This window comes from Battus philenor, unplaced genomic scaffold (assembly GCF_028537555.1).
Source record: "Battus philenor isolate CCGP_79_NKW_IND1 unplaced genomic scaffold, ilBatPhil1.0.hap1 SCAF_24, whole genome shotgun sequence".
Classification (NCBI taxonomy): domain Eukaryota; kingdom Metazoa; phylum Arthropoda; class Insecta; order Lepidoptera; family Papilionidae; genus Battus; species Battus philenor.
The window spans coordinates 4,256,526-4,328,614 of record NW_027181687.1 but is presented as its reverse complement, the minus strand read 5'-3'; the positions used below and the strand labels follow the sequence as shown (position 1 = coordinate 4,328,614).

Here is a 72,089-nt window from a genome sequence, read left to right as displayed (position 1 = left end):
GTTACAAGAATTCGATATAGCGCGAGAGTTGTAACAACTTCGATTATTTTTTAGTATTTCTTGCGCATAACTCTTTTTTTACATTTATTTTTATATTGCCTATATTCTTCCATTGCCTCTTAACATTTCTTTAGATGTAAATGTAGGCTTAGTTTTTTTAATAGTTACAATGGTTGTTTTGGTATAGGGTGGGACAGAAAGGCGTGTGAATCATAAATTGTAATGTTACGTAACTTTTTCTTCCTATAACTGGATAATCTTGAAGTCTCTGATTGCAGAATCTAGCCTCAACGAGATGGCGTGACATCCCATACATTCATAGTCTATGAATAGCAAACGAAATAGATAGAGTATATTCTGTGGCGTCCCCGGAGCCAAGGTCTGACACTCGATTTTGTTTTCCGGGGGAACCACCACGCTGCCTGTACGTCAAAAACCGACGACGATTTCCTGGATCAAAAATAATATCCTCTGACATTATTCTATAGACGCCTAGCCGCGACTAGCGAGAGTTTAAAAATTACCTTGATTCTTTTTATATATGTATATATTTTTGCTTTGTGTCCTTTTACTATGATTCTTTTAAGTCGGATTTATTTGTATAATTCATGTTTATTTAAAAAAATCGTCTTAAACAATGCGATCTTCAAGAACTTTTCACCGTTCTTGATTTCTGGCTTGAAAGGAATTTAACTAATTTAACAATCTTTAAAAACTTCACTTTTTTGAAAATTAATATTTAAATATAAAAGTGTTTTACATTGGTAACAATATTTGTTGCTTTATTGCTTAGGTTTTACTTAACTGAATTTGGGAGGCAAGAAAAGATTTGCCTTGCTTCTCAGATATGGAATGTTTTTTTTATTGAATAATTATTATGAATTCGAGCCTGTTACAGGTATATTCTATTTAGTAACAAGCTGACCCGGCGATCTTTGTTCTATCTAACGGTAAATGAAATCAAATCATATTTAAAATCAACACAAAGTTTTTATGGAGATATAATAGTAAATATAAATTTCAATAATTAAGTATATAAATGATGTTTGTTATATAGAGCTATGATCACACTTGTCACCAAACGCATTCTCTTGTAATGTTTTGGTTGGTGGTTTCAAAGAAAGATTACTACCGAGCGGTGGCAATCTGGAAGAATTAAATTTAATAGTTGGTAGCTTCATGTGCCTAAGCTATTCAAATAAGTCGAAATATAAAAGAATAAGCTTTTATTTATGATATCGATTTTCGTCGATGAGGAAAAATTCTAAATCCAAGAACTCGCTGACTTAAACTTCTAATACCCCAAGTACACTTGAATAAATTTTCTCATCTAATCGTAGGCGGAAGGAGATACTGTTTCATATATTTAGTAAATCAATTACATGGAGTGATTAATAGGTGTAAATATTCTCATTTGTCAGGGAAAACATTAAAGCAACACATATTTCCAATCATCGTGTATAAAGTGATCATTCTGTAATATATTAAATACAACAATAACTTGTGGTAGTACAAAGTCTGCAATGGTAGATAATAATCAATAATTAATTTAAATATATAATATATATATATATATATATATATAATATTATATATATATAATAAAATATATAATATTGATTTTTGGGTAGCGAAACCATATATTAATTGACAGAAAATTAATTGTACATTAATTATTTTAAAGCTTTTGCAACTCTAATCAATTACTTTGTATAATACGTCAGTACATATAGTACGTAGCTTTTGGTTTAGCGCGTCAGAAATGTCTTTTGTAGGAAGCAGAAATCTACGAACGCTTTAGTAAAACTATTTCATATAAATATATTTTCATAGACACGATAAAAATAACTCCATGTGCCAAATTCATGTGCCTAATCAAACGCTGGGTACTATAGGAATTTATCAAAATTGTAACGAGTTTGAGATACACTGAGGCTTCATATTTTTTTAATGTGTTAAGCATTTACCATATATAATACGGCAGACGCAAAACAAGTAATGTTAAATATTTCTTTGATACGTATTAATAGTTTGAAAGTCATATACACGTGCAAGCCAACAAGGAAATCCAATTCTCGTATATCCGTCGTGAGCGCTACATCAGGAACTAATTTACTTTCAATGTACATTTCATCTCCTAGCATCTGCATCCTTTGTTGTACATCTTTTGAAATCGTATTCTTCAATGGCAAACCGTAAAATGCTGACTAATATTATGTTTTAACAAATACTTAACATATCATCATTTCATGTAGGACTTTGCCCCCCCCCCCCCTCCATTATTTACAAAAGGATTGTTAAAAGCGACCATCATCCAGCGTCTTCTAACGACCTCAACAAGATCGTCTATACTGCGCTTACCGATCTGTGGAGAGTCCAGCCAGAGTCCAGAGGACTTGCTCGTAGTTAGCCGACGTTAACGGACGTGCGCTCCCAGCAGCGCGTAACTCGGCAGCCCATGCTGCCCGCCAGTGTCAGTGTACGCGAGTAGTGCAAGTTCTCAGTGCTCGACGCGACAGCCCACCAGACGGTCGAATCTAAGTGCGCGCAACCAACGGTGTATTTAGTGCGTCCCGAGCGTGTGTGAGTGCACGAGTTCGCCGAGAAGTGAAAACGCCGCTGGGTTTCAGTGGGGAGAGTAACTTTACGCGATTTTCAGATTATAGACCAGGCAGTTGGGATGCGTTGCTTTAGAACCTCGAACCATCGAAAGACGCTTTATGGCGTCTGGCTCGGAGTCTGTAAGCAGAGGACTACGTAACCGTCCCTCTTTTAATTAGAGCGAACAATGTTGATCCCACCTTCGACGATCACGAGAAGGCCGAATGTCTCATCGACAGTCTACAAAATCAGTGTACACCATCTACACACTACATAGATTCTATGCACTTACGTCTAGTTAACACAGAAGTAAGTAGGAGAACCGCACTCCCCCCAGAGGGCAAAGCGCTAACGAAAGTAACGGAGGTAGAAATCGCTGAGATCATCGACAATCTCAAAACAAATAAAGCACCCGGGCCGGACGGCACCTCTAATAAGGTGCTTAAAGCCCTGCCCAGGCAGTTAATAACTCTGTTTGCAGGCATATTCAACATCCTACTAGCCAGCTGCACTTTCCCGGAGTAGTGGAAAGAAGCAAAAGTCATCGGCATCCCGAAACCGGCAAACCCAGGGAGCTACCAAGCAGCTACCGCCTCATCAGTCTCCTCTGCATACTGAAAGAAGTGTATGCGAGAGTGATACTCTCCCGACTGAAGAACTTCGTATTCGACCACAAAATCATCCCGGACGAATAGTTCGGATTCAGGCCAAATCACTCATGTATACATCAAGTGCACAGACTGACAGAGCACATCTTGTCAGGTCTCTCAATGAAGAAGAATTCCGTCAGCACCGGTGCACTCTTCTTTGACGTCGAGAGGGCGTTCGACAAAGTTTGGCACGAGGGCTTAATATACAAGCTCTACCAACTCAAAGTGCCTCACAGGCTCGTCCTCACAAGCCTGCTTGGAGAACCCCACCTTTCCATATCGTGTGGAGGGCGCCGATCCACCAGACGGCCACTTCTAGTACCGTAAGGCTCCTGCCTATCCCTATTATTATTCTCGCTGTACACTAGCGACAACTCAAAAGAACCACGAGTCGGACTAACCATGTTCGCGGACGACACGGCCCTGTTCTACTCGGACAAGCATCAGGGCTGACTCACGATCCGACTCCAAACCGCAGCCTAGGCGAATGGTTCCGAAAATGGAGAAAAAATATAAACCCGGATAATAGCGCAGCCATACTGTTCCATCGAGGCTTCGTAAGAAAAAAGAAGCCCCGACTGAAGCCAATACCCGAGAGAAGAAAACTCGGGAACATCACCCTCTTCGACTAACCGATCCCATGGAAGAAATCGGTCAAATACCTAGGAGTCACCCTGGACTCCTAGCTAACTTTCACATCCCACATTAAGAACGTGAGGAACAAGGCCGTGTTCGTTTTGGGTAAACTACACCTATTGATCGGTGCCTCGAGAAAATGAGCGCTGAGACACAAAACCCACCTATACAAGGCTTGTGTAAGACCAATAATGCCTTAAGCGAGCGTCACCTTCGCCCACGTCAGTAAGGGGAAACTGAATCGCTTGCAAGTGATCCAGAACCGCTTTGCTTGGAAAGCAACCTGAGCAGAGCCCTACCAGAGGAACGACGACATTCACAACGACCTAAACCTCTCGACTATAAAAGAACTTTTCATAAAGGCGTCAAGGACTTCCAAGACGCCGTACACCACCCGAACCATCTGGTGGCCTAAACGGCCAGCTACATACCAGAACAAAACCCGACACCAGAAAAGCATAGGCCACGCCACGCAGTACCGGACGAAGACGCACCGATCCCGAAAGGGATCAAAAGACACCCAACAAAGACACTCAAGGTGACTAGACATGCCCAAGCTAGAGGGCTCACCGTAAAGAAGCTACTAAGAGGAAGAAGAGCGACAACAGAAGCAACGGAGAGCAGCAGCTGGGACAACGGCAACGCACCGAGTTCTACACAGCGCACCGACGCGCCAGGAGGCGCAAATAGTTTTAAGTAGTAGTAGTAGGGAAAATTTTGTTAGCTGAAGTTGTAACAGCCTTGTACGGCAACAACAAAATCAACATTCTTCAGTCTTCACTCCAGAACATTAAGACTAGCAGCCATCTGTTCTACATGTTGTATAGCCCGCCCATTGCCACTTCTACTTGCCAAACCACTACGCTGTGTGAAATACTTTCGTTCATGTAGAGATCTAATTACTGTTTAGAATTCACAGAAAATTTCAAAGAATTGCAAAATGAATTATTAATGTATCTTTCGGCTTATTATATATTCCAGCTCATTTCAACTATCAGACTGACCCGGAACACGTCTATGTGACAAGTTCAAACAGTAATCAGTTACAGTACGCTTTGTTTCCCTATTCCATTTGTGTTTTAACACCGTCCAGAAACAGTAAGGGCTAATTGAACTGTCTTTATTTACGCTCCGGATTCAGTCCCGAACCAATTAAACAACGTCAAATGTGCACGGTGAAAAGAAAAAGGTTGTTTGATATAAACAAAACACTTGCCGGTAAAAGTATAGATATACATATATATACAGATATTATAGAAAATACTTTTATGTCAATAAACACTTATAGATATTTAGATATATAGCACACGTTTTTAATTGTACACTGTCGTGATTCACAAGAGTAATTGGACATTTCAAGTAATAATACGTCAGCTACATGAATTGGTTGTACATATATGAAGTCAATTTAAATTCCTTATTTGAAATTATAGCTATAATCGCATTATGCGCAATTCTGATAAAAATATATTAAATAAGCGATCGTAATTTACACTTCGTGCAATTTGATTTTTTTTGAGAATCGTGATTTCTACTGCTCATAAATATGTTTCTAGAGGTTGGGCACACGTCCTCTGCGTTATGTTATGGTTTATCACACTGCTATTGCCAAGCGTGGTGATTATGGTATATCCCCCATAGATATCTTTGGGTGAGGCCTACGCCCTGCAGTGGGCTTCTACGGGCAGAATTTTCCGCTCATAAAAAGACGTCGCTTTAATCGTCGTGGATTTAATTAAGCTACAATGGTTCTGAAAGTTAATCTAAGTGCCTGTAACAAATTTAGTCCGTGTTAACTTTTCATGTATTATTGAATATTTTAGAACGTTTAAATTTAATGTAGTAAAGTAATTTATTAAAATATTCTTCTTCTAACTTCTTAATACGTAATATAATTTACAAAGGTGATGCCAAAGGCAATAATTCGAGATAGAAAGAGATACGAGAGAAAAAAATTAAATAGAAGAAATTGAAAGTGAAATATCATTTTAATAAATCTGACTTTAATATACTTACGAATTGTACAATTTTTATCGCTAATTTAATTGTATACATATATATGAATATGCACACATCTATATATATATCTATACTAGCTGATCCCGCAAACGTTGTTTTGCAAAAAAAATTAAAGTTTTTAATTAACAAATGTAAGGTAAGGGTTGATCGTAGAGGGGTGAAAATTTAGGTTTGTATGTATTTTTGTATGCTGTATCATAATAAAATAAAAACCAAAAAAATTGTCTAAAAAATTAAAAATAAAATTTAGGGGTGGACCACCCTTATCACTTAGGGGTATGGAAAATAGATAGTAGCCGATTCTCAGACATACTGAATACACATGTAAAATTTGGTAAAAATCGGTTAAGCCGTTTCGGAGGAGTTTAAGTTCGAACACCGTGACACGAGAATTTTATATATTAGACTAGCTGATCCCGCAAACGTTGTTTTGCAAAAAAAAAATGATATTTTAATTTACAAATAAAAATAAGGGTTGATCGTAGAGGGGTGAAAATTTATGGTTGTATATATTTTTGTATGCTGTATCATAAAAAAAATAAAAACAAAAAATTTCGTTAAAAAAATATTTTTTTTTTAAGTGTGAACAACATTTATCACTTAGGGGTATAGAAAATAAATAGTAGCCGATTCTCAGACCTACTGAATACGCATATTAAATTTGGTAAAAATCAGTCAAGCCGTTTCAGAGGAGTTCAAGTTCGAACACCGTGACACGAGAATTTTATATATTAGATATATATACTTACATATGTGGCCTTCTATTTCTCGTGTTGTTGAGGTGGAGTCATCAAAATCTGTTAATATACTCGACAAGAACTTGAAACAACATTTAATATAATAGCTTGGCCCATTAACAACGTCGTTGAAGCAGATAGTACATGAGGAACAGCGAATGTAAATTTAATGGGTGACATTAAGCCGTAGCTTGTATCAAGTATTAACAAACATAAGCTAACGGAAATTACTGGATAATGGCACTGGTTAGTGTGCTAAAAGCAATGTTTGTCATGTTTCTTCCATACTGGGATTTTTACGACTTATTAAAAGGTCATCTATACTTTAAAGGAATATCAATATTAATTGCCATGTCCGGAATTACTATTGGTTGCTAGAAGCCATAGTATCTTTCGGTAAAGATCGGTATGGTTCGGTGTTTCATGACGTCTTTGTCGCACATATCTATTGTACTTGTAAAATTTTAATATTTCCGACGAAAGCTATATCTGAAATGTCAAATCAAATGCCGAATACTGTATTGTTGCAGCAGTTTTGGCCATCCTTTTAAAACCTCTTGAATTCGACAGGAGTGTCACTACAAGTTGGGGTGTTCCTTCGGCAAGCTTTACGGAAAGCTATTACATGATTCTAGTTTTAATAAATTTGGGTTTTTTTAGCATTCTTTCATGATATACAAGAGTAATAACAGTACATGATTGAAAGTAGATAATAATATGAATGGAATAATAAGTTTTGCGCCATAATAAACTTCTTTGAATAATCGAAGTGAAAAAACAATTTATTCATTGGTTTTTAAACGATCTTGCAATAGAAGGAATTGTGTGTTTTTAGGATACTAAAGATTAAACTGAGTATCAAGTTCTAATTATTTTTATTTTAATTGTTGCTTTGATATCTTCTTTACTCGTTTTGGAAATATATTGAAATTCTGTAACAAGTATGACCCCATAAGTACACACCTGCCAAAGTCAAATATTCGGTTGTCCGTTCGACTGAGTGCGCTGACATGTTGTCCTGATGACGGCGGATTCTAATACCACAACATTGTTCTTTATCATTTTAAAAACAATAGCCAAAAATTTCAGAAAAACAACACCGTGGAAATGCGGATCCCTTCCAACTAATCTTATTGGAAACCTGTGAGAGAGAGATATCCCCAGGAACGGATATGATATGACCGAAATAGTGATGATGAATCAACGCGACGGCGTTTATAAGCTCCTGTCAAAATATGAGGTATCCATCTAGCATAAAGCTTCTTAACATCTTAAAGACAGAGAAAAAAGTTATGAGTCTATCTCAAACCGATCTCTTGCTCTTGTTAGACTATGATATATGGTTCCCAATTTAAAATTAGTTGCAATAGTGGCTGTTTAAAGACTTTCTTCACGCAGATCATCACTGATATTAGTACAATTACCATTGAAGTACTTAAACTAGTTGTAAACAGTAACAGGAAATGTTGCTTCATGTTAAAATTTAACCGAAGTCTATATGGACATTTTTGCTGGCAGAAACTACAACGAATGTTATAAAAATCACTCAACACAAATGTACACGTATTAAATTCATAGTGACACTAAGTAAGAAAAGGATCAATGTTTAGCTACTTCGGCACATGCAGTGGTAGTCGTGCAATAAAGTGCACCACCCGCCAGCCCGCTGATAAATGCGTATGCGACAAACAATGCAAATCACACAACCGCCACCGCCAAATTACCCAACACGTGTTTCACCCCTCCACGGGGCATCTTCAGGAGTTATGCTACACCGATTAGTGCCAACCACCGAGTGGTGCACTTTATTGCACGACTAACAATTCATGTGCGGAAGTGGCTAAATATTGGTCCTTTTCTTACTTAGGATGGACTTCCGCGAGGTAACGCCTGATTCCATTAAATATTCATAGTCAAATAATTTTTAAGTTATCACAAACTTGTGAAAATAAATGTTAAGTGTAATGTTATTTACGTGATAAGAATTATAAAGGGTTATAATTACAAATTTTAATATATTTTTTAATTTAATATTTAACTGGATAGTAAAATTTGATTTTACTTGTGAATTATATGGTTATTAATAAATTAACGAAAATGTTATGATGATGCAGATAAGCGAGGAATCTAAACAAGTGATAGCAAGCTGTTCCCGGGGGTTTATCTCTAACGTTGAAGACGTGTTTTATTCATGCGTAGTTCACACCGTACTTCGTGTCACTGAATAATCAACATTATGTGTTATACGTTGACATCATAACTAGAGCAAAAGTTTGCTTGTAATATTATAACGCGTTGTTAAAACAAAAAAAAATCAGTCAATGAATTGATATAGTATGTTTAAACAATTTTAATGCATGCAATTTTGCATCTTTTTAGTGGACCTGTAAGTCCAGACCAGTGATTCCCAAAATGGTCTATATCGACCCCTAGGGGTCTATGACAACCTGCAAGGGGTCTACCTATTTACTTACATCATACTATCTTATAATATCAAAACATTTATATTATTTATAAAAGTACCTATGAAGTAAAAAAATATTATATATGTTTACAAAATTGTGTAAATTGTAGGATGTTGGTATTCGCTTTGTGGTCGCAATACATTTTGAACATACACTAAACTTCGCTACAGTTAGAAATTTACAGGAAATCAATATCAGGTAAGTACTACAGTCTACCCAACTACCAACCCAACCCAAGTCTACTCAACACGGAAAAACATGGCAAGGGGTGTACGACACAAAAAAGTTTAGGGAACTCTGGTCCAGACACTTCATGAAGTGTTAAATGATCTTTAAGCCTGCCCTCGAAATCCTTAAAAGTATTAAAACAATTAAGCGGTTTTGCTAAGCGACTTGACGGCTGTCACCTGATATCAGGTGAAGCTATGAATGCTAATGTAATTACTTATTACAGCGTTAAAATTATTCTCAGTCGTGTACTCTTCTCGGAGTGGTCATAGTCATGGCCCGGTTGCTCTCACTATGCGTCGTCATTTGGCTCGGTGTTTGGTGGAGTAAGTATACCCATTTATTGAGGTTTTACTGGCAGTTTAATGACGTCTGTCCAAATTGTTGAGAGGGTCCACGAGACCGCTTGTTGTTCACTTTGCTTGCATCACTAAACGTTCCATTGAGTTCTCATTACGGGCAATATGTTCAAAGAACAAGAGGATTCGTATTTACACAATCGAAGATAACCTTATTTTATTTTGAGTTATTTGAGGATCCAAGTATTAGTACGGTGCAACGTGTTTACAGCGTTAATACGTAACAATAAAACAAAATATTTATAATATATAAGTTATTAATAAACATTGTTTTTTTTTTATTTAAACAGGCCTGATAATTTAAATTACATTTATTTAAAAATGTTAACAGTTATTAATATATAAATTAAACTATTTAATGTACGCTTGTAATTTAATTATTTTAAATTTTAAAATGAAATGAATGCATATTTTTAATGCAAATTTTTTAATCATTTAAAAAAAGTATCTTATCCCTCTTGTCTTGACGATTATAGATTTAAAAACGTTATTTTTCTAATTATACAGTTATCAAATCTGCCACAAACATACCTCAGCAAGTTATTGTAAAATATCACAATGCTTTGTACACTTAAAGGTTCCATTTATTGTTTTGAAATAAGAACACCTATTATAGTTACAATTATAAACATATAATGTTGATTATGATTCAGAACTGAATATTATTGTACCGCTCGTAAAAGACAGTGATAGCCTCTACTATTTTTAATGATTATTAGAACTTTGGCTTAATAATATAATAATAAAAACTAGAAAAAAATAGTACTCTCAAGTATAAGGGAACATACAGATGATAAAAAATAATCAAACATTCAAACATTTTAAAATAAATTGCGTACCTATAAAATCACTACATGAAAAAAGACAAAATAATTATGAAATTCTAATAAACAATTTCGATTTGATAAGTATTAGCAAACATTAAAATTTATTCATTAATAAGCTTAATATATATTGTACAACGGAATTAATCTTAGGATTATTTGATTTAGATAAAAAAACAATAACCACAATTGTAATGAGATTATTCCAAAATCTAAAATAATAAAATATCATTTTTATTTACCTGCTTTAATTAATTAAAGTCAACTAAGTTGGCTTTGCTTTAACGCTAGCTGTAATGTAATAATTAAGAAAAGTTTATCTTTTGTATATTCGTAAAATTAATTTACAATACAGAGTATAAAAGCCCATGGTTAGTTTATGATGTCATGCTTTGTCTATCTATAACATTATCGATTTAACTTTTAATGTACTACATCGTTGTATTATGGATGTTCATTACGTCATTTTGGCAGGTTTATTAAACCGTTTAATTTATTCTCGTGATTAATTATATTCATCTATTCATTTTATTATCCGCATAGGATATTCGATTGATTTAAAGTATATGGTAAAATGTATGTAATATTTTTTATGATGTATTATCGTAAAAATATCAGAAGAACTCAATTTGATCGAAGCTAGGATTAGGTTGAGCTTTCCTATCTTTCAACGTAAAGTTTCCTAAGAAAAGGAAAGACAAAATTTATTTATTTAATATTGGAACTTTTAAAACTCGTATTAATCGTCAACTTTTTGTCTATTTTATTTTTGTATCTTCTCTGATTTACAAGGTGTTACAGTCGTGAAGAAGAAGCAATAAGAAATTCTGCTTCAAGTTTAATAATAACTTAAGAAATCCTTCACAATGTAATAGGACTTTTTACAAGTTTTAGTACGATAAACTTTATTTAAACCATTATAATTAAGAGGCATTGTAAGGTTGTAAAGAATAACTATTTTTAAACCTAGAGAAAGATATTAGAAGCCTATAATTATATGTAACAATATAGATAAGGAATACCCGAAAAAAGACCATGTTGTGATTATATTGAGGATTAGTTAATAAAAATAAAACGATGAATTTTGTCTTCACGTGATCATCAATTGTATTATTATTTAAAAACTTATGCAAATTTACAAACAGTTCTGCTAGTTTAAATTTTAAAGTAACTTTACTCGATCAATTCTGAGATAATATATTCAGTTAGAAATAAAATGTAATACATGCTGTGATGATTAATTATCTAATTGCCGAGAACATAAAGGCAAGTAAAACAACCAACTTTTCCGACTGATGTTGATGGTTTGCATGTGTAAACTTTTGCATATATTACGGCAACATTTACGTAAGGTAAACAAAACAATGCTAGTTATGTAACAAAATGTTATGATAATTACTTATCTTACGTAAATTTGTAAGTAAACATTTAAATTCTAATCTACGAGTATTATTTATTTTAATTTTAATTTTCCGTTACCAATTTTGTTTTTATGTTTTTGTTTGTTCTGAAATAATATCATCATTAAATAATAATATGTAACACGTATCATGATGATAAATAGTGCGATAGCGATGATTAAAGATGCGAGTAGGACAATCACCAGCTCCACTTGGTAGTACTGGATCCACGTGAGGTTCGCTGCTGGCGTTCGAAGGTGGGCGGCCCCGGAATGACGCAGTACGTATTCCGTCCACCACACCGCACGTTGCAACGGTGTCTCCTGTTGATCGTGTACTATTGACCGGAATCTGGCCATGTTTTGACGGTAACTGTAAATTGTCATCATTTTATGTAATATGACCTATCAAATCTAATTTCAAATTATTATTACTAGCTTTTCAGACAAGCGATATATAGAACTTCCACTCAAAAAACGCTGATACAGATTGATTCCTATCGATCTTATTAAAAATCAATAGATGCCTATGTCTAGCAGTGAACGTCCTGCAGCAGAAATGATGACGATGATGAAACAATAAATAATTCAAAAGCCTTAACAAGATCATCTATCTATCTTGTTCGTGGACATATTAAGCTATGATTACTGTGGTTTCTACTACTCCAGTGCCCCAAGGCCCCATAGGCTATTCATTCAGCGTATATGGCCTACTCTCTGCAATTTCAACTTGCAGATCTATTTGGCTATGTGAATTACTTCGAAAGATTTTATCAGAACTGATATGATTTTTGATTGCTGTTTGATTTCATCTAGAATTATTTATTTTATTGTACTACTTTTGAACGTTTATAAATATTACAATCATAATACAGAAGTGCGTTTGGTGAACTTAACCCATTTTGTAACCTTTTACAGACATACTTTTGATAGATTGGATAATATTTTTATTACAATAGAGAGCCGTCAACTGATACGAAAAAAGCTTAACATATTTAATAAAGCATAAAAATCAAGCTCCCAGTCTATGTACTCGTATAATTGACAATGTACATATATAATACAATTAATAATAGAGTACATCTTCGACATCATCACCATTGCTCCTCCCCTCTCTCATATATTTTCAATAAGAGCGGTTGGAAGCGCTCTTCGTCCAGCGTTCAGAAAGGCTTTCGCTTGCTAGATCTTGGTGTCTACTCCATCTTAAATACCCAGGAGCTATCAGTTTTGTATCATGAAATACGTATGTAATATACAAATATTTATAACAAAGAAAATATTAAATAACATATATAGGTACTTAGAAAAATATGTGGGCAACACTTCTTGATATTCACCAAGATGGCGACCAATGATGATTATATTTTAGGCGACTCGAAGTGTTAGTAGAGGATTGCTCTTAAGCGTTACAAAGATAACATTTAAGATAAAATCAAGAATAATAAATCAAGTTAACGTGATTTGATGGTACAATAAAGTACCGTATATATGTGCGACAGTTATAATAAGTTGAATGTTGAACGATTCTTGGTTAACGCAAGCATTATTTGTATGAAATGGACAGGGCTAAGTAAAGTAAATTGGACAGAAAGGCTATTCATACATACACTAAATATTATAATACATTACTATTCTCCTATAATATAATATCACTGTTTATACCCGATTTGTTTTAAAAAAAATGTTGCAGGTTTAAACAAAATATTTGATACGTGTAAAAAATTATAGCAAATATTTTCTGCCGATGCATAAGTATAGTAAATTGACAGGGCAGTTAAGAATAACCCTACAATACGCTCTGAAAAGGTATCTGGCCTCAAAGAGATACAGCCAGCTATCAAATTAAATAAACTTTGCGATTCCACTGTTTTTCGAAATGGGAAGTATAATAAGACTGTGTTTAGACGTTAGTAGAAATCGATAAATCTGAATTTAATTTTGTAACTATTTTACGACAATTTTAAATCAATGAGGTATTGATAGTTTTAGACTCTTTGTTACAACTTCAAGTCATTTGGCATCATTAGTTAACTTTTTTAAGTCAATTTTTTTTTAATAAAAGTTGATATGGTAACCTAAATATTATAATTTACATCTTGGTAGAATAATTTGAACACGTACCGCATCCTTTATTCCTATGTATAGAACTGTATAAAGTCACAACGGAAATGTGTTTTTTGTAAGTTTGTACTTGTAAAGATAATTATAATCATATACTTGCTTGATACTTTAGATTCTAAGATATTAATGATTGCGTAGTGGTTAAGGAGCAATGACTTTAGATCATCAGTAGGGATTAGTGAGATTTTTTATATTAAAATCATCAAAATGCAACTTATAAAATTGTTTAACCGGCGATTATTCACTAAATTATGTTTTTCTGTACATCTTAACTCATTATCGATTATCTCTTATTCTTTTCGAATAAAGTATTTGTTATCTCACAGGATTAAGCTTGAAATTGTCAATATTGTTAAAATCCTAAAACTTCGCAATGAGCTCCTTGGGTTGACTCTAACCCAGACGCTCAACTACGGAAACTAAGTTTGAGTCTATAACTTAATTAGCCGGTAAAAAGCTGGGGCTAGTGAATAAAGTTAAGCGGTTTTTACAACGGGACTGTTGCTTACTCTTTAACAAACACAGGTCCGATCAAGTGCAGGAATTTACAGTGTCACGCCACACAGGTTAAATCGCACATATATACGTTTATTTTGAAAAACCTGAAGTCGGGAATAGAATTACTAATAATTTTAGTAATGAATATTGCAAAAGTGCCTTCATTATAAGAAGGTAACAAATAGTAGAAAAACCTAGGTACAATGTGTGAAATCTCACCTTTCATTTTCAATAACTGTTTTTATCGCATTAGATAGTGTTTCTTCTGATAACGTTTCAAAGTCAAGTCTGACGCCTATCCCATGATGAACGTACTGTTCTACGTTAAACCATTGGTCACCCAGCATTGGTATTCCGATTAGAGGAACTCCAGCAGTAATTGCCTCATCCGTTGATTGCAATCCACCCTGTGTGATGAACAGCTTGATTTTGGGATGTCCTAAAAATGATTCAGTCAATAACATAAATAAATGTTCACCAATATTTTAAAAAAATAAACGTGTTGAAACTTAAAACTGTACTTACTTAGTAAATCGGATTGTGGGAACCATTTCCTAATCTTTACATTATCCGGCATGTTAAATGACATATTAGAGTGCCATTTCCATAAAATATCATAGGGCAGTTTGGAGAAGACCTTGATAATTGTTTTAATTTTTTCAGGAGGTAATAAAGAAGGATCTACATTTGTCCCTAAACTGAAGTAAATAACACCATGTTCAGAAACGTCAAGAAGCGAAGACAAGTTCTGAAAAGATAATTGTTTTATCATTAAAAGATTAAAGGGGTATGTTTTGAACAGCTCATTTGCGAGCAATAATGTATCGTACACCCTATCCAAAAATCAATGGTTTCGTAAGAAAGTTTTCATAAATCGAATACTACTTTTAAAAATACTATATGTTTACTAGCTGATCCCGCAAACGTTGTTTTGCAAAAAAAATTAAAGTTTTTAATTAAAAAATGTAAGAAAAGGGTTGATCGTAGAGGGGTGAAAATTTAGTTTTGTATGTATTTTTGTATGCTGTATCATAATAAAATAATAACCAAAAAAATTGTCTAAAAAATTAAAAATAAAATTTAGGGGTGGACCACCCTTATCACTTAGGGGTATGAAAAATAGTAGATAGAGAAATAGATAGTAGCCGATTGTCAGACATACTGAATACGCATGTAAAATTTGGTAAAAATCGGTCAAGCCGTTTTGGAGGAGTTCAAGTTCGAACACCGTGACATGAGAATTTTATATATTAGATTATCTGTTCCTGCAGACTTCATTCTGCCAGAAGTTATTGGCATATCGGAATCCAATGGATAAAAAATATAAAATTAAATATATCAGTGATCATTTCATACAGGGTGATTTGAAATAGTTGTAAAATCTTTAAAGATGTTAATATATAGCTCAAATACTGACAAATCACTGTTACTTTTTATAGCAAAACGTAATAATACGATGACTTACGTGTGGCAATTCCTTGTAGGGTTTTTGATGAAGTCCTCCCAAATAAATCACATTTTGTGGCACTGGTCGATTATTATCCCATATTGAATGAATATTTAAAAACAACATGTGCACATTATTCTTCAACTTGCTGAGCCCGGGAAAGTTTGAACCAAAAATTTTTGTTAAAACTTTGTCACATTCTAATTCAAATTTATCAGTAAGTTTATTCAATTTATAATGATTGTAATATAATTCAACAACTTTTTCCCACATTGTTAGGTTATAAATTTTTTGACGAAGAGGTAAAGGGTAAAATATTGGATGATTTGGAGTTCCAAATAATTCGTAGTTTCCAACAATACCACCAAAAGAACTTATTTGTATCACCGGAACATCATAAACGTGGGCCAAAGATAAGGCAGGCATGATACATGCTTCGAGAAGAAGTAGATCAAACTTATTCTTTTTGTTATTGAGTATTTCTTTAATTTCTTTTACTTCTAGTTGTGTTTTAAATATATCTAAGATCAAATCAAATGCAACTTCAAGCTGTATGAATAGATCATTGTTATTCTCTGCTGCAGCAGACACAAATCTTTTCCAAAGATTGTAGGAAATGTCGTGTACGTCTATCTCTGTTAATCTTGGTGGCGTTTGTCCTTTTGGAAAAGCTGGATCTGGTGTAACAACGACAACTTCATGACCGCGTTTCGCTAATTCTTGCGTCAGAGGTCGAAACACTACTTGGTGACTTATTGAAGGCATTGGAAACACTGCTAATATTCTTGCTGGAAAAACTTGTGACAATAAACTAGAACTTGTAATAACAAAGAGAAGAGCTACAAACATCTTTGCACGCGTTAGTGCTATATGGAATAACTTACTTGAATGACACTAAGCTCATTACCGCATTATTTTACAATATACACATCATCTAATTGCACAGAATAGGAAATTAATAGTCCAAACAACTCTTTATGTATGTTTATGTAGTTGTGTTCGTTCGTAAATTCATATGTCATCTAGAATCCAATTACTTTAATACAAAGACCATTCCGCAATTTTTGATAAATGTATAATTATATGATATTAGCAAATGCGATCATTTTAAGTTTAGACCTTGTTCACTATTGTACCTAAGTTTTTAATATAACGAGGATGTATAGCTTTCCGTACTTACATTGTCTAATGTTGAAGCTTGAACCAGACATGAGATTAGAAGTTCGAATGCAGCCGAGAGCTCAAAAGTTAGATTTCCAATTACAGACAGCGCTTTTGTTAAGAAAATTAGTTGTAATTTCATTAACTTTGTATAATTTCTTAAAAATTAATTAATTACACAGTACTTATAAACAATAACATATATGAGATTTAAAAATTCACCAGGAGTTATGATGTGAATAATATTTTTGAATGTCGAATCCTTTGTAGTAAATATACATACGACTAATGTGTTACATGTTTTGTATTAATATAGTTGTAAATTGAAATTGTAGTTATTTTTAGAATAGCAGAAGAAACGAGTCTCCTTAAAAAGTTAGATCGATATAGTTCGCAGTTCTACAAATGCTCTATCGTTTATGGGTAGTTTTATAAGCGGAATATCATTGTATACACAGTTATTATTTGTATTGTATTTCAATAGTCATCATGTCAATCATTTGAGTACGCAGTACTGGTGCAATTGACGCATAATAATGAATGCTAAGATAAAGATCACTTACTTGTGGTCATTGTTTGTGGTAAATACGGAAGCCACCTTTATAACGTACCACAATAAATTACAGTGGGCAAATATGCATTCGAATAATAAAAAAATACTCGTAACGATGACACAAATATTGGAGTAAAGTAGTAGTAAGTTATCAGAATAACAAATATTTAAAAAAAAACGTATAATCATCAATAAGTCAAAGCGGAAACTATATTACATCTCTATTATAAACCACTTAATATTTCCTAGATAATTTGTAGACGAAATAATGATAGGTGTCGATAAATGCGTTGTCTGCATGAGTCGGTTGTATAAAATTGAATATAATTTTATTCTTCCTGTTTAAATTTCGGCATGAAATCACGCAAATATGAATTTTCATTTTATTTGTTTATTCCAAATCTACGCTCTCGAGTATTATAGTGAAAACAAAATTAAAATGTGAAAAGGTAAAATAAAAGCGTACGATAAAAAGCATCGGAAAAAATAGGAAATAACTGTAAATAATATAAACACAATTTGCAAGAACAAAGTAAATTAGATATTTGTTGGTGATGAGTAAAGTCGCGGTCGATTACGACTGGCCATATAAGAAGCTCACCAAGAGAACAATTGACAGAAATATGCCAGGAGTTTTGATAGAAGATTGAATGTGAAATGAGGAAATCAGCAGAAAGAACCAAAATCACTAACGTAGTTCGAATAATTTCTTTTCTGTGGCACAAGTGGCAGTGTGCAAGGATCTTGCAGTCGGTGGCCGAAAGGTGGCGACCACGAGATGGTTGACACGGCGTAGATAGGCCCACAACTGGGTGTATCTACCATACAAAGGTCGTTGGAAATTGATGAATCAAATAGTGACGATCTAGAATAAGAAAAGTGTAGTAATGTATTAAGAAAGGACAACCCAAAGTAAACTGATAAAAAAATAGAATATGTAAAAATAAAGAAAATAAAATGAAGAATAAAAAAATGTACCTATCCACCTAAGAGTAATAAGATGATGGAAGAAATGCGATGAAAGCAAGAAGGAATGAATGAACAAAATGAAAGATATTGTGATGGAAACAAGTTAAGAATAAAAGAAATTGAGAAGTATGACAATGAGTGAAGAGTAAAGATGAAAAATCTGAAAAACTTATTTGTAAACAAAGACCCTGATCCCAACTACGTACTCCTAATGTACGAGAGGCCTCCAATAGCGGGGGCCATAAAAAAATAGTGACGATCTTTGGGAAAGGCCCAAGGTTTGCAGTGGGCGCCTATCGGCTATGTTGAAGTAAGAGTCAGAAGAAATTAATAAATTAAAATGAAACAAAATTAATAACTGTGTTATATAAATATATTTGATATTTATGAATTTTTCTTCTAATTTTCTGAAAATTTATTATAATTCAACTAAAAAATAGTAGTAATCAAATAATAAATTGAAACAAAATATAGTAAATAATTGTTAATTACAATAATAATTTATTACATATATCAATTACTTTGCGATCAGTTATCTAAACTGGCTTTGTTAATGTTAAAGGCATCAACGTTGATTGTAGCAAGTGAGACATTATTACACAAATTAACTTATAGATTTACAATTTAGCACAACATAGGATTACCACGTTAGATTCTTGTTTATTTTTTTTTGTTTCGGTGGGTGAAATCTTCCGCTATTCAAGATGCCCTGCCTCTGCGGGGAGGACAGGGGTATGTGGGATTCCTACCCACTAACCCCCCCCCCGTGGTCGCCCTCTGCGCTAAACGGGGGACCGCGGTATCTCCCGGTCAGGGATCGCCACGCGGTCTTCCCTCGCGCCGTGCTATTTTTCGATAGCCCGTCCCGGGGTATGCGTGGATGCGTGGATACGCTACCCCCGAAACCACACTAGATTTTGCATCAAGGGGACGTCTTGGTATTTTATAAAATACGATAACCACGATCTTTTGTCATAATTATTTTGTATTAGATACATCATTATCAATAGGTAGTTATGCCGAAGGCTTCTATTGTTAATTGAATCATTTCAATTCGCTTCCATATAACATATTGTCATAATTCAATTATGAATCATGACGTGTCTATATGATAATTTAGATGACATTAATTGTATAATTTCATTAGTAACAAGATTCATATAAAGAAATGCAAAAGGTTCGTATAGTACATATAATTTGATTTGGCACTTCGGGTATATGTTTCGCCGGAAGTATTTATTTTATATCATTATAATGTCTCAAATGTCGGTGTTTGTGAAGAAATATAACGGGAGAATTGACAAATACTAAATCTAGTATAAAAGTGCATGTTTTATCTTCAACCCAATACATTAATATTCCATTAGAAATATATGTTTATACTTAAATAAATAAAAAAAAATATTTCAATTTTTATTATACAATAGCAATGAATAATAAAACAAAGCAAAGAATACGTAACAATGTTATCTATATGTATAGACGTGCACAGCTATTACGTATTAAAATAAGTACTTACTTAACATTCAACATACGCTATGGTTCATTGAGGTTCTTGAATTAAACATATCTACATATATAAAATTGAAAGTAATCATGCAATTAAAATATCATCATCATTATCTCAGCCGTAGATGATGTAATACCGGACATAGGTCTCTTATATAGACCTGTATAAGACCGGCTGGAAGTACACAATGTACGGGAAAATTTTTAAATTTACAATAACAGAAAGTAATTGTATAGAATTTGGAATATTTATAGAAGCTCTTCTTTCTCGCCTGCTGCCTTCCCATGTAGGATACTTTTAGAAAACCTAAATTTCATCTTGAAAAAGGTAACAAATTTTTAATAGGTTTGAGAGTAAGCATCTAAAAAATTGTCGATAAAATATTATAAACCTTAATTTTATTAGTTTTACGTCTAAAATTAAAAGTATATCATTAAATAAATCTTACTGGCATTTAAGGCTTTTTAATTGATCTAAATACATTTACATTTACTACTGTTAGTATAGCAGGTTTGTTAGTGGTTAGCTTACTATTTATAATGTTAAAATAAGTGACCATTCAAAATGTGTGTAAATGCCTAATTGAATAAAGATATTTTGAAGTTGAGTTTGTAAAATCCGCTCCCCAGACAGTCGCAAGATCCCTTAGCATTAGGAGTAAAAGAGTATATTATGAAAGTGAGAGAAGCAGGGAAGGATGTAAGATTATACTGAATGAAAGCGCACTCGGGGACGGAGGGGAATGAGAGGACACATTAACTGGCCAAAGACACGGCCCTGAAGTGTAAAAGAAGACCGGACTACAAGGAATGCCCCATCTCATACGTCATGCGACAATTTAGGCTGGGAACGCTTGATGAATGGAATAAGAGGTATATGAAAGGTACAACGGCATCGACATCGCGGAAATTCTTTCCCAACACCGTCTCAGCCTATCGCATGCTCCGCAGTATCGAGGTGGACGCGGTTTTGGTCCAGCTCTTTACGGGGCACAGGGGGTTCTCCTAGTACCTTCACCGGTTTAAGCTCAAGAAGGACTCCTCGTGATTCTGTGAACCGGGCGTGGATCAGACCGTGGTCCACCTGGTAACCCACAGTCCCGCATGCAGAGGACTCCGGGTCGATTCCGAATACTGGTTAGGCAGTAAGGTTAGCGCGGACTCTATTACTCGCTAATCAAACACAAGGTAGAAAAACCAACATTCATAAAAATGTGCAGAACGATTACGGAAAACGTGATAAAAAGAAACAAGAGTTAAACTTAAATTATAAAATTGTAAAAACAGACAAGTAAATAAACGAGTTAATAAAATAATACATATAAAAATGTATACCTAGAATAGATCAAAAATGTGATATAGAATAAAAAGAAAGAAATTGTAATAGTTAAGGTATGAGGGGAAGAAAGAATGGTATCGAATAAAAGGGAAAAATGGATATGAAAGGGAAAATAAAGGAATGAAAGATAATAGGGGGAACAATAGACGAGCGCGAAAAAACATTAAATAAAAACAAAGTCCATGTTCCACAAGAGATAGGGGGGGGGGGGGGTACTAGAGGTAAAATTCAATTGATATAAAAAGTGCATATAATATGCTCAAAAACGCATTTAATATGATTTTTGTATAATATCGAACTTACTCTTCTTCTAGAATCGTCTTTAAATGTATGCGTATTTCACACCATACTCCGTGACAATGCATAATCATTGTCTTTGATGTAGATACACATTTACAAAAACTAATTCGTAGCATTTGCATGCATTAATAACATGTTGATGATAGCAGTAGATGTATTTAATCTGTATCTGAGATGATACTTGCTTTATTTTTTCTTTGTGGCAAGTAGTCTTATTTGTCATATCAGCCGTAAGAGGTCCACTTAAAGGCATAGGACTCCTCGTATTCAGCGATTTTCTGCTACCACAATAACAACGTCGGTTTACCCAGTAAGGAGCTTTCCTCGCCGCGTCTATATATATATATATATATATATATATATACACACGCACACACCCCTTATACTTATTAGGGGGACCGGAAAGTAATGTCGCTTTCTTGAGATAAATCAACAATCTTTTTCCTGTGTTCAACGTCTTCCAAGTACGTAATAAGCGACCAAATGACGATCAAATATCGACATGCGCAGAAACGATATTACTTTCCGGTCTCTCTAATACTTTTGATTAAATAGAATGTATCTAAAACCAGAATAAAAAATATGGGAGCCATAGAAAGAATTTCATAAAGATATTGTCGCATTGCCTAGAGCTTGGTTACAATAGAACTAAGTTTTACTTTCTTCTTAGAAATACGAACAATTTCTCAAAAATCTTTTATTCGATAATAGCAAGAGAGAAAACTAAGGTGTTGACCTCTTAAATACTCAATCGCTTTCCGATTGAGTTTTTAAATAAAAGCGTTTCGAATAACAGCGATAGCTATGGTTACTTTTCGGAAGTACCATTCAATCTATGAATTTTCCGTTGAAATTTCGTAGCCTCTAAATACAGAGAAATAAATAATGCAGCCACTCGAGTCGCGGTTTTCAAAAAAGAACATGAGCTTATTCAATGTAAAGAAAGTCTAGGTCAAGCGCCCTTATTTCTTTGCAAACTAAAACTCGTTGAAGATATTCTTATCGATAAAATATCAATATCATCTAGTGTGACACGTGATCCCGACTAACGGAAACCAAGTTATGAAGTTAGACTCATTAAGATCTTAAAGCAAGCACAAGAAGTTATTTAAAAAACAAAAGTGAAGCTTATAATGGCCAGCTCATATTTCATTAATCAAAAACATTTTAACTCTAAGTTGGTTTTCGACATAAAGTTTTATAACGTACATCGTAAACAATATGTTATAACGTACGAAGCGTAACTGTAAGACAGAAGATGACTGTTTGTTCGTAACGAGGCGGCTCCGTAACTTTAGTCCGCAAGAAGTTTCAATATTCGCGTCAGAGATAACAAAGGCGATATGTGTTACGTTTATACTACAAAATTTAATATTTATACAAGTTTAAAATTACTTTTGATTTATAAAAACTTTAATATAAAAGGAAAAAAAGAAGAAAGGTGGTTACTTTGCTAGTAATTTCACAGTCTACAATAGTAATTAACAAACTGTGATGTGGAAAAACGTTTATTGAATAATTAACATAATTTGTGCCCGGAAAATGAATAATGCGCCTACGAGCGATTGCGTATCGTTCCCTAGTTCAAATCCGACTCCCCGAGAACTGCAACGGCCGCGGGCGCATGCGCTGCGCCTTGGCTACCTGCCAAGGCGCAAGCAAGAGCGCGTATAGTGCACGCCGTGCGTTTGAGCGAGACGAGTGGGCGAGACGAGCAAACGGTTGAGCGTTGTGACCACGTCCGCGGGAACTTTCACATATGGCCGCTTTTTATGTAGCAATATTATTACAAAACATTATTTTTTTTAACAATAAGTCATTACGACACAAATTTAGCACCGTAGAAGTTATGGTATTGTGCAAAAGCATTGTCGAAGTTTCAACAGCGGGCGTCTAAAGAAGATTGTTGAGTTTCAGTTCGATGAAATCCGGGGTTACAATCTCTTGGTTGTTACACTTGTTACGGCATGGCATCTCACGATCGTGCTGTTTATCTTTTATCTATTCAAGGTGAAATTGAAAACTAAATGAAGCCTTTGAAAAAATAATTCATCGTGTACATTAATTCTGGAAGACGTTGCTTCGTGTGTTTTGTACAATAGAATATTTAATTAAATTTATTTATTGACACTTAAAATACAATTTGTAATGATAGACTTTACATTTATAAATATATTTGTCAAAACTTTTTATTATATTTTTAATTACAATAGTAGCCTTTATGCTTTAATAGAAAACAATTAGACGAATTAGAATTTAATAGAAAAAAACTATTAGTATTAAAAACTGTGAAAGATCATTAAGGTTGCAATTTCCTGTATAAATATTTGTAATCTTATAATTTAAGTTAAAATACACAATCCATGATTTATTTAAAAAAAACACTACTTTTGTGTGCTTTCGTATGAGTAGAAATTTTAATAGAATTTTCTAGAATTCTTCAATTTATTTTTAGTTTTCTATTGTTACATCTGCTTTAGAGTATTATTTCCACTGTGAAATAAAATATAACACGCACCAAGATGCACATAGAAGCAAGTAAGACAAGGAGCAGTTCAACTTGGTAGTACTGCGCCCACGTAAGGTTCGCAGGTGGACGGAGAGAGAGACCAGACCCAGAGTGCTGCAGTACGTACTTTGTCCACCACACCGCACGCTGCAGCGACGTCTGCTGCTGGTCGTGTACTATCATCCGTAACCGGACTATGTTTTGTCGGAAACTGTAAAATACATGTAAAGTAATGTAAAAAAAGTCCTTATAGCTAACGACTTATGACTGACTATTAATTGAGACATCTTGAACAGATTTCTCAAATTTATATTTTATATCATTTATATTTTATTCTTTTGATAGAATGGAAAGAAAAGTTAATTCGTCAAGTTTTTCTGAGAAAGTATGATTATTTTAAAAAAAATATTTTAGCTGATAAACGAGATACACTGATAGCGAAGGGCAAATATGTTGATTATTTAAAATCGGCTGCAAAACTACTGGTTTGTTTTAGCCACGAAGCAGTGAGTTTTCTCATTGATTTTTAAAACTCGCCTTTTTGATCTAGAGTACTATTTAAAACAGCCGAAGGAGACTGAGACGGCAATAAGTGACTTTACTGTGAACGGGAATGCGACTGGCCATAGAAAAAAAAATTGTCGTCGAAGCAACATTCAAAGAAGAAGATGTTTTCTCATCGCGGACTATGATTCTAGCCGTATTGGTCTTCTCTAAGACCGCAATTGCCCTTGCGAGTAGTATTTGTAATAACATTAATCAAATCACAGGGGAACTTGCAGCAAGTTTTCTAAATGAATCAAGATTAATTTAGTTCTTTTTATGAGAAAATGTCACTTCAATAACACATCAATTAGTTAATAAAAGCAGTAATTTCGGTACATTACCCTTCATTGCCAATAACCGTCTTAATCGCATTCGAAAGTTTTTCTTCTGTTAAAGTTTCAAAGTCCGACTCCTATACCATGGTGAATGTACTTCTCTACGTTTAAATACTGGTCGTCCAGCATTGGTATTCCGATTAGCGGAACTCCAGCCGTTATTGCTTCATCTGTTGACTGCAATCCACCCTGTGTGATAAACAGTTTGATTTTGGGATGTCCTAAAAATATTCAATAAATTACATTTGCACACAAACTTTTATACATACACAATTGGAAATAAACTTACTGAGTAGATCTGATTGCGGAAACCATTTTCTGATTCTCACATTATCCGAAATGTTATATGATACATTAGATTGCCATTTCCATAATATAACTTAAGGCAATTCAGAGAAAACATTGATAATTGTGTTAATCTTTTCTGGTGGTAACAAAGATGGGTCGACGTTTGTGCCAAAACTAAATTAAATAATTCCATTCATCGAGTGCTTTAAAAATTAAGATAACTCCTGAAATCAAAACGAACTTGTTTGGTAGTTCTTGAAAATATTGTAAAATTTGTGTGTTGAAGCAATGTTATTTTTAATGTAATATGCAAATGTAACTTAACTCACTTGTGGTAATTCCTTGTAAGGTTTTTGATGCAATCCTCCAAAATAAATTAAATTTGGTGGCACTGGTCGGTTGTTATCCCAAATTGGATGGTAATTTAAAAACATCATATGCGCATTATCCTTCAATATGTTGATGTCCGGAATATTTGAACCAAAAATTCTTGGTAAGTTAATGTTCGTCCTGTCTATAGTAATAATTAAAGATTTCGAATATTTTGTATCATATTGTAAGATCATAATTTTTTTGGCATAAGGAAGAAGAATAAAGAAGAGGATGGTTTGGAACTCCAACTAATTCATAATTTTTATCCAAACCATCAATAAGGTCTTATTTGTATCACTGGCACATTATAAACGTAGGCTAAAGATAAGGCGGCCGCTACTAAAAGTAGTATATCAAACGTTATGCTTGAATTATTAAGTATTTGCTTAAATTCTTTTACCTCTAGTTGTTTCTCAAATATTTCCGCAAGTAAATTCTGTCCGACTTTGATGTGAATAAATAAGTCATTTTTATTTTCAGCCGCAACTCTCACAAACTTCTTCCAATGCTTGTAAGAAATGTCATGAATGTTTATTTCGGTTAATCTTCGTGGTGCTTTTCTTTTTAGAAAAGTTGGATCTGATGTAACATCGACAACATCCACGGCCACGTTTTGCTAATTCCTGCGTGAGAGAACGAAAAACTACTTGGTGACTCATTGAAGGTGTCGGAAACATTGCCAATATTCTTGCAGGCTTAACTTGCACGAATACATTTGCACTTATAATAGCGAGCAATAGAGGTACAAACATAATGAGATGCGATGGTTTGTCATCGAATAACAAACACGAATAATAAAACTCTCTTTAAATTCTTTGTTCTATTATTTAACTGACACGTAATATTGAATTGGATTTTTTATACTTATTATATTATATATTAACTTATTATTTGAAGAATTGTGTACAGCTGCAAAATTAAAAGTGAATAGAGAAAATATAATTTTGGTGGAAGAAAAAAATCTTAATTTTTTCTGTCGTCATCTTTGGTTTGTCCCATAGGCGCGAACTATGAGTGACATTCCATCACCACACTTGATAGGCGGCTTAGCGTACGCAGTGTGGTATTATGGTATGTAGAGGTTGCTGGTGCCCATCCTTTGGAAACTCGTTTGTGAGCAGTAACTATACCATATAATTAAGTGTATTAAAGTGTGAATTAAATATAAGACTGTACTCCGGGAATCGTGCCCGCGATCGCAATTCTCAGTCATCTGCCGCTGTTCTACTACTGTCCAATTTTATTATTGTGAGATGAAAATTCGTCTTTCAATTATAAACTTGATAGTGTATTAAACTACACAATAAGTTGTTCGAATTTTGGTTCATTTTACATAGCTTTCTTTATATGAAATCCTCGGATGGTTTTTCATATCTTAGTTCATAATAACATCTGTAACATCACACATAACATAACGTCTGATATAAAACTTAAAAAAGTAATACTTAGGACTTAAAGCACAGTTACACAAACGCTCTTATGTTATATTACTCTTTATATACAAGCAGCATTCTAATAATGTAAAAATTTGATGAAGCCACTATGGCTATCGGTTGCACTAGAGATGTGCCATACCAACTGCTTCTTTAGACAAGCAATTCTTCAAGCTACGTCACCGACCTTGGTTTTTCTGCGGACCTCTCCTACTTCTTATGTGATTTCGCAGCGAAGCACCGAACTCTCTCCATTGCTCTCTGGGTAAACTTGAGCATTCTTATGAAGCTACAAGCTAGTCTATTACGAGCGATTTTTTTAAGATTAAAATACTACCTCCTAGAGCGGAGTTAAGATAAACAATACTCAGGTGTGTAAATATAGAGATAGAAAAAGAGGCTAAACAATACATAGTATAACACCTTTTATATAATAATTACCATTAAACCAAAACACGCTTTAGAGCTGTCATGTGATGGCAGCGATTTTTAGGAAAGCTGTTTAAATATACGATATTTTTCAAATGGAACCAATTTCATTATATAAATAAATAAATTAATAAAACTTATTAAGTATTAGTTATATCGATTAAGGACTTTTGTGAAAGTGACCACAAAAATTAAATCCGACTATGTTGATTGTGGTATATTCGTAGATGAAAAGCAATTGGAGACCTTACGACATTTTTTATAAGTACGCCTTTAAGTTATGCCATTACAGAGGGGTTGAATTTGATTATGACTTGTACTCTTGTCATAATTGTACAGAGTAACACTATACAAATTATATACAAATAATAAAAATAGTTATCAAAATAAGCAAATGGTACTTGTTTTAGCAGCTCTTAATAGATACCGGACTGTTTGTATTTTGTATTTTTGCGAAGCCGAAATAAGCCGATTGTCTCTTTCCAAAGGTGGATGTGCAATATTTATCGCCGGGTATTGTAAATTATTTAAATTATGATTTTTTTCGAAAAAAAAAAGTCGTTAGTTATAATCTTCATAATTTTATGTTTTAAAATATTTCTATTAGTATTAATAAAATAATAATATACTCTATTTTCGGTTTACAATTGTAGAAAGGCGGTTTAGTTTCGATCCTTTATTTAATAATTTCTATTTTAAAGTGAAGATTATTAGTGACTCTGTTATACAACACTATTGCTAATTATTTCTCGCATGGGTTAATATTCTATTTGAACAAAGATCGTCACGATGACAGGTCGGTCATACGCTGCTCGTAATTAGCGACTTCCTGAGACCTTGATTATGCCATCGGTAAACCTAGTGGGAACCTATATACGGCGCGTCTACCAGCTATATGTTTTATACATTTACGTTCAATATGTAATAGCGGTAGTTGAGTTACATAATAGATAAATGGTAAAATAGCGTCGATTATTCTTATTTATGTATTCTTGGTAATTGTATATAAAACAAATGCGCATCGTAATGATGAACGATACGAACACCTATTGCGTAATAATGACTCTCCTACCGGGTTATAATGTGAAATAAGGTAAGAAAAATTTAACAATTGTTCAATGTGTATTCAAATTGTAATAAGTTTTTTGCTGTTGTTAATATAACATTCAAATTATTGTAACAAAGTTTCTGTCATCTATTACGTTAACAAAATCCATGGTTAGATGCGTAATAAATCAAAATTTAACACTAATAATATTTTAAGAATTTTTAATATAATTTTAAATTAATTTTCTGAGCATCAATCCTTTTCAATTACATGCATGCATGAATATATAATCATATTATTAAAGTGTTTGGTACTTTAATTATGTGATTATATTGCACTGATGTTTTAATTAGTAATACGACTTGTTAGTAAAAAAAAATTAGTTGTGAAAAACAAAACCTTTAAATTTGAAAAGTTAATTTCTATTTTTGGGCTTAGATACTACACTAGTCTAATAATTTTTATAAATATAGATTTTATCTTTGCTATTAGGACCTTGAATAAGTTCTCGCTGTTTTTTTTTTTTTTTTTCAAAAAAAAAAAATAAATTAAAATACAATGCTTACAATGACATTACTCAAACTATTGTCCATCATTAGAGACCACTTTCTCCCATCTCTCTGGTAGCAATTGAATCCCCCGTCAGAAAAATGACTCATCTTTCGAGGCAATCCATGAATCAAGCCATTTTTCGGCTTCTTCAAAAAAATGGAAGCGCTGCCCGCTTAAACCGTGCGCCATCGACAGAAACAAGTGGTAATCGGAGGGGGCTATGTCCGGTGAATACGGCGGGTGGGGTAGAACTTCCCATTGAAGTGTTTCCAGGTAAGTTTTGACTGGTTTTACCACATGTGGCCGAGCATTATCATGTAATAAAATCACTTTGCCGTGTCTCTGCTCGTATAGTGGCCGCTTTTCTTTCAGAGCGCGACTCAAACGCATCAACTGAAGTCGATAGCGAGCTCCCTTGATAGTTTCATTAGGTTTAAGCAGCTCATAATAAAATACGCCCCGCTGATCCCACCAAATGCAGAGAAGAAGCTTAGAACCATGGATATTTGGTTTAGGCGACGATGTTGATGCGTGACCCGGCATACCCCACGATTTTTTTTCGCTTTGGATTGTCGTAGTGAATCCACATTTTATCCCCAGTGACGATACGGTGCAGAAAACCTTTTCTCTTTTGTCGTTGAAGCAACAATTCACACATGAGAAACGTCGCTCTACGTCTCTCGGCTTCAACTTATACGGCACTCAATGTCGTTGCTTTTGGATCATTCCTAACGCTTTTAAACGTTTTGAAACTGTTGACGCATCTACTTGTAACGTTTTCTCAAGCTCTACTAACGTCTGACATGGATCTTCTTCAAGCAATGCCTCCAATTTTTTGTTTTCAAATTTTGCCGGTGCTCCAGAACGCTCTTTGTCTTCAAGGTCAAAATCATTACTTTTGAAGCGCCTAAACCAGTCTCTGCACGTTGTATTCGACAAAGCATTGTCATCATATATCTCAATATCTCAACGATCTCTCAAATATCTCAACGAGAATTCTGTGTGCTTCTGCTGCAGATTTTTTCTGAATAAAGCAGTGCAATAAAATTCCCCGCAAAAACACTTTATTCGGCACAAAAGTACACATTTTCACTATTTTGGTGATTTGTTATTCATTTAGCACTATTTTGGTGATTTGTTACCGTACGAAATTCCAGACACAAAGTGCCGCAACGCCATCTTTCAAAAAACAGCGAGAACTAATTAAAGGTCCTAATACATATGTATTGTATTTAAATAATATATGCTATTAATAAAAATATTATACGTGATAAAATACTAAATATTGCAACAATGAATCACATTGCATGGCACTGGTGAAGGTTTGTACCCAGTATTGAATGCTTTCATTCAATTTTCGCGTTGATGACGGCTTCTAATAAAATAACTTCTATACTCTTGCTTGTAATCTTATTGGCAAATTTTATGCAAATTATAGATCTTTTTATTATTATAGATATATTATTATAGATATATTATTATAGATTATTATAGTGTACTGTTTGTTAGGTTTGATAACTTTTCTATGTTAATGTATAATCAAAAACTTTAAATTAGAATTTTTTTTAATACTTTCATGTTATTTTTAATTTTTCGTCACAACATCTGTTCTGGAACATTATTTTCACTATGCAATAATATATAAAACGCACCAAGACGATAAATAGTCCAACAGAAAAGAACATAGAAGCAAGAAGGACAAGGAGCAGTTCCACTTGGAAGTACTGTGTCCACGTAAGATTGGCGTTGGGCGCGCGTAGATGAGAGGCCCCGGAATGACGAAGTACATGCTCCGTCCACCACACCGCGCGCTGTAGTGGCGTCTGTTGCTGGTCGTGTACTATCGATCTCAGCCGAACTATGTTTTGTCTAAAACTGTAAAATGTCAACTTTATTAGAAATAAACCAATGTCCAATTTAGAGATATTAATAGCCAATATAATTAGTAAGTCACGATTGAAACACCTCGATCAGATATTTAACAGTAATTATTTAGATTTATGTCAGTTGATAATTTCGAAAAAATTGTTGCGGATTTTTTTCCTGGAAATCTTGAAACAATTTTAAAAACAAATTTAATTGATGAACAACAAAATTAAAATGAGATGGTGATTCAAAATCGGGTCTATTAAGAAAATTTTCCGCTAATGAGGCGGTGATTTTCTCTTCGATTTTGGAAACACTTTTCTTTATCTAGGCTTCTGTTTCAAAATATTCAATCAAGTAAGGCTCGCTCACCTTTAGGTTTTGTAACAATAGCTAACTTAACTATACAATGAAATGTAACTGACCATGAAAAATTACTATTACGTCCTCGAGGAAACGACAATAAAGTCAGGGAAGAGTATATTTTTATTTCTTATGATCAAAAGATTCCTACGACTTGAATTGCTGTGTCATTGCGACTAACATTCGCAATAATCATAAAAAATTACAGGTACAATTGTCTCAAATCTTTAAAAAATACTCAGATCTGTGTGCCGTATAAAAGCGTCTATACTAATTTTCGGAACATCCAAAAGTGTAACATAATACCAATAAGTTAATACTAAGTTAAGTAAATAGTATTATTAAACATTACCTTTCATTTCCAATAACAGTTTTAATAGCGTTAGAAAGTTTTTCTTCTGTTAGCGTTTCAAACTCAAGTTTGAGTCCTATCCCATGGTGAACATATTTCTCTACATTAAACCACTGGTCGCCCAGCATAGGTATTCCGATCAGGGGGACTCCTGCCGTAATTGCTTCATCCGTTGACTGCAATCCACCCTGTGTAATAAACAGTTTGATTTTTGGATGTCCTAAAAATATTCAATACCTTAGATTTATAAAAATAAATAACGTTTCCGGAACTTAATATATGAACATCAATTGAAAAACCTACTTACTAAGTAAATCAGATTGTGGAAACCATTTTCTGATTCTCACATTATCTGGTATGTTGTATGATACATTAGAATGCCATTTCCATAAAATATCGTAAGGCAACTTTGAGAAAACTTTGATCATTGTCATAATCTTTTCCGGTGGTAACAAGGAAGGGTCTACGTTCGTCCCGAAACTAAAATAAATAACGCCATTTTGTGATTGGTTTAAAAATGAAGTCAAGTCCTGAAATAAAAACATAATTGTTTTAATAATTGTTAAAAATATCGTAATAAATATTAGTATAGTGAAACAATATTTTTAATGCTCTATGTAGGTTCAAGTTGACTTACGTGTGGCAATTCCTTGTACGGCTTTTGATGTAGTCCTCCCATGTAAATTACATTTGGTGGCACTGGTCTGTTGGTATCCCAAATTGGATGGTAATTTAAAAACATCATGTGCGCGTTATCCTTCAATATGTTGATGTCCGGAATATTTGAACCAAAAATTCTTGGTAAATCTGCATTAGCCTTGTCTTCCACGTCATTGTAAAGTTCCTGTATTCTGATGTAATAAAGATAGAACTCGAACATTTTGTCCCATATGGTAAGGTCATAAATTTTTTGTCGTTGGGAAGAAGGATAAAAGAGAGGGTGATTTGGATTACCAAATAAGTCGTGGTTACGAACTGAACCACCAAACGAACTCACTTGTATCACTGGCACATTATAAATGTAAGACAAAGATAAAGCAGGCGTGACACAGGCTTCGATAAGTAGTAGATCAAACGTTATGCTTACATTAGTCAGTATTTGTTTAAATTCATTCATCTCTAGTTGTTTTTGAAATATATCGGAAAACAAATAATGTGCGGTTTTGATTTGAAATAGTAAGTCATTTTTATTTTCAGCCGCAACTGTCACAAACTTCTTCCAATGCTTGTAAGAAATGTCATGAACGTCTATTTCGGTTAATCTTGGTGGTGCTTTTCCTTTTGGAAAAGCTGGGTCTGGTGTAACAACGACAACATCATGGCCACGTTTTGCTAATTCTTGCGTGAGAGGACGAAAAACTACTTGGTGACTTATTGAAGGTGTCGGAAACACTGCCAATATTCTTGCCGGCTTAACTTGCACGAATACATTTGCACTTATAATAACGAGCAATAGAGGTACAAACATAATGAGACGCGATGGTTCTTCCTCGAATAACAGACACGAATAATAAAATTCGGTAGTGTGACATCGAAAAGCAAATACGAATAACGTATATCTCTATAAATTCTTTAATCTATCAAATAAATCGTTATCTGTTTTTGCATTGAATTTGTCATTTGCGTAAGCAGTTGTTTGAAAATTTATTATTTAAAGGTCTGTGCAAATATGTACAGCTGTAAATTAGAAAATTTTAGGAGGATAAGGAAGGATCAAAACATTAGAATTTTTCGTATGACATGAATAATTATGTTTTATTATAATTATAAACTTTATAGTTATTTAAGTCACGTAATAAGCTGTATGTATCCCGATTGATTTAATAATAGCTTTCATTAGGATGGTTTAAAATCATCTTAGCTTATTTTAGCTAAGTTATGTTTAATTACAGTAAAATTGTCAATATTTAATATTTCATCTTATCTCATTCAATGCTTAGTCAAAAAGTTAGTTTTAATTTAAAAAAAACGCCTGGTGTTTTTGAATTTAACAGATGTGATACTCCATTTGTTTAAGGGATAGATGTTGGTGTCACTGTGGGCTTGGGAGAAGCGGTCCTGTATCTGGCTGCACTCAATTGGAGTCCGACTTGCCCCATACCGCTATTTTTATCAAAGTTTAACCGGGCATCAGTGTCGTTTATGTATCTTATTAAAATGCATCAAAATATAAACTAAATACATTAGATGATTGTTTGCGTAGTTTTATTCGTTGAAAACCATTATTAGGGAGCTTACCAATTTAATTTCCTTTTTCACCCACTTCCTGTATATTTTGGATTTCAATATTGATTTTTGAGAGCTTGAGCTGTGTCTTAAAAAAATGTATAAATTAATATTATTACTACTGAAGTGTAATTATGATTATTAGATATTTCTTCTCCATTATAATATTTATGATGGACGCTTGTAATTTATATGATACTAAAGTAGCAATTTTTTTTATATATTGCCCTATTTGGTGGCCTCTCAATCTCATCTTAAATCTGTGGAATCTTTAGTTTCAAATATATTTTTTTGTTTTTTTTTTTTTTATTATTGTTCTCTTCTGCCTTCCTTCACAAGTTCTTTTAGTATATCATGTATTCTTTACATTTTCTTGTACACTCTTTTCTTTCTTTCACAATTCTTAATTTTCGACTTTATTTCTATTATTATTGTTTATTATTTTTAAATTCTTTGATAAGTTATCTTATATTTAATTTCTGTTTGTTTCTTATTTAATTTTATATTTATGTATTATTTTACTTATTATGTTATATTAATATTTTAACGATTTGTCGCTTATACTCAAGAGGCAGATTCAATGAATCCTTAGTCTACTTAATCCTTGGTATAAATTTGTTTACGTAAAAGAATAAAAAGGCGCCACTTTAGCGGCATGATAAATAACATAAAATTGAATTAAATTTGTGTACATTAACATTTTTGGTATCTGCAGAACTAATAAGGATGTGTTTATTAGAAATTTACACGGTGTTTTATTACAAACTTCAGAGAAATCTTTCTACACTTGTAATTAAATCCTTTCTTTATGTAGACTAGATTGTCACTATATATTAACAATGGTTGTTTTTTATACAATGTCACGGAGTTTATTTTATTCATTTAATATTTCTATTTAGCCTTGGGTGACCAGTACGGAAGTATAAGAAGTTATCTAACACTATTATTAATTTATTTAATACATTATTCTTATTTGAACAGGTTTTATCTTTCATTTCATTAGTCAGTACAGTCATCTTCTGACAAAACACTGTTATTGTTGTCAGCAGCTGCAGAAATATTTATTTGTCAAGGACTCAAATGTTTCATTATTTTAAGTGTGTAGCTCAAATAAACTATTGTCGCAAGTATTTTTATTGTGCTTTATTACATAAGGCAATATGCAATCCTTTTTCATATTAGAGACATATTAATTATTACTCATATATTTGAGAATTAAATTTGCAATAATGATTAACAAATAACAAAGGATTCGTCATTTGTAAGGTCAATAATAGGCTTATTGAATACGTCAGAACTCAAAGGACATTTTATTAATTCATAATACAAGCTCTGAGTCGCACATGTTTCCTGGTTTTACTTATATTTCTTTATAAAGGCTGTTCTTCATCACTACTTTGGGTAAATGTACCTAGTATGACACTGAGAGGGTCTCATTCCACTAAAACTTTTGAATATTGTTCACATAAATCGATAAGTTCTTTGTTTGAGAATTTTTATTAATATGAGCAGTTTTTACTTAAGTAGTTGGGTACAGAGTTTAGCCTTCAGTTTTTGTTCCATATCTTTTAAAAGTTCATTGAGCATCACAATATTGCTGCCGTCTTATCGATTGGAACTTATTTATATTTGTGTATGGTAATGATAATAACTTTTGAGTATATTTTTTTATTTGATTTGTGGCTGAATTAAGTTTTATTTCAATTTACAAAAATGAAAATTTTTAATGTGTTATAGAAATATCACTAAGTACTGTGCAATTAATCTTTTAACGTTTGTGTATAATTTTCTTTAGCAAATGTTTGTTATGTATAGTTATAATTTCTAATTTAGTTTTATTTTAATCCTAACTTTAAGAATTCTGTAGCATGCATCTGAAACTTTAGTCCCAATCTGCAAGTAATATGAGGCAATGAAACGTCAAAGGCAAAGATTAGAAAAATAGTATTACACGCAAATTCCAAAAAAAATAGTAATGATTATCGACAGAAATACTAAACAATGGTTAAAGTATCGCGAACCACTCTGTTTCCGCTAACTCATTACGACGAAGCAGTGACAGCCCGTAAAGCTATCAACGTCAACATCAACAGAAAGTGATAAACGCTAAACAGAAAGCATTGCAATGAATACCGCATAAGGTTTTTTTTTTTGCTTTTTATGGTTCCCGCTTTTTGAGGCCTCTCGTTCCTCTATCTTATTTATGTAATATAACATCTCTCTCTCCTAAGCATTATTATTCCCACCTGATCATGAGGTCTGCTTTACTTATCTTCTTTCTCCACCTCGCGCGATTAAACACGTCGTTCCCGGAAACTTTGTAGGCAGTCATGTTTTTCGATATGGTATCTGCCCATCTGGTTTCGGTGTTCTTCTTCCTCTGGACGGCGAAATGTTTAGATCTATAGCGACATTCCCGATGTATTCAGATCTCCTCTTTACGTGTCCGTACCATCTAAGCCGACTCTCTTGTAGCTTATCGGCGATGTCACGTACCCTGAAGCTACCGCGAACGTACTCGTTGCGTATTTTACCAAGCCTCGTTACTCCGCACATTCACCGAAGCATTTTTATTTCGGCGACTTGGACTAAACGGATATGGCTTTGTGTCATAGCCCATGATTCACTCCCATAGGTCAGAACAGGTCTTATCATGCTCTTATATATCAAGCCTTTAAGTTTCACTGGCATCCCTCGATCACAGGTAACGCCAGTTACTTCCCGCCACTTTAGCCAGCCAGCTGCGATTCGGTGTTGTATATTTATCTCCAAATTTCCTGAGTTGTGCAACATATGGTATAATTATTTCTTATTGTTTTTAGCTACTACATGTATTAGTTTTGTTTACATTGACCGCAATAGATTTTATTCTATGGCATTATGTTCAAGTCAAGCTTAAGATTAACTTAATAATGCAACATAACAGTTATTATAGATTAAGTCGAGATAGCAATTTGTCTTCATTTAATTAGTGGAATATCATTGTCTAATTAATCTTATATAGCATCGGTATAATCATTAGGTCAGACAATGACCAGTACGTACAAGAACAATAGGTTTAAGCAGTGATAGGCTAGCGGTAGAGGAATAACTTGCGATCGTAGGTCGTGGATTCGAATCCCGGGAAGCAACATAACTATATAGGATTGTTGACTTAATTACCTACTTTTCACTTTGAAATCAAGTAAGTCATCTATAAAGAAGATTGCGTAGCAACATAAATATATAGGAAGCAACATTACTATATAGGATTGTTAACTTAATTACCTACTTTTGACCTTGAAATCAAGTAAGTTACCTATGATGAAGATTGCGTAACAAAATGGCGATACCATTGCTAAATCAAAAGCGAATACTACTATTGTTTTTGATCTTAACCGATTTATTTGAACAAGTCGCTTGAGATCAAAAAACATAGTCAATAAATTTTATAAGTGATACTGCAAGCGTTATACAAGTATCCAATCGACTCGACGCCGTTTTTTAACAGTTTTCCGATACACTTTTAATCCGGCCCCTGAATTAAGAACGACTCGACGAGGTTAAGTAATTTTGAAGCAAAAACAAATGACACAGGTCATTTATTTCGCGGGGAGTTAAAAATGTTAGTTTATTTTTATTTTAAATACTGTTATATCTAAATTTTTGAAAATCTTACACTTTTTTTATTTTGTAGCAAAGTTTTTATTAGCTGCAGTATAAATAATACTCAGCAAATTATAAATATCGAGACAGTGCTCTGAAAGCTAGGTGTGAGTATATAGAGAAAATGAAACTGAATGTATTTATAAAATATTAATATTTTGGATAAAAAATATTTTCTGTGAGCAAAGACCTAATTTTTTATTTTTCATTATTAACCCACTTAAACAGTTTATAAACAGTTAATCTTGAGATGTATGTATTTATATAATATATTAATTTTACTATCTATATACACAAGAGATTTCCATATATGTAATCACTTCTCACGAAATCTGTAGAGCCTTTTGCCTTGATTAGTTAAAAACCATGTACTCTCTACGAGGAGCCGAAGAGGTTATTTTACAATAGTTAAAATTTAACGATTATTTATGAATATACACCAATTTCCTATCATTTATTTGTATGTACATATACAAATATATATATGTTTTTGACTTGGCTTTTATAGAATTGTAAACTATTCATTTCATCATATAATGTTTAGCAAAGTTGTTGTGCATGAGCCCACGAAGATTTCTACGTTGGTATGAACGACTTTTGACAGATGGCGCCACTGGTAATCTAATGAATTTCATATATTGCCGTCATGCCAGTTGACGCTGATTTGAATTCCAACAAAAACATCGAACAAATGATGATTGGAGTTATGGGTGACATAAGAATTTATGTAAATTGTGAAATTCATGTCCGGCTCACATATAATTAAAATAAAAACCAAAATGATATAAATATAATAAATTTTTATTTGTTAAATTTCACACGGACGAAGACGCGGGGCATTGCTAGTCTATATAAAGTGATCTCTGTCTAATATGTTATATTAATATGTTAGATATCTTTTTGCGTGTTCATAGACCCCTCCGCTTCGTGATCTTAATATAGACAAAAATGTGAAGCCTCGGGCTTTAAAAACATATATTAACTATTTTTTTCTAAGTTCAAGTGGCATAATTTTTAATTTATTGGCTTGACTTTTAAAACATATGTTATATTAACAATTTTTTTATGTTTAAGTGAGATAATAATTATATTATTTGCTTGAAATTGGAAGAATATATTTTCTTACTTATCAACCTTGTGTGGTACTATATAAATATCCAAAAAGAAACCTTGTTTTCCTTGGTCACGCTATAACTTTTGAACTATCTAGAATTTATTTAGAATAACTGTTTTTTTTTGTTTATTAAGCTTTGTATTAATTATATACATAGCATAAAGTCGGTAGGGCCAGCATACAAGTAGCATATATATAAAAATATTAAAAAAATTTGCTTATTTTTGTTTGTAACTATCTGTGCTGGTGATTTAGTCAGCGTTGAATTTAATAAAAAAATTAAGTTAATTTTTTCGGTAAAAAAATTTTCTAAAAGAAAAGTAGTAAGAGTTACTCCTTATTACATCAGCTATCTGCCAGTATAAGTTCCGTCAAAATCAGTCCAGCCATTTAATAGATTAGCCAACACAAACAGACAGACGGGCAAAACAGGGGAGAAATGTAATTTTGGTAGTATATATATTTATATGCATGAAGTAAGAACGGTTATTTTAATATTACAAACAGGCACTCCAATTTTATTTACTTCTACGAATATTATTTATTTTATATATTTTTACTAACACGATCATCATTATATCAGCCGATTAACGTCTAATACAAAGCCTGCACAAATATCGCCACATTGTTAACCTTAGTTGTTTAGTATTTAGATATATTTGTTTCCCTTACAAGGTATTTTAGTACTGTAAGTTTATATGTCATTAGTTTGGAACATGTCACTGCCAAATACCGTCAGACTCGGCAAGCACGTTTATACAACTCCAATAAGCCGCCATTGTATTGCAACACAAAGTAGGAAGGTTACTTTCGCAATAAGAATTTATAAGCAGAATTAATTCATATTCTCATATCGAACTATGTAATATTTTTTTGTTTGTAGTAAGTAGTAAGGATCTAAAGTGGAGACCTTGAGCTGGTAGATGCTGCGTGGGTAAGCCCCCCTCAAGGTAGACTGATGACATGATCAAACTTGCGAGAAGTCAATGGGTATAGCTGGGCAGCACAAGACCGGACATCATGCCAATTTTTGTGAGGTTATGAAAGCTTATTTATATCTCATCATTATCTTCCTTTAACATGGTAATGATGATTTTTATATTATCTAAACAGTATTAGAGCAGAATTTTTTAATTTTTGCACATTGATTAGTTTTTCACAAACGCATAAATTTTTAGTTTAGGTGACTATATGTTTCGCGTGTGGACTATTTACAGAATGGTAAATGGTGTGAGTTCCTTTGAAATTTTTCATAACAGATTCTTGATTGAATCTATATTAAAATTATGTACACAATTTACTTTAAGGTGCGTTTAACTTTTTAATTTTCAAGTTATATAACTTTGTTGTTTGAACGTTGGTAACAACGGTTCAACCGGAACCTCTTTTATAATATTCACGTTTCTATCAAGAACGTCAAATTACAAACTTCCTTAACGAGTTTGCAAGGTCCAAACTGTTGCGCAATATTTTTAATAATGACGGTTGATGAACGTCTTAATTGATTTGAGAAGTACATTATTTTCGTACAATCACATGAGAAAAAGGTTTTAAATAAAATATCACATTGTTTATAAACCATGTATAGACAATAAGCATAGACACACATAAATGAGACGCCATTTTTTTGGTATTTTATTTGATGCGTTTTCAGTGTCATCTTCCAATACCAGTTTTGAGAGTAACACCTCGGTAGGTCTTGGATCTCCGTCGGGGCAGTTCGTGTACATGACGTTGAAGTCACAATCCTATAATAAAACGTTATAATTAGATATTATATTGCATATCTTGTATAAGTAAAGTGCTCATTTGATTAATAGGCTTATGTATGTCTTACACATATTTCACGTAAGTATTTTTGCTTTTTCTCCTATTCTTTGAATTTCTCACCCGACCTGTACTATTTTCACCTTTATTCCTATTAATTACGTCCTCAATAATCGCTCTGCAACATGAACGCATTTTGTTTATCAGTGACGCGATGCTGATGTGTATGGACTTCGGAATTGAATCGGAGTCCTCCAAGTGCGGCAGAGTTTTCCACTAGGTGCACAACGGTTTAGTCCACCCCCGGCTGACAGAAGCATGAAGGTCTCTCCTTGAACTTAAACCTATGAAGGTCCGAGAATCCCTCGTGCCCCATGAATATCTGAACCAAGGCCGTTTCCAGTTTGATGCTACAGAGTGCACTGTAAGCTGAGACGGCGTCCGGAAAGAATTTCCACGTTGTCGATATCGTCGTTCTTTCTACGTACCTTCTATTCCGTTCGTTAGGCGTTCCCATCCAAAGCTAGCGCTTGGTGTATGAGATGGATTCGTTATAATTATACGTATTTTGTATAATTCCTTATATAAGCTACGATAGATTACCTCACTATATTTCTCTTATCGACGGCAAATTGAACCTAACACATGTGCGGTTTAACCATGCATTTATCAATGGCAACATTGATAAATGCATTTGACCTGAGAAGAATAGGTGAAAGAAATTCAGCAGTACTATAATGAAATTACACATTTAATGTCACTAACAGTGTGGAAACTCTTTCCTAGCACGCAAATACAGTAATAGAGGCTTTTAAAACTTTATCAGGGTTTTATTATAAAAAAAAAACTATATATGGCCTGTACAAAGATATGTATCGATAAGGTCAAGTACACATCATTCTTTTTTGTTTATTTTATTTTCAATGTTTATATCACATTTCTTGGAAAATAAAAACATTTTCTTAACTATTTATTTTTAACTCTTATAAGAGTAAATACAACTATTTATTAAATACGAAATTAATTTAGAAAAAAATTGAAACGAGAAACGGATCCCACGTCACGGAATACGCAATAAATGTTAAAATATAAGCAGCGACTTCACGTAGATGTAATTCGAACGAAGAAAGGGAACAGTAACAAGTAAGCAGCAAAATTAACTTCTGGTACTTGAAGTTAGAATGCAATAAAGATTTTTTGTTCTTTCGCTCTTTACGCCGAGATATGAGAATTTCAATTGTTATTGTGACTGTATTCCTTTTACCAGCACACAAGAAAAAGGCTTGGTGTTGTAATTACATTTTAATTGAATAAGCAATATTATGTATTGTGTATCCATTGGATGCGAATTTTAATAACGATTTTCATATAAAAGCGATGCAACGTTTTCAGTTCACGTTTCACTTATCACGCTCCGTTTGTGTGAAATATATCTTTATTACTATCATGGTTTTATATATGAGTCGAAAATTTAATTGAAAATATTAATAACTAAATTTTAGATCTGTTATCATAATCATAATCATTTAAGCTCCATTGTTGGATAAATGCTTCATACAGAGATTTATAATATAACTAGTTGAGATGGCTTTACATTCAGAATCTTTTAAAAACATAAAGTTATCTGTCAGCCTTGTAAATGAAATCAATAGGAACTTTTTACAATAACAAAATTAAGACATATCAAGATGTTTATCTTACTAGCTAAAAGATATACCACCACTGTCTGGTACTATTCCGTATTTTGAAAAATAAAATCATGTACATCAAGCCTTTAGTCAAGCAAAAGAAGCTTTAAATAGTTATAGTATATTTTTAGATTTTAGAAATTAGACTCAGAGATTAATACTGATAATAATGTATTTTAACACATACAGATACCTCTCTAAGAAACACTACATGTAATCTGATTGTAGTAATATATAAATATATATATATATATATATACATATATATATATATATATATATATATATATATATATATATATATATATATATATATATATATAGATATATAAATTAAAGATTCAGAGATTAATACTGATATTGAAACTCTACATGTAACCTGATTGAAGTAATAAAATTATTTATAAAAATAGTATAAGTCATTACACACATATACACACATATACACAGATTAAATATTCACCAAAAACGAAAGATATTTACACCTATTCCGATTATTAATATTAATACCAAATTTATAAAAAGCCCCAAAAGTTTTCGGGTTTTCGGGTAATATAAACACAAAGACTTATGCACCTTGCATTACACTCAAGTGTTTACGACTCCATCAATTTTAGTACTTGGTACCTTATTGGCATTATTTTTAATTTTATTGGCATTTCTTTAAAAGATATTGCGAATAAAACATAAAATTATCGAATTTTTAGTGTATATGCTGAGTATGATAGTTTTATACTTATGTCGTAAGTTACTTATTTTCATATTTACTTTTTAATACCTCCAATTGACGAACGAGATTAATTTTTACTTTTTTATTCATTTTAATTTGTATCGCTAGGATGTTTTGCCTGCATTTTTTTCGCATTTACTAAGCGCAGACATTTAGGAGAGCGGTTGCCGTTATTTGATACGGATCTTTCTTCTCCCAGCTGCAAGTCGCGACAGCGTTTTATTATTACTTACAATTTTTCTTATGGGTAAATACATCTATCATGTAAACATATAAACAATACAATTTAGAAGTTTTACTCTACTATGCAATATGAGGTTTAAACAACTAAAAATGAGTGATACTACTCAGGTAATCGTTATTTCATGACGCTACAAGTATCAGTATTTTGTATTCCAATATTATCAGTATGTTGAAATACAAAATGCATTATATTACGGTTTACCTACTATAAATAGAATTAAATGTAAATAGCGTGTGCCTATCTAGTCGACAGCTAGACGAGAGTCACAATCAATATATAGTAACAATTGGAATTTCGAGAAACTGGAAATTAAAAAAAAAACATTAACCGCACTAACACTGCTTTTAGTAAATTATATTATAACTTCTGTTTTCCTTCCTTATCTGCACAAAGTACTTTATTATGCATGTACCTTTGCAAATCGGGAGAACTTAACTTTGCTATTATCTAAAAGGAATCCAGTTTATGCACTATTAAATACAATAGAGTGTGTTTAGAGCAAAAGAGTTGAGTTCTTTTCCACAAACTGTTACAACTAATCCATTTTATTTTATGTAACAACTATTGGTGAAATAATTCATCAAAATGTTTATTCCATTGTACAATATGTCGAGTTTGTTAACTAGTAGTTATTTCTTAATTTATAATTTCTTTTTTATTTCTCAATGTTTAATTATTTCTTACCTTCTGTTTGCTCACTAGTGATTTAATAAAATTTTCATCAAACTTTTCTATTAAAATTGAATTATATATAGATCATCATACCGATTAATTTATTTTGTTATACAAACTGCTTTTAGCAGTGGTAGCTAAAAGTTAGAGGACAGAGACTTGCGATAATTTATCATGGGTTCGATTCCCAAGATACATTATTGTATAACTTACACCTTGTACATTAGTTGTATTAGACTGCCACTGCTTACCAGCAAATTTCTGGAAAATAAGCAGCTGCGTCCTCTACGTTCCAATATACCACACTGCGATTGCCAACCAGCCAGCCAAGGGTGACGATTATGGTAAAACCCCCCATAGATATTTATACGGAATACCTGTGCCTTGCAGTGGGCATCTATGGCCTGAAAACGGCAAATGTTATATGCTGATCACTTTAAATTTTATATTTACCTGAAAAACGTCGCCTTCGGAAACAATCACCGAAAACTTCTGTAAAATAACAGCCTGAACATGTGAACATTTGTTCGTAGTTTCTAGCAGTGATTGCAGGGTGCACCGTCGGAACTGAGCTCTTGCACTGTAGAAAGAAGAATTGAATTGGAAAGCAGAATTACTTTCGAGTATAAAACATAAACATAAAAGAACTGATTATCTGTAGTATTCGGGAAACAAATGTAAATCTTGTCATCCTGTGTTTTATCAGTAATGGTTTACTTCATAGAAACGTCTCTCACGTCTCATTATGAAGCTCACAATTACTCAACCTAGTCATTTCTATGCAGTGGATTTCTTTTAAAGATCGAATAAGGGAAAAGGGGCTGGAAATCCATAGAAAAAAAGCTAAGTTAACTGATACTGTCAGTAGTTTGGCAAGTTGAAAATGGGCCTTAAGTTTCTGAATTGGAGACCACAAAAAGGCAAACACTGTAAGATGTCCGCCCAGAGGACAGATGACCTTGGTAGCCGATTCTTTTGGAAATCAATGGAGAAGGCCTATGTCCAGCAATGGGTTTCCTATGATTAAAATAATGATAATGATATGGTAACTAAACTTCGTGATCATGATTGAAAATCAGTGTATCACGCACTGGGTAGTTTGTCACTGAATTATGACTCGTATCACCACACCATTAAAACACACATAAATTGTAAATTCTAAAAAATGTTTATTTTTATTATTTAATATTTATTAAGAATGATTATTTAATGTGTAATGATTATTTACGTGTTGATTAATTGTGATCTTTTTTGTGCAGGTTTTTGTCTTTAGTTTTATCCTTATGAAATTGTGTACATCATGTAGGTGAGTAATGTCAATCGTATCTTATAACGTTTTTGTTTTATAAAATTAAATATTTCATAGTAAATAATACATAAAGATTTTTTTATTCATTAATAAACGATCTATGTCTCCTTATATGTGTCATAATACACGTACTTTTGTAAATTATTTTTAATGTTTACTTGTAACCATTTCTAGTGTAATAATTTTTGGAGAACTTATAAAAAGGATAAAAAAATGCATGTAACTGTCCCTGGACGATCTAATATTATAAAATAGATGATCTGATGATCTGGAGCTATAATATTTCTTCTTATATTAAACTAAAAAATCTGGTATAACTTTATATTTGTACTAATATTGTTGTCCGATGTCATTTCAGCCTATACACACCCACAGCAACACATAGGCCCCTCCCAAATCGCAAGGTTTGGCAAGCGGGTCGGTGATCGCGGTGTAGTATTATGGTACGCAGAGGATGCTTGTTCATTTTTTGGAAACATATTTGTATGTATTTAATTGATTGTTAATTATATAATAAATAATAATATTACCAACAAAGATAAAAATGCGTTTCATAATGCGTCCATTCGTGTGTGGTATTCTTCTTAACATCCACGGTGTGTTTAAACTTTGTATAACACTTTTCCCAAGCATCTTCCGTACTTTCAATACAGGGAGGCAAAGTGTCGTATCCTGAAAAAGAACACATATAAAAAGACATTGGGAAGAAAAGTAAGAAAAAACACTTTAGATTTTAAATATGATTATCAATAAAAGAAATGTTTAGTACATTACACGAGCAACTCAGTTTATATATAAGCTTTAAAGCTCATTGCTGATAATTAACGTATGGAACATTCTTTAAAAATAGACAATGATTTCGGAAATAAAACATAACGTAATGATAATATAATAAGAACAAAACCTTTTCAAATTCGAATTGCTACATTGTTTTTAAATATGATTGTTACTACTGCCAGCACTGCCAGAAGTTATTACCCAGTCGCATTCTTATAGAAAAACTGAATGATCGCTTTATGCAGCATGATAGAAAATAGGTGTAAAAGTAAATGAAGTTTTTTGCTGATACGTGAGCAATAAATTTACCGCTTTAACGATTTTACACCTATAAACAGTCATTTATATAAAAAATTGTCATCAGTGGTAAGTGTTGTTCGATTTTGACGTCTGCGCTTGTTTACCACAGCGATATAATGTTTATTTTACTTTAGAATTTTTCACCTATATAATTCGTTGACTACTTCTTATGAAAATATATAAATAAATATTATTGTAGTAACAAATAGCGATAATTTATTTCCCTACTCCATATAGCGGCGTACATTTTCTATTGGATTAACATTCAAATGAATACATGTTGCGTTTAACCACGGTAGGAAATTAAGTTTACTGTGGAATTAAACCAAACACTCGTGTGCTGCCTGGCAATGTGATTTACAAACAATAAATCTTTAATGTCAGCATGAAACGAACTACTTTGTTCTAGTATTTATGTTGTTGTTCAGCCCGTAAATGTCCACTGTAAGGCATGGTCCTCTAAAGATATCGCCACGCTTTGCAGACAGGTAGATGATCGGAGTTTGGTATTATAGTTTGCAGAGGATGTTGCTGCCCATCTTCTGGAAACTGTTTTGGGGAGCAGTGCCAATCCTATATATCAATGCACAAAATGTAAATTATTTAAAATCGTTTTCCGTGAATCGAACATGCGACCTATAATTTTTATACTATTTATTAGGTACGTATATACCGTAGTTTAACATGGCATTCTGTATCGAGTGAAGGAGTTACTTAGTAACTGAAGCTATGTTATTACGTAAAAACTCTACCGCATTAGAAACGTAGCGTTGTTTTTCAATTTTCGTTATTTCGAACTGCCGCAGGAATCATTTGTTTACATTGCAATCTATACAAGGTTATTTATAACTGGTGTAAAAGCCTTGAAGAAGTCAATGTGAATCACAAACTATCAACAAAAGTGATCACACTGGAATATGTTACTTTGGGCCAATAATTTTTGTTAGTACCAAGTGTAAAGGGAAAGATATTAAAAAAAAAATTTAGTATGTAGTAATTATGCAACGTGGGTAGATTCCGTACTAGGTGGACCGGCGATATAAGTACGGTCGCGGAAAGTCGCTGTACGTGTGCAGCGTCCGGACAATCAAGTCCGGACATCGTGGCGATCATTGAGGGTGTCCTAAGCCTTGCAGTGGGCGTCTATTGGTTGATATAACGAAGATGATCCATTATAATTAATATTTTTGATATTTATTTATTTATATATGTGTGGGATGTTTGAAGCGAAACAATCTCTTCGAGGTATATTTCTCGTAACATTCCATCGATTTGACGGTTAAACGTCAAGAAAACAGTAGTGACTAATAAGGTGCGTTTACGAAGTTATTAATAATAAGTAAATATCTTAAAAATCATTTTATCTTTAAACCATATGTATATATATACAAATATAACTTATTTCATAAAAAGTTTTCTTACTAAATTATAATTACGTTATTTATAATTTCCGAGACCATTGGCTTTTGGATGGTTTTGGTTTTTTTTACTTGCAGAAAATGAGTTATACACGCCCACTTTTAAGGCTTTTCACCTACAACTTAACTATGTAGATGCATGATGAATTTAGTCCAAATAATGAACAACGTATATAATGATTAGAAATATGAAAGTAATTAATATGTCTTACTTGAAAGAAACCAGTCATCGTTGCATACATTATTAACGACATGATTAAGTCCATTTATGCTCTCTTCATAAAAATGGTTTTCTGATACGTCTCTACAATCTGTGTTCCAATCCGAAGCACAAATAGTCAAATGTTTAATTGCGCTGTAATATAAAACAAACATCATACTGTATAAGGTAAACGTCTTCTCGCATTTATTACAAGATAAATAAAATATATTAGAAGTTCATTGAAGCATATTTTAAAAAATCTCATTATTTTTAAAAGATTTTTACGTGATAAAACATGGTAATTAATTGCTCAACTTCTGTATTAAGAATAATGCAAATACGATAAAAAAACTACTAGGTTTGTTGTGAGCTCTTGTCGGCTTTAAAACAAAGTAGGCTTTTATAGGCGAGTTTAATTAGATTATTGTCCCTATAAAATGAGACTCTTCTGCGAATTTTTCATGAATATTTAATGGAATAAGGCGTTACTTTGCGGAAGTCAATCCTAAGTAAGAAAAAGGACCCATATTCAGCCACTTCCGCACATGCAGTAGTAGTCGTGCAACAAAGTGCATCGCACGCCAGCCCGCTGATAAATGCGTATGTGGCATACAATGCGAATCACACAACTGCCACCGCCAAATAAAAACGTATCTCACCCCTCCACGGGGCATATTCAGGAGTTATATTACACCGTTTAGTCCCAAACACAGACTTGACTCTGTGTGACTACCTCCGAATGTGCGGAAGTGGCTAAATATTGGTCCTTTTCTTGATTTTTCATGAGGTATACAAGGGGTCACTGAAAATTATACTTTTTCTTCCTTTCAGCCTATGGCTGCTTATTACAAAGTATAGGCCTCCTTCAAAGATCGCCACGATAACAGGACTGAAGCTGCCCGCTTTCAGCGACTTCCCGCGACCATAACTATATCCTCGTTACACTTAGTGGTGGGCCTATCCAAGCCACGTCTACCTGTTCGTGGTCACCAATAGATTACACTTCGACCCCAAAGATCGTTCGCCACACGTCAGATGTGCCCCGCCCACCGCCACAGACGAACAATTCTTCGAGCTTCGTTTGTGATCTTATTTCTTTAACAGATCTCCTCAAATTATACTTAGTTGATAATATTGTGAATATATATTATATTCGTTGATATATAAACAACTAATAAGGTGGTGGTATGTTATCGCGATAGTGGACGAATGGCGATTGACAGATGTGAGAATTCTGACTTATTGACTTTTAATCCTATTAAACATATTTCTAATGTACTGTACGTATTTGATTCAGCCTCAAGTGTTACACAGGGCTCCGTGAGGCTTTAAAATATATAGTAGAATATCCACCGTTGTACATTTTCCAATCTAATAGCAAGTTTTGCAGCAACTTCAATTGATAAGTAATGTCGAGTCATGTCATCATTTAAAAAGAAAATATTGCCATCATTTATGGCAATATACATGGCACTAGTACATGTTAAACCATTTGTGGTTTGTGAGATACGCCATGAGATTTCATCAACTGATCAACATTGCCTTGAAATGCGGTCTGTCGATTCACTTGTGTACATATCTAAAGTTAAATATATTTGCTGATGTCAACAGAATTAAATTATTTCTTGCGTAATATTGTATAATATATATTAACAGCTAAGTAAATATTCACATTGAAATAACAAATGAACTATGGGAGTTACAAGGCTGCTGTTTCGTTTTATTTATGAAATTAAATAACTTCCTTTAAGTTTATGTGATATAGTATCCTTTACCTGCACCAATCTGAAATTTTACTAGGCATCGGTGGTCTCGTTCTGGTCGAATTGTATATATACGCCGCTTGTGTTGTACAGTTCATAGCATAATTTGTAAAATCTTCGCAGTTTATATTCTTAGTGGCGACGAGCTTTTCGGAATTCTTAGCTAGTATATTAGTAGGAACGAATTCACGGTCTTCCCGTGGATAATAATTCTTGACTTGTGTAACATCTTCGTAATCATTGAAGTCTGAAAATATACGATGTTTGTGTTATAAAGTGTTTTATTTAATTGTTCCATACTCATTTTTGGACAGATTTAATATACAGGATGATTGATTTTAGTTGTAAGAGTTTAAAAAATGTTATAAGCATTAATCAATGATTTCAATAACAATAGACAATGTTATGATATAATAATAAAAATGGTATTTACACAATTCGTAATACATATTTAAATAAATAATTGTTTACTATCTGTCTGGTAGACTTTATACTACCAGGAGTTATTGTCATGTTGCATTCCAATAGAAAAGATAAATCAATGTAACATATTTGGAACTGATTATTTTATACAGGGTGATTTTGAAATATGCGTAAAAGTCTAAAAACTTTTTACTGACTAATAATCGATACCACCTCTCTAGAGCTTTTATAATAATAAACAATCATCCTGTACTCCTCTTTTAACCACATTTCAGTACGGGAAACATGGTTAGCACCGTACGAAGCTATTTCAAAAAGGTTTGTAAGTAAAAAAATATTATTTATTTACTAATTACTTGACTGTAAATCTAATAAACATAATGGAAACATTACAATAATAACATAAAAGTTCAGTTGGTGATTTTATTGCGTTCCACCACTTCGCGCAGGCAATCCTGAAGACGAAAAATAAAATATTTTTCTTACATAGATATAGTTGAAATAAAACACAAGTTTATGTAAATGTAAATGTAAAGTTTATTCAATCTAAATTAAAAAAAAATTGGTAACCCAGCGACAAAGAATTGAAACTTGCTATCATAAGTTGCGGGTTCCATTCTCGGAAGGCAACCGTAAATAATTCTCACAAGTTTCCAGAAAATGGGCACGTGTTCATCGCATCAGTTTTTGATCGTACGATCACCAATACTGTTTAAAATTATTTTTTCTTATGGACGTATTACATATTTTTGCTTCATGATACTTCGTTGATATAGACCCACAGAAATAATTCCAGTCATTTTTAATTTGACTATTTCAATTATTATTAACCGCCAGTATTATAATTATTGTCGATGTGTACTTCCATAATTATTAGAAAGAATATGAGAAATTTTAATTACAAAGCACTTTGATGAGCTAATTGTAGCCACAGATGTTTTTTTCCTTTTTCTTGACTCATGCGGAGGAGAAATATTCCAAAAGTATTTTTACATAAAGACATGTCACGTTTATTTAAGTTGAATTATAACTTTGTACCAATATTTTTATGGTCATTTTTCAATATGATTGCAATCGTAGTCCGAAAAACACACCAAGTCATTGATTAAAAAGAATCAATGCAAAAACCCGAAAAATCATAGTTTAAATAGACGTTGATCTCAAGTCATGTTCTTAAGTAAGGTAAATGGATAAAATCGACTTAAAGGCAAAAGTACGCATCCGCGCTGAGTAGACAATACATGGCTACTGACATTTTGCTTCTATGTAAACGCATACTTATCTTTTTATTACTAACCAATGTCATATGCTATGCAAATTATGACATATAAACTGTCCAGTGAACTTAGGACAGTGTTCAGTAATAAATACTTAAATAATTTGTATAGAGAGATTAAGCCATGAAAAATTTTTAGAAAATCATCTTATCGAATTGTAAATATGTTTTCTGTACAATTTGCATCACTTGTAGTAAGCTGTACTGTATTATAATTAAATTTAAAAAGTGTATGAAACGAAAACTAAAATCCTACTAAAATGTAAAAAGTTTTTAAGTAAAAATAAAACTATGAAATAAAGGGACGTGATTATTGTATTTGGAATATTGCGAAAGCAAAAAAACCTTCTGAGAACACCGAGTATGGAGTCCTTTAAGTATATTATATGTCATAATAAGGGAGCTTTATTTGATCATCTTTCTATAATATTGACCATTGATCAATTGACCAGTCATCACTATAAATGATTCTAAGTGGATATTATAATGAATATTGATATATTATCTGTTTTATATGTACATTTAAATTTTCCTTTAAAAATTAGTATTGTTGATTTTTAGTAGTTCAATTTATGCACAGTTATTTAAAAAAGATATATATCATTGAATTATAAGCATGCATTTTTATCTACAACTCACAAAAGTTAGTTATAAAATATAAATGTCTCTATAAAATTACACTCGTAACTTAATTTATATTTGAAAAGAAATCATAAGAATTTATTAATATATATGGTACTCACAGACGCCGTGAATATTATTACTGACAGATATGAAGACTATAATAATTTTGAACATTTCGTGTTTTAATATCAAATTTTAATGTGAGACGCATGACCAAGAGTTGCAGCGCTGACACAATGTGACAGAAGTCTTCATGTCCTTCTTTCAATAATAAAGATGCGTTCAAAATTACAGTTCCGGAAAAACCAAAGAGTTTTTATTTGCTATTAATTTCTTATTAAATATCGTGTTACTAGTGGTTACGTGACAGGGACGTAGTCTCTCACTTCTGGTCTCATTGGCAAGCTCAACGTCGTTCAATGAATCATGAAAGGGTTATTCTCGAAATTATTGTACGAAATCGAATAAGGAATGAGGAGGTCATCATTGGATTGGCAGATTAAAATGGCAGGCTAAGATGACCGCTAGAGCTGTAACTTCTTGGGATAAATAACACGGACTAGCACACACAGCGTTAATCATCCTATCACAAGGTGGATATGGCCTTGTTAAAGTCAACACATTTTCTACTGGAACAAAGGATGTCCACTATTGTGGACATTTTTAGTCGAAATAATGAGTTTCAGAAAGGTATTTAACGAATGTTTGAAAATCTTAAATTTATTCGGCTTCACTACTCTAAACACACTTCTCGAACATTGAAGTAATCTCTACTTATAATTAATTATGGACTTTTTAATTACTTATTGCAATAATTTCATAAATGATAGTTTTATTTTTCTTAAATGGCAACACTACTCGCCCCCGTCTTTTGTGATAACTCCCTTAAGGATTCCAAAAGGATTGAGAGTGGTGGGGTTGAAACAGCGTTTTGATTATTGAGTCGGGAGCTCGGTCACTCGTTCGATAACCATCGAAGTGATAAGTTATCTAGTGGAAACTATGGAGGTTAGCCTATATGAGTATTAAAAGTGAATAAAAGTATTAGCTGTGCTGTGAATTGGAGTTTTTTTTGACATTATAAACACAGTAAATATCAATAAAATATTGCTTTTATACCGATTTTTTTAACATTATTTAATTTTATGTTCCGCATCTGAACATAGTTATAGTTTATATACTTTTAAATCGTAAACAATATGTTAAACTTATATTATATGCCATAAGTTCGTTTCAGCTTTATAAATTCACATAATTTTTTTTGCAATTCAGATCTTAAAGTTCCTACATGTAGATATAGTCTTTCTATGATACAGATGACTATAATTTACTTGGTATAGAGAAAATAATAGAAGCATGAAATAAGAAAAAAAATTCGTTTGGTAATTAAACATTTTCGAATAGAAACTTCAAAAGAATTCTGATTAAAAGGCCTACAAAGACGGCAACACACGAAATTACAAAGCGAATGAAAAAGCGAACGCACTGGTTTCTGGAAAAGGTTTCAAATTTAAACACCGCCGAAAGTTAGAAACAAAAGTTACTTTCATTTAAAAATAACGCGGCAGTGAGATTTTAGACCGTTCTTAACAAAGCCGCGTTGAAATTGCACCAAGCCACCTGAGAACTTATACCGTTTGGTACTATACTGTTTAGGAAAATATGTCCCAATTCAAGTTCTTCGAGTTAATTCTAAATACACGTGGAAATGAACAATCTAGACTAGTTTAAATTAAAAAATATATCATGAGTGTGAGTCATTTGTTCCTTTTTTGATGACTGAGAAAATGAAAACCAATTTTAATCGAGGTAGTATATTTACATATTTACAAAAACTTTTTAAAAATGTATACATTATTTACAAATAAATATATATGTCTTTAATCCTAACACAATGACAGCGATTATTTCACTGCTGAGGTCTGAATACGATACATCTACAGATTTTAAATTTGAACGCATAATAATTTAACAGTTAAAAATATTGCGGACGAAATATCATTCAGAGCTTCAAGGTACTGGCCACTACGCAGCGATACATACATTGCCAAGTGTATTTTAAAAAGCAATGAATAGTTTATCAAACGATATTATTTTACTATCCATTTTCTTTTCAGTCGATATTTTGAGGCAGATATCTCTCCCAAAAATCGCCATGAGGACTGGCCTTGGACTATTTGCATCCAACGACTTCCCGTGACCTAACATATGTAGTCTTTGCCATGTTTATTGGCTAATAGTCTCCATTTGGGAAACATTTGGTCCAACTGTCACCGGTTGTACGAGCAAGGCGATACGCTCATTGCCACTGCAAACGAGGAATTCTTTGAGCTACGTCCGTGATTTTAGTTTTTTTGCGGGCCTTCACATTTTTAATTCTATCTCGCAGTGAAACTTCGAACATAACTGTTTCCTTTACTCTCTGGCTGATTTTGAGCCTTCTTATAAAGCCTCATGCATTGCGGTATTTTGGTCGAGAAAATGTTTCTGCCTAATCGAGTTGGATTCGGCGAGTGACATCTTTCAATGGAACAATATACTCCGTTTAATGTTTTGTATTCTAAAATATATATTAGTATCACCAACAAACAGACCCCAGTCTCATATCTCCAGATAACAACCAGAAGGCTTTCATATCAAAATAAAATAAAATTATAAAAGACGTTTACATGCCAGGGCTTACCACACTGTAGGCGACTTCTTTGATTTGTTTTGGGGATAATGTAATCACTTTCCGGCTATTTAAATGATAATTAAATTAGTAATTTCGTATATTTTCAAAAATATAGTCTTCTGAGTTTGCGTTTATAAATAAAACAGGTTCTAGGCTCAACTTCACGACAATAACTGATTTAATTCCTTGTATGTTGAACAAAGAATATTTAAATTTGAATTTATATGTTTATCAGAGGGGATAGAGTTTTGGATAGTCAATAACAAAATTCAACACGTTAAAACTAGAAATTGCGTCTGTCAACATTATTTAGAACGATGTTAAATTAAAAATAATGACATTGCAGTATCATACCGTGACGCAACATTTCCGCAAAAGCCCTATAATTCCATGCAAATAAGAGCCTCTCCGCAAAATGTACCGCATCTAGAATTCCGACGTTCTTTATGAAACCGCAGTGAATCCTCAGCCCCATAGCGTACAGCTTCAAGCCACTCAATGAGAACGTATACATTGACTTATTTTATTGCCTTTTTATGTATATTTTGATTTAATTTGTTCACTGTATATATTTACAAGTTAATTGGTTATAGTTAAGGAAGATTTAAAAGGGAGAATTTTAAGCTTCTTCCATTTATAAACAAATATCTTATAAATACAAAAATCAATGGTTCCTGAAATAATAAATAACGTAATGATAATCTAGTAATAAAAAGCGTTTTCGAAATTTGAATCACTTCATATTAAAATTTATTTTTAGAACAGTGGTAGACAAACGGTAGATGACTGAGACTTACGATGATAGGTGACGGTTTCGATTCCCGAAATACAATCTTACATAATTCAATATGTGTGCATTAATTATATACGATTGCCACTACTCACAAACAAGGTTCCAGAGGAAAAGAAGCAGTATCTCCTGTTTACCGTAATACCACACATCGATCGCTAATCCGTCTGACAAGCGTGCTGATTATGGTATATCCTTTCATAGATATCTTTGAGGGAGGCGTATGCCTCCTAGTAAGCGTAAAATAAGTTGTTTACCACTACTGTTAATTGTTGTTTACTCTCTGTCTGTCTAGAACTTCTACGCTCACGCACACGAACGCACATGCACACGCACACGCACGCGCACGCACACGCACCCGCACATGCACACGCACACGCACACGCACACGCACACGTACACGCAGAAGCACACATACACGCACATGCACATATATATACATATAAAACGATTGCAAATAGGCTTAAAAACTTTCAACCTTTTTGCTGACTGATGATGTATAGATTCACCAATTTTAAAGCTTTTACACCTATGAATAATTGCGCTATATACATATATGTTTAAACATTTCATTGATATTAGTTTTAAAACATAAGAAAGTAGTAAATTGTTTAATTTGAAAATATAAGGGAAAATAAAAGGTTGTTGATAATAAGGGTTAATATATTGTTTATTACAAAAAAAAATGTTAAAAATGTAGTCGTGTGAATTTAACTTGAGAAAGCGACATTACTTTCCGGGCCCTCTAATAGAATATCAAGAGTGTACGTCGACTGGATAGCGGATAAATAGTGAATTTAAGCGCTGATTTATGACTTGCTCGTTGTTGAATACAAACGTAATTAACATTCAAGTCATTAGGGCAAGGTTAATGACTAGGTTTTACTTTCATTAGTTTGTTTCCTTAGTTGGACACAGTTTTAATTTGGCTGCACCATTTTTTGCCACAAAGTCGTCATTGCATCAGTCGACAAAAATATCGACGAATGTAAAATTAATACATTTATTATTATTATCCATAAACGTATGCGAAATGCGAGATATATATGAGAAATGTATATCATTTTTTAACTATAAAAACCGTTATTATATATAAGTATCATCAAAGTTATCGACAGACTACACATTATATTTACTTAAAATTTTGATTCTATTTGTGCAGCTAGTGTTATTTTTCGTATTTAATGCATGAAGTTTGAATTACGTACCATTGTATCCCGGGAAACGAACTCGCAACCTACAATCGCAAGTCTCAGTCTGCTACCGCTGGGCTATAATTGCGCTATAGCTTATTAAACAAGTTATAATACATATATATATAAACATATATATATATATATTTATATATATAAATAGTCAAGAGAAATAGAGTGATAATATGGTTACGCTGCTAAGAATACAGACATGAAGTCGGGATTGCCATTTTTATTGTTTGACAATCATATATAGATAGTCTGCAGAGTTTCTTCCGCCTGTTCTTCTCAGGTTTGAGGCGTTCATCATACAAACAAGTGTACTAAACTTGACATCAATAAGAGATGTTACTTAGTGTATCATGAACAAAGAATTTTTAATTTAAATTTATCCATTAATCATATGAGATAGAGTTTATAATAAACATAAACCTTGATAACAGTGAATTTAGGCCTTGATTTATGACTTGCTCGTTGTTGAAATACAAACAGATTTAATATTCACGTAATTCAACTAACATTAATGAATAGGATTTATGTTCATCGTTGGTTTGTTTCCTTAGTTGGTAGAAAGTTGTAATATATCATCATTCGAAAAATATATAATTTTTTTTTATTAAAGATCACTGTAAGTAGTGAGAATAAAGATTGTAAAATTACGAAAGCAAGAAAAATATCAACCTACATCCTCGACATCTCCTGGTCAATGCGAAATGCGAGCGACAAATTGTCTGAAACTCTAAAAAAGATTGTGTAACAGTCTTTATAAAGATAATTACTTTGCCATTTTAAAAGGCATATAACAACAGATGTTTATATTATTATAGTAACCACTACCATCTTATTTCAAGGTAACGAACAAAAACACGATGATGCAGTATATTATATCATATTAGCTGTGCCCGCGACTTTGTCCGCGTAGAATTAAAAATTTTTTTAATAATCTCTTTTTTTTAATAACTTTTCTAAGGTAAAAGTAGTCTAAGTTACTCATCATTACATCAGCTATCTGTATAAGCCCTGTCAAAATCGGTCTGGTAATTTCAGAGATTAGCCGGAACAAACGGACAGACAAAAATTTAAAAAAATGTAAATTTGATTTATGTGCCGTTTATATATTCATATGCATGTAGTAAAAAGCAGTTATTATAATATTACAAACAGACACTACATTTTCATTTATTTGTATATATAAAAATAATGCTGTTATTTATATACTAAAAGTTCACAGAATGATAGTCAAAACGTGCTGAGCAATGGTTTTTCTTATGGTCTTGCAGGATGTTGAAGCCCCACTTCACTCAATCGATCTCCAGTCAAGATCGGCTCCTATTAAGCATACAGAACTACATTGCACAGTCGACTTCAACTTTGTTGTACTGTTAAAAAGTACATAGGAGTATGCACGGAATAATGTGAAGTTTCGTTTTACGGGATCCGTGTACCAATATTTTAAATTAATTTGTACTATCGTAGGATACTCAATACGTATTTAATCATATATTATTTATGCACCCAAGAATAGGAAATTACATACTAAATAGTGACAAAAACATGATAAATACAAGAAATAAAAATGAATACGTAACGCCTAAATTTCATCTTAAAAAAACTTGAAATCCTTAATGTGTAAGTAGCCTATATAATAGAGTTCCACGAGATATCTCAGACCTTCTTTTTCTATGCTTTAAATTTTTTAAATTGAAAGAAATATTACTAACATTATTAATACATTCAAAAGTTTTTAGTTGATCAGAATGTGTCGAACTTGATTCGTTGACGTTATATTGTACACATGAAAACTGTAAAGTTTCATTTAAAAAAACATTTGTTAAGTTTCTGGCTGACTCTTAGTAGAACAGCGTTCTGAGTCGGTGGTAGCTTACTACTTATAATGTTAAAATAGTCGACGATTCCAAAGTGCATATAGATGCCTATTTGAATAAAGATATTTTGAATATTAATTTGTGCATCCTTATATTTGAGATGCACTATGCATCGTAACATATTAACATAACATGATTATATTATTAAGTAAATTTTTGAGTCATATTTTTTGGAGAACCCATTATTAAACAAATATTTACATTCATGTACATTATGTTCTATATTTCTCTAGTATACACATTTGATAGCAGCATCTACTAACATGAGCGCTATTTTGAGATATACGAGTAAATATCATTGCAATCTGGTTTATAAGCATAATAATGATGCGATAATGGAACTTAACATTTCACGCTGCAATGCCAATCAATGTGCCATATTACAATACTGTACCACTATTGTTTACGAAACAGTATCAAATATTTCTCTTAAGATATAATAATATTGTAAAAATATACTAAAATTCTTTAATCACGTGCCTAAAAAAATATGTAAAATATAATAATATATCATTAAATAAAATAGTAAAATATAATATGATTGACATGTACTGTATAAATAAATCATTATTCGTCCGCCATTTATTTATTTATTTATTTAACAGTTTATTGTACACAATAAAAACACTAAAGTAACAATACAAATATAACTGACACAACAGGCACTACTTATTTCTAACCAGAAATTTCTTCCAGTAGGCCTACGGAAGGAGATTCATAAAAAGTAAGGCAGACACAACGTGCACAATAATTAAATTGAAATATTTACAATAGATACGACTTTGACCATAATTATATACTTAACATGAACATAAATGTATACTTACATATTATAAACTTACATAAATAAGCATAATAAATAATATATATACATAATATAAGCATAAATACATATATAACATATATAACTAAAAATATTATATATACTAGACAACTAGCGATAAATAGTGCTCTTTGACTCGCTTTTTAAATACAGGTAATGATGGACAATCACGTACTTCGTAGGGGAGAGCGTTCCATAATCTTGCAGCATGGACAGTGAAGGAATAGGAAAAGAAATCAGAGTGATGGGCGGGGATGGCCAGTGACGTCCTTACGTTCGTACGACAAGGTTTGTCCTGGGCCCGGGAGAAGTGGAAGAGGTTACGGAGATAAGAAGGAGCAGAGGGATTGTATAGGATGTTATAGAGAGTAGAAAGAACATGAGCGTTCCTGCGGTGACGAATTGGAAGCCACTTGAGTTGCGATCGGAACTGGGAAATATGATCGTACTTACGTAAACCGAAAATAAATCTAATACATACATTTTGGAGACGCTCTAGTTTGTTTAGAAGCTTCTCAGTGGCATCCAGGTAGCACGCGTCAGCGTAGTCAAGAATGGGGAAAAGGAGAGTCTGTACGAGGGAGATCTTGGTTTTCAGAGGTAAAAAGTTCTGGAGGCATTTGAGCGAGTGAAGTGAAAAATGTAATTTTTTGCTGACCTCATTAACGTGCAGGAGCCAAGTCAAATTGGAATCGATGATGACCCCTAGATTCTTTGCAGATTTGCTAAAAGGTATAATAACGCCATCGTAAAGCAATGGACGGATAGCAGTGACAGCGCCAAGACGCTTATACATATATGCGCTCCCAATAAGCAAAGCCTGTGACTTTTTCGGGTTTACTACTAGTCCGAATGACTTAGCCCAAGTAGAGATCCGCTCCAGATCGGCATTGATAAGAGCAATAGCATCATCAAGATCAGAGATTTTGAAATGCCGATAGATCTGCAAGTCGTCTGCATAAATATGGAAGTTAGACAAAATTACAGTGGTGACTGTGTTTATAAAAACGGAAAACAGGAGTGGTGACAGTACACCACCCTGCGGCACACCCGCACCGAGATCGCACCAGTCTGAGGAGACATCATCAGAGTGGATCCGCTGAGAACGACCACGAAGGTAAGACTCAAACCACGCCAAAGCAAGAGGAGAGACGTTAAGAGAGCGAAGAATAGCGAGAAGGACATCAAAGTCTACAGAATTGAAAGCGCTGCTAAAGTCGAGTAGTGTTAATATCGTCAGAGACTTGTCCTCCATTGCAAGACGTATATCATCTGTGACCTTTAGCAGCGCTGTCACAGTACTGTGATCTGACCGGAAACCTGACTGGAAGGGAGAAAGTAGACTATTTGATGTAAGATAAGAAGACAGCTGATTGTGGACAATGTGTTCGAGGACTTTGGAAAGGTAAGGCAATAAAGATATGGGACGAAAATTGGAAAAGGACGTAGGATTGGAGACTTTTGGAAGAGGAATAATATTTGCACGCTTCCAGGCTGATGGAAAACAACTATTTACTAAGGAGTAATTAAAGATGTGACAGAGAATGGGTAAGAGTTGTGGAAGTAGGAGAGAGATCATGCGGGAGGATATATCATCATTGCCCACGGCTGTAGAAGTGATAGCGAGAATATGCTTCTTAACGTCCTCCTCCGCAACAGTAGTTAATTGAAAAGAAGAGCAAAGAGGGCGTGGCTGGTCATTGAGATGCCCCAATGTGCGAGCTTTAACACTGGCATCTAAGGTCACAGGCACCGAGGAAAAGTGGACATTTAGTGCATTCAAATCCACAGAGCCACTAAAGGAATTTGAAGTCTTACCGATGCCTAGTGACCTCAGAAATGACCAAGTTTTTGCTGGGCTAGAGCCAACGATGGAATTATGTATATGGCGTCTTCTCGCATCCCTACACAGACGACTGCAGAAGTTTCTCCAATACTTGTAGCGACCGAGGTTTATGTCTGAAGAACATTTATTGTAGCGACGCTTGGCGCTGTCCCTTTTTAACATCTTTGATGTGAAATAAAATAAAAATTAGTAACGCCTTTAATGCACTTACCTTGTAAACTTTAATGGCGGTTTGTTAGAAGGATATCAGCGGAGATATAGCAGATAGTGCACTCGCCTCACACCCGGATCGTTTATCTCGATTTCTGAGTCGTAATAGTCACGCTTTTAGTGTTATATAAACTTTAAACCTGTTCTTCTTGACATGCCTTCTTTTAAACAGAATTTACTCTGTTTATTTAATCTAAGTTACAAAAGTAAGATTTATTTTTGCCGTATATCTTAACCTGACAACAGCAAACGATCAATTTAAAGTTCACCGTTCGTAGTCACACTTGAATTGTATTGTTAAGCGCATTTAATAATTGTATTATACTCGTATTTCATTTTAATCTGTTTTGTTGAATGTTAAATTCGTTTTTATGCAGTCTTGAATTTTCTCTCTCAGACTCTAGTTAAGAGACTTGTTTTCTTGGGTATTTATTTGCTTATTGTATTGGTTTTTTATCATTAAAAAAACTGTAACTTTTACTAACTTTCAATTGTCTTTACGGTAAAATTTAATCTTAAACATTTTACGTGTGTCATAATGTATAAAAATTGCATTAGAAGCTCATTTGTCAGCAAAAAATTCTTTGTACATATTCCCAATAATTCTGTACAAAGTATTAACTCAGTAATACATGTCATTAGTTTATTTTTTCTAATGGAATGTGTCAGGACAATATCTTCTGGTAAAGCACCGCCGTTGTTCAGCTGCAAGAGAGTCATGGGAACAAGCTGTAGTTGAAAGTAATCTATGAGGAAAAATTTGGAAATCTCTAGATACTAGTATAAATAAAGTTTTAAAGCTGTAGTTATATCCGAAGTAACATCAGTCAACATAATAAAAAAATCATAAATATCTAACTATATTCTAATGATGCATATCATTTATATTTCTGGCAATCATAGATCGATTCGATTCCCATTATATACCACTTTTATCGTATCGAAATAATAACAATGCTGCGAAAAATTCAGTTGAAAATAAATACATTGTTATCGAATACCGTTCAAACCTTTTCAAGACCATTTCCCTCAAGACTTCCAACAATAAACTTGAATAAAACAAATCAAAAGCCAGCGAACTATACTTAGAATACTTTTAGAAATAGTATTGTGTTCAGACGTCTTTAAAATTTTAAAAATATATTTTCATTGTAAACTATCTATCCCGACAGAAGCTATTCCCCAGTCGATTTTCAAAAGAAAAGTATATTAATACAATACATAACATACAGTATATAACGTATTTAGAGCGAATCTTTCAATTGATTAAATGTAAATAAATCATTTCAAATTAAATCATGATTTATCAATCAATAAATACTGTCTGATTCAGTCGTTAAACCGTGACATAATTTTGTAACGCGTGAACTATCAAAAGCGCGAGGTTCAAACCGGACAGTAACTTTTGTAAATTCGCAAAGTTAATGATAAATTTAAATGTGTACATTTTAATTACATTTTCACGACATTTTAAGTAGTTATCTAGTGATATACTATTTTTAACATTCAACCTTCATTTCCAATTTTTAAAAAAAGTAATAAGAAAATCAATGTAAAGGGATTCATTTTTCATTTATTTACTCATATCGGCCGATAGATAGCTTTTTAATAGCAAAAAATTCAAGTAAATTTGTATATATCGATATAAATCTACCTAATATTTATAAGTACGTAAGATATTAATAAAAAATGTTCATATCATAATAAGAAAAGAATTTTCACGGTACAGGTTTTAAAAAATTGTGTATCTATTCTTATATCAAAATTTTTAATTCAATATATGGTAAATTAGTTTTAAAGACAATCAATCAATTATGATAGACTCGTATTTTTCCTCAATTACGTTTCCGGGATAGTCAATTGACACATAGGTTTTTGGACATTTGATTTGGAATAAACACTCTTTTGATATTCCTTTGATAACTTGTTGAAAATCAATTTGATTGTGGCTGTACGTACTCATTTTATATCTCGTATAGTCACAATCCAATCTAATCTCTGTTTTAGGACGGTAAATATATTACAGGCTTTTGCAAGCTTACAGCGTTATCATTTGATGTCCTTATTTCCGCATTCTCGTCTTACCTAATAGCTGTACGGGAACGTTTCTTCCCTTAACTAATATAATAGTATGTTGATAAGGCATATCTTTTAGTTGGTCCTTTTTATAGCACCCATTAATGTGAAAGTATCGCGTTAAGGTAATGGGAGACGTTACTGTGACGTCATTACATTACATTACATTATGTTTACCTTCACTCGTTATGTATTTTTTGCAAAAGGTCGTGAATATTGTTGATTATTGCTATTATGGTGTAGGTACCTCCAAGCATTAACAGTCAAGTATAAATCATAAATACTTAGAAAGGTGTCGTTGAAAGCATAAACGATAACATAAAAACGCACGGGATGAAGTGTCGTTTATGTACTTAGAATTTTTATTTTCAAAGCCTTCGTATGATTATATTTTATTTTACGTAATATTACATTAATTATTATTTTTTACAAAATATTTCTTTTATTATTAACATTATGTTTTATTATCATTACATTGTATGCACCGTCACCGTAAGCATTGACGGCCGACTACAGGAGCACCCCATATGCCCCCTCCTCACACCCCCGAATTCCTAAGGCGCGGTACAGCGGTTTTGGTAGATTTGTAACTCTATCTAATTATCCAAAAATTATAGGAAACATGAGAGACGAGCAGAATATCTGTTATTAATCTCTTTAAAGTTGTGGAATTAAATTGAACGACATTTTACACACAAAAAAAATATTTATTATTATTATTGAATGTATTCATTATATATTACTAATCTATTATCGGTCTTATCTATTTTTAATTAAGAACGTCAAACAATATTACCTTTCATACTTTTATTATTGCAACTATTCTTAAAATTCCTGTTCAATATTCAAAGTATTTTAGCCTGTTGCTTTTTTCTTTTGATTATTAATGAAATATAACATTGTAGTTACATTTTATGATAGTTATACAATCAGATGATCGTATTTTTATGTTCATTTATGTGGCTTGATCAAAAATATTAACACTAATTTTAATAAATTTTCGTACGTTTAATATTTATCACAGATAGCAATTAATTATGCTTTGGACATATTGTTTCAATGGCGGTGATATAATTCTGAGTAATGACACACAGGTCGTTTTTATATCTTTAATTGTTATTACGTGCTTAAATTAAATTTTGTATGTAAACCTTCACATGATATAAATATTCACGTCAAAACATTAGCAAACAAAAATGAAACTTTGTGGTAAACATTAAGGATATTTTAGTAATTTTTCTTATAAATTGTTGTCACGCTAATAAAATAATAAAATTTACTTTAAGAGAACACCAAATTTTTTTTTAAATATTGGTTACGCCTGCGTGCTGACTTATAACAAACTTAACAAAATTATATCGTGAAACTATGAAAAATATTTTGTATTGGTTTAATATTTGGTAGGAGATGATTTAAAGAAGCGATATGAGGTGAGTATCAAAGCGTTGAGATTTCAGCTACAGGAAAACTATTTATTTAATTGAAAAAAAAACTTACAGATTATATATTATTTATTATCTTATTGTTTCAGCTGCAGGACGTCAATAGCTGGACACAGGCCTTCGTTATAGATTTCCAGATCGGTAGGTACTGGCGGTTGTACTACGCTCTCCTTGCAGGTCCGTGACGCCCTCTCCAGAATTTCAAGGTCCCAGCGGTCATTTGTCCTGAACGCCATGTGTTCTGCGTACTTCAACGTCTGCTTACCAATCCCCAGGTCTCTTCCTACCTTCGTTCGCCTACGTTAAATTACATTTAACAATGAATCTAATAAAACATCAGTGTAATATATGCAGTGTAAATTAGTTAAATAAAAAAGAAATAGTTATTTTCGTATTACACCTTGTATTTTAGTCATTTGATCTTCAGACCAACTTACGTCGTTCATATCGAAATATTAAATCTTCCATGGCTCTTGTAAATGCATTACACGGTAGATATTGTTCTTAAGTGTCGTGAGGAGATTAAGGATTTCGCTCCGAGTATACCGCAGTGCGGACGATGCAGCTTTAATATATCGACGTTAAAGCAAACGTGAGCCCCAAAGTCACACAATAAAACTGCTTCCATTCCTGCGCGAGCGTAGTATATCATTGCTTAACTGCACTCTACGCTTTTAATTTAACATACGAATACGCGAATATAATGAAAAGTATAACATTTTTTTTTGATATATGTATTCGTGAATTCACGTGATGTGTTTTTAATTATATTCCTTTCCATACACCAACCACCAATCGGTTTGACCGTTGTTTAAACATTAGGTAGTAAATTGATTCATTTTTAAACAAAATTATATTAGTTTTCGTTTATAAAAAAAAACGAATTTGCAATCCAAAATGACAGATATTTAAATAAAAGGCTTCCATGGGCTCACCGTGCTGGTGTCAGATGACTTCGGGGCAGATTTAACTCCTTGCAATGCATTACTAGTGCACATTTTGTGTTTATTGGGTTATATTAAGGCCCTAGCTGCCATATGTTCCATTCGCTATGTGCCTGTCTACTGCCACTTGAAATTAGCAATCTACTGGGCTGTGTTTAAAGCTGCCATTCGTTTATAGATCTCCTGATTCCTGTTTTTAGACAAATCATGCATAGCCGTCTCCATAGCACGTTGAGCTATCTTGTCAATGAAGCTTGGAATGGATGATGAATGAACCATATAGCTATATATATATATATATATATATATATATATATATATATATGTACAGCTCTATGGTATATATATATATATATATATATATACCATAGAGCTGTACATACACTTATCAAAAATACACGCTTACTAAATAAATAAATAAGTATATACTTTCAGACTACTGATAATATAGATAATCTACTTGAGAATCTCAGAATTAATAAATAAATAGCTTGCGTACCATCATTAAGTCAGCTATTATAGTAGCGTGATAAATGTAACATATGTGATATAAATAAGAAATATATCGTTAGAATAACACATATTGTAATAAGCTGTGTTAAAGACCCTGTACTGTGATAATTGAGGATAGGATGAGAGGCGATGCAAAGAATAAACGAGATTGTAATACTTCGTGATGTATGATAGAAAATAAATGATTGAACAAATGAACATTGATAGAAGAGAATGACATTGAATTGTGAAAAACATTAGGTAAAATAAGTTAGGTTGTGTAATAATATTATAAAAGGTAGTTTTATTTTTCTTAAATGGCAATACTACTAGGCTGCGTCACTCTTTTGTGACAACTTCCGATAAAAGGATTGAGAGTGGTGGGGTTGAAACAGCGTTTTGATTATTGAGTCGGGAGCTCGGTCACTCGTTCAATAACCATCGAAGTGATAAGTTATCTAGTGGAAACTATGGAAGTTAGCCTATATGAGTATTAAAAGTGGAATAAAAATATTTACTGTGATGTGACTTGGAGTTTTTCTAATAAATGTGTAAGAGGTCACCAATAAAAAGGGCCAAAAAATATAACAAGGCTTCTGCGAACCTCTAAAAATATACAAGTTCAATGTTTTTCGATCTCTTTTTGGATAAAACAAAAACTGAATAAATATTACCACGAAATGCTCGTATTTTTCAATTTACTGTAACTGTGATTTGCGTAGGCCTATTCGAGGATGAACAAACGACGCTCGTAACCATATAAATGTAAGCAAATTCGTTTATATGGAGGGAATCAACGTTTTTCGTGAGAATTACGTAATAATGTTAGTTACTATCGCGAAGGCGTAAAACTTTTGTGATGTGGATAACGACGGCGTCTTTTTTTGATTTTACTACGTGCTATGTCTCCGATTTTCGTAATTGAATTTAAAAGTAATACGATAATGTTTCGGAATAATACATTTTTAAAATATGCTACGACGACAGATGACCTTAGTTAAATTTATTAAAAGACGCTTGATGTTGTCCGCTTACAACTTGTCCTATTGAAAACTTACGAGAAGCGTTTGTTCAGAAGTGGAATCTCTCCTATTGAATTGATATTAAATTATATTGATGAATGAGCACCGTAAGTACTACAATTTACGCTGAGAAAAATATATAACAAAATGTAACAAGAATAAAGAAGGAAAAACGTGCAAAGAATGTCTAGATAGGAACCATTACAGTTCTTATTTTAAACGTCAGTTTATACAAATCTTAAATAAAAACATTGAATTAAGAAACAGAATAAAGTAACAGAGAAATAAAAATAATGCTTAAATAATCATCGGTGGATTAAATATGTTTAAATATTTTCTTTAAAAAAAAGGTAGTGATTTAGCACGTCTTATATTTAGCGGCAACGCCGTATTCCACAATCGAACAACCGTGTAACAAAAGACTTGGCTATGAAAAATGTAGACTGCGCTGGCATTTTTAATCTCAGATTCAATTTGTATCACGGAGATATTTAAAATCAAGATTTGACATAAAAGGGGTCGTGAGATTTAAAAAAAAAATTATAGAATAGATAAAAGACATGTGCATTCCAGCGAAGCCATATGAGACCGTTCTATTAGTGGTAGCGCAGCTATTCTGTGTAATAACTGATTATAAAAATTGAAGGTAATGTAATTTAACAATGATTAATTGTAATACATATGTCCATTTGATCAAAGATAGTCTCTATTTACTAAGCGCATTGCAGATCTAATATAGCTATTAACAGAAAAATAATTATGGAGAGAATTTGACAATGTTATCCTTCGTAAATATTAATTATTTAAGAAATATTCGTAAAAATATAATAAAAAAGTATAAGTCTATTTTTACCTCAAGTTTTTATTCGATTAAATAAATAAACCTTTTTAATTGCAATGACACATTAGTCATGTGTGCTTTATTGGTACTAATTTACGTTTACGTTTATCGTTAAGGGATTCGTACTAATTTTCAAGTGGGAACAGACTTGTAATGGTTTTTATTTATAATCGAAGATGTTTGGCGCAGTTGACTTTGACAGCTTTATATAACTTTGTCGAAAACCCGTGCAGTGGTAGTTCAGCGGTAAAGGATCAATGCCTCTGATCGTAGTTCGATTTTTGGAATACAATCTAATATACACTTCGTACAAATAATTTTATGGGATTGCCATTGCACACGAATTAATTTCTAGAGTATAAGTAACAGCAATTTCTGCGTACCATAATACCACATTGCGATCACCATGTACGACTTGTTTGCATTATTTTGTTTATTGATATTTAATATTTGGTCTCGAAATCCGGAAGAATTTACTAAAAGAATCCGCGAGTAAAAATATTATTTCACATTAAATTTTTGCATATTATATAAAATAGATTATAATCATGTATAATGTTCGATTGCATAGTATCGTTCTCGGAGACAAGTCAATGGTGCAAGATACGTAACGGCTTCGGAACGTATGCGATATTGCCTCTCTTCACATCTACTTAACGGTGGATCATTGAGAGTAGAGGGATACACCGCCGCTTAGGGCGAAACACAAAGGTTTAAGTACTTTTTCACTCTTGAGTGGTTATCTCAAAGGAGGCATTTAAAGCTTAATGGAAAAGTTTCTTTCGTACCAAATAAATACTGAAAAATATATGTATGTCAAAAAAATATTTCTTAGCCTACTTATGAGTAGTTTATTTTATGTTGACATGTTTATAGTTGCTCAACGTGCAATAGAACGGCCTATGCTCTGAATTAGTATTATATGTGTAAAAACCAAAAAAAATGTATTTAAAAATGTGCTCTGACTAACTCTAAGCCATTGATAGATTTAAACCTCTTAATCTGATTAAGTAATACAATATATGAAGTGGCCATTTACCTTAAGTATTATTAGACGTATAATTAAGATGGTTGCCGCCCGTTACCAACCGATCTTTCTAGACATATACGATAAGAGCCTTTGTATAGCGGTGGAAAATGACTGATGATTTTTGAGTTATAGAGGGTGCTGTGCTTTATTCCGCCAAGAGATCAGGAATGAGGAAATCTATAGACGAAAGGAAGTTACAGATATAGCCTATTGGATTAGCCAGACGTGGCAGTGGTTAGATCACATAGCACGCAGAATGGAAGACCGGTGAGTTTTTAAACTTCTGAAATGGAGATCACTGGCTGGCAAGTGCAGCTTAGGATGTTTATATAAAAACTGGACAGATTACCCTGTTAAAGCTGTTGAAAGACGTTGGAGGCAGACCATTTCTTCCTGGTCTCATTAAAAGTCTATGGAAGGCCTATGTCCTGCTTAGATAATGAGAGTGATAAAAATAAGCATGTACTTTATAGAACAAATTTAATGAAATAAAATTTAAATTAATTATATTAAACCTATACAGCATCTGTATTAAGTTCGCTCTACTGTTACAAGTTTTATGGTAGCAAAAAGTTTTTATATATATAGTAATCAACTACATATATATCCCAATTACACAAATGTAAGTCTTACCTATAAAATAGCAAATCTAAATACAGTTTTGATATAAAATATTTTGACGGACATCACGTCTGCGCTTTATCACATTGAAACGTGAGACTACGTCTTATTACCTCGTTGTTACTAGCTATTGCACCTTCGAAATCGAAGACACTGATCTTTGGTTAAAGTAAATGCAAGTAAATGTTTAGATTACCTATAAAAAAAGATCTTATTATCATCAATGTTACTTCAGCCATAGTATGCCCACAGTTGGATCCTTCAGTTGGCCTTCCTCAAAGATTTTATATTGGACCGATTAGAGTGGCGACATCTTCCGATGATTTTAGCTAGATGGGTTGTTCTACGCTGCACTTCTCAATCCGTGGTTTCTACTCTAGAACAATTACGCTCCAGCCTTATGTTTAAGGTTTAGTTAAACAGTTTTTTGATACCCATATTGTGGTGGTTGTGGAAAAATATGTATCTAGTCCGCCATATTGGAACGGCGCCCATCTTGAATTTTAAATTTTGACATAATCATCGTGTTTTACTAGTGTAGCCCTTTCATTTGATACCCATATTGAAGGGGTTAAGGAAAAATACGTAATCCGCCATTTTGTATCGGCAGCCATCTTAGATTTATAATGTTATTGATTTTATTATGTTGTATTGTCATCTAAATTAAATGTGTGTACCAAATTTCAGATCAATCTGACAACGGAATGGTGTTTAAATTTCAATTTCTAATTTTGATCCAAATAAATTTCGTACGGGTCGAACTAAACAAAACCGTTTAAAAACCAAGGTAATACCAACCAATTATTAAATCTCTTCAAGTTAAAATATTCCTTATAACGATTTAAACACACGAATCACGTACACTTCCATAAGTTCACACGTATGAAGTCTAACGGCGTATTCAATTTGTATTCAACCAAACGGAAACTGGAATAATGGCATATCAAAATTTTTCGCTTCAATCTATCAAAGTCGAATCTTTACGAACTACAAATAAACGTGGAAGGTTGCGCGAAAAAATGGTACATGAATTAGAATGTACCTTAACATGGTTTTCGTTGTAATATTGTTTTGTTATATTTCAGCTTTGTTTTGTAATTCAGATTCAAAATATCTTTATTTAAATAAGCATTTATATGAATATTTTAACAGTATTAGCAGTAATCTACCACCGGGTCCAAATACTGATCTGCAGAGAACAACCGGGAACTAAATGGTTGCTCTTTTTCAAGGAAGAATCATTATAAATTATTTGACATTTAAATTTAAGTAAAGCAGTAGTAGCGTAGCGGTAGAAGACTGGAACTTGCGATCGTAGATCGAGGGTTCGATTGTTATTATATGCATGAATAATATTGGATTGCCACTGCTTTAAAACAAGTTTCCAGTGCATAGGTTCTTTGCGTGCCATAATATCACACTGCGATCGTCAACCCGCCTGCCAAGCGTACCAATACCGACATAGACAGAGGGAGGCCTCTACCTTGCAGTGGGCATCGATGGGTAGAAACGACGACGAGACACTTAAATTGTATGAAACAAAACTTCTTTCAGCGGTTATTTAAATTATTCTTCTTGGCGAACAATACATAGTATCCAGTGTATATGATTGTTCAGCGTAATATACACATGTTAAAATATAACACGTACGTGAAAGCAATATATATATATATATATATATATATATATATATATATATATATATATATATATATATATATATATATATATATATATATATATATATATATATATATACATTTAGATTGTTTTTCGAGAATCGAACCTGTGACCTTCAATCGCAGGCCTCAGTCCTCTTCCGCAGGGCTACCACTACTCTAATATTCAATTATAACATGAAGTAATTCAATTTTTTATGTATTTTAGATTTTTTTATATTTATATTATCATTATTTATTATTTCTGGAACCGTAGTACCTTTATCTATTATATATTATTGGGGCATACTTAATATTAAATATATTTCTAACAAAGTGGACAAAATAAAATGCAAAAAATATACAACTCACTTAAAGGTTCCAAGTTTTTCGTTCAGTGATGTTTATGATATATACCTTCCATTCGTGGCTCAGCTGTCAACGTTATCTCA

The 72,089-nt window shown here is 32.8% G+C and overlaps 3 protein-coding genes and 1 pseudogene across 3 annotated transcripts; all 4 read right to left on the bottom strand.

The window, feature by feature from the left end:
• Positions 1–11,972: 11,972 nt before the first annotated feature.
• Positions 11,973–17,079, bottom strand: LOC137924494 (UDP-glucosyltransferase 2-like). The gene is made up of 4 exons (XM_068767879.1): positions 16,006–17,079; positions 15,066–15,288; positions 14,760–14,979; positions 11,973–12,291 (listed from the first exon to the last, which is right to left on the bottom strand). The coding sequence occupies exons 1-4, from the start codon at positions 16,834–16,836 to the stop codon at positions 11,973–11,975; spliced, it is 1,593 nt and encodes a 530-aa protein (XP_068623980.1). The 5' UTR covers positions 16,837–17,079.
• Positions 17,080–23,711: 6,632 nt separating this feature from the next.
• On the bottom strand, positions 23,712–29,873 carry LOC137924493 (UDP-glucosyltransferase 2-like; annotated as a pseudogene).
• Positions 29,874–30,904: 1,031 nt separating this feature from the next.
• On the bottom strand, positions 30,905–33,379 carry LOC137924492 (UDP-glucosyltransferase 2-like). Its single transcript, XM_068767878.1, has 4 exons — positions 32,549–33,379; positions 32,219–32,441; positions 31,912–32,131; positions 30,905–31,205 (listed from the first exon to the last, which is right to left on the bottom strand). The coding sequence occupies exons 1-4, from the start codon at positions 33,377–33,379 to the stop codon at positions 30,905–30,907; spliced, it is 1,575 nt and encodes a 524-aa protein (XP_068623979.1).
• A 6,111-nt stretch (positions 33,380–39,490) lies between these two features.
• Positions 39,491–55,979, bottom strand: LOC137924491 (uncharacterized). Its single transcript, XM_068767877.1, has 7 exons — positions 55,868–55,979; positions 49,779–50,013; positions 48,014–48,156; positions 45,837–45,978; positions 44,451–44,577; positions 40,504–40,644; positions 39,491–39,502 (listed from the first exon to the last, which is right to left on the bottom strand). The coding sequence occupies exons 1-7, from the start codon at positions 55,977–55,979 to the stop codon at positions 39,491–39,493; spliced, it is 912 nt and encodes a 303-aa protein (XP_068623978.1).
• Between the last annotated feature and the right edge of the window lie 16,110 nt (positions 55,980–72,089).

Coding starts and splice junctions, on each gene's coding strand:
- LOC137924494 (XM_068767879.1), bottom strand. CDS start 16,836: ATGTTTGTAGCTCTTCTCTTTGTTATTACAAGTTCTAGTTTATTGTCA. Junction 15,289..16,005: donor CCTACAAGGAATTGCCACAC/GTAAGTCATCGT, acceptor TTATCTTTTCAG/AACTTGTCTTCGCTTCTTGA. Junction 12,292..14,759: donor ACAGTTATTGAAAATGAAAG/GTGAGATTTCAC, acceptor GACAATTTACAG/TTACCGTCAAAACATGGCCA.
- LOC137924492 (XM_068767878.1), bottom strand. CDS start 33,379: ATGTTTGTACCTCTATTGCTCGTTATTATAAGTGCAAATGTATTCGTG. Junction 32,442..32,548: donor CGTACAAGGAATTGCCACAC/GTAAGTCAACTT, acceptor TTTTTATTTCAG/GACTTGACTTCATTTTTAAA. Junction 32,132..32,218: donor TCCACAATCTGATTTACTTA/GTAAGTAGGTTT, acceptor GAATATTTTTAG/GACATCCAAAAATCAAACTG.
- LOC137924491 (XM_068767877.1), bottom strand. CDS start 55,979: ATGTGCGTGTATGTGTGCTTCTGCGTGTACGTGTGCGTGTGCGTGTGC. Junction 50,014..55,867: donor GCGTGTGCATGTGCGTTCGT/GTGCGTGAGCGT, acceptor GTATATTTTCAG/ACTTCAATGATTACGAAGAT. Junction 44,578..45,836: donor ACGCATTTTTATCTTTGTTG/GTAATATTATTA, acceptor TTCTTTCTACAG/TGCAAGAGCTCAGTTCCGAC.